We start from the raw sequence: 72,089 nt of genomic DNA, 5'->3' as shown, positions 1-72,089 counted from the left end.
TCATCCATATATGATACCATATAGGCTATCTGCATATATTACAGTAGGCTATAGTATTGGTTTCTCGCATATATGGACAACATTAATTATAAATATGTGACATACATATTTGTTTTCCACATATTTAATAAATGTATGTAAACATACACTGTAACCCTTTACTGAAAATTTACAACGAATTTCTTACAGAATTGTAGCCTACTGTATTTCCATAATACAGTATTAAGCTGTATCTTTTACAGAACAGCTGTAAATATACAGCACATTTCTGTTTTCGTCCTGATAAATTCGTTACCATCATACTGACTGAAAAGGCATTGCATTGTGGGATTGATTTCTTTCGCGCTCAATTCAGTTCAAATGTGACGCGTCATGCGAGCAGACAGTTAGGCAGCTACAACAGGCAAACTCGTTTTGTCAGCGGGATTCAACTGAACAAATAATCATTCCTGTTATCAAGATAAACAATGTCTGCGAATCTGTGAGCAATTTTAAAGCTTTTTTGAGGTTCGGTTCGGTTCGTTTCGTGTTTCAAACATTAGTTGCCTGTGACGCAGCAGAAAATGGACGACGTTAACGGTAGCAGCTAACGTTACCTGAAGACGGATGGAAGAATTTGTCATTGAGTAATCTAACCTGCGCGTGACGATAAGTGGGATTTAGAGTTTGAGAAGATGGAGAATTGTTCATCTGAGTGATACGGTAAGCCAATATATAAGTGTTTTTTTTTTTGTTTTTTTTTTGCGTTCGCATTTCTACATTGTTTTCACGTATTTGGTTTGATTTTGCGAACGCGGTTTACTACCGTGGCCGCGCAAGCAATTCACTGACTCTGTTCCACCTGTTTACCAAGTAACGTTAACTTCGACATTTCATATAATAGACAACCTTTACCATGCTATTTGCATGACGTGCATTTGATATATATATTTTTCGTTTTAGGCTTTGTAATCTGATGGCCATTGTTAATGTAAGTGCTTTTAAGTAGTGTTAGTTATAGTCTATGTGGTAAAAAAAAAAAAAATGCTGTCAAATTCTGTCAGTTCTGTGATCGTGCTTTTGAATCGTTGTCAGAATTTTGGTAGCACATGAAAATCCATGTTCCTAATGCTGTTTTCAAATGTAGTAGGCCTATTCAGAATCAGAATCAGAATCAGAATCAGAAAGAGCTTTATTGCCAAGTGTGCTTGCACCCACAAGGAATTTTTCTTGGTACTGAAGCTTCCAGTGCACATATACAAATACAAATACAACAAGAAACATAGTAATACAAATTCTAAGAATAAAAATATATAAAAAATAAATAAAAATAGTATAAAGTAAAAAAGTAGGGTCACTGATAAAAAAGTATCAGTATTCCTGATTGCCATCCCATGGTCCTACAACTAAGTTACTCCCTAATTCAAATAAGTTAGACGGTGTTATCCTTCAAGCAGATAAGTAGAGATTATTCAGCAAATCTCATTAATTTGTAATATGTTTTATGTTTTGGTTCTGTTGATCAAGGTTGTGCTGTCCTTTTTAAAAATTGTTTCAGGAATTTGCATCGCTGATGTCCAGCAATCTACATTTGCCAGAAAGTCCACGACTTATTTAGTGGTATGTAAACATTAAAGGGGTAGATGAAACCTAAAATGAAAAGCCATCATTTACTCACCCCACTGCAAAATATGTTTTTTCTTAATTAGTGTTTTTATTTTGTTTCCAGTCCAGATATCTACAATTCTTACATGAAGAAGCATTTAATAGACACGTAAAAATTGTCTTGTTTTCTGAAAGAATAAGTCAAAATTAAGTGAGTTTATGCTTAAAACAAGCAAAATAATATGCCAGTGCATTTTAGCATTCTAACCAATTTTAATTTTTAGTTGAAAAATTTAATTCATAGAACTATGAATAGACAACTACATCGAACCACAGTGGAGCCCACAGTAGTTATTTTAATTATTAATATTATTATTATTATTTTTTTTTTTATTCCATTACAGGTCAATCTCTAAGCAACCAGTGCTGGATATTAAGTTTGGAAGGTCAAGGTGTGTGTGAAGGATCACAGCCTCTTCATCACTGGCCTGGCAGCGCTGTTTGCCTCCTCCTATAACTTCAGCTTGCAGTTCCAGGAAGAGGCAGCACCTTGAGTTTGTTCAGAGGTTAGTCATTGGCATATTTGCCGTTCATATATATATATATATATATATATATATATATATATATATATATATATATATATTAGACTGAATTGTGTCACTAACCTTGACTTGACAGTATTTATTATGTTGACTACTGGTATGAACAATATGGCCCTGGTTTCCATACAAGCTTAGCTTAAGCCAGGTCTAGGCCTTAATAAAATTAGGGTATTTAAGCAGCTTTTATAATAATGTATCATTAAAAAAAAAAAACATTACTGGTGTGCATCTTGAGATAAAACAGTGGCAGTCATATATTTTAAGATATGTCAGTGCAAGTTGTTTTCAGTTGAAGGATTAGTGAAAATTGTCATTAATTACTCACCCTCATGTCGTTCCAAACCTGTAAGACCTTCGTTCATCTTCAGAACACAAATTAAGATATTTTTGATGAAATCTGAGAGGTTTCTGAACCACCCATAGACAGCAACGTCTTTGCAACTTTTAAGGCCCAGAAAGCTAGTAAAAACATTGTTTAAATAATCCATGTAACTAGTAGCCTGGTATTACCAGACTCTGCTACTTCTCTTTACTTCGTAGACAGAGTCTGGAATGGCATAACAGAGAAGTGTTTTCTCTCTTGCTAGGGGGCGCTTGTCTGAAGTTTAAAATCATTGGTTACCCGTAAGCCAATCACATAACGTTTGGTTATGGCGTGTGTTATGCGCATGCTCGGCCGCATTTAACTTTCACTGTAAACACATGTATGATGCGAAAACAAAACCATCGAGTGAAATACCGGAGTGAACATGGCTGTGAACGACTTTTGCAGGTTAAGTTAAGTAAATCTACGCATCCACGGTACAATCAGCGTGTACGTCACGGCTCTCAGCCCGCCCTCTGTTCGTTGATTGGCCCGGCTGTTTCCAGACCGGTGGCAAACAGAAAGCTCTGAAGCTGTCTCAGACTGAGTACAGAAGCGAAATGAAATTGAGCGGAAGTACGAAGTCTGACGTAGTCAGGCTATGTAACTAGTGCAACCTTAAAGGAGAACTCCGGTCAATTTTAACATTTGAGCTAATTTTTTTGTAAATTTGGAGTGCTGTCAATACAGAGAACAACGACAAAAATCGGTGTTGCCTACACCGTGTTATCCTCTTTTTAAAATTTGCACCCTGTTGACTTCAAGTTTTAAACCTGCTTTTAGCCTCTTAACATCCTTGATGTGTCATACAAGTGCCCAGCCAATGTGAGTGATTCCTTCAGAGTGAACACGGGTGAATCTGACTGCAGTAGATGTGAAAGATATCTTGTTGAAACATCTACAAATGTCCATATATAGGTGAAAATGCCCCTTGAAATCAATTTAAGGTGGCAAATTTTACCCCTTAATAAAAAATGTTAATTTCTGTCACTGCTCTAAACTGACCACTGCATAGAATATGAAAAATATGAATATCTTTGTCAGTCAGCTGTCAACAGGCCTAAACAAGCCATGGCACCAAGCACAGAAACACAATCAGTAAAATGTTATCTAATTATTATCAAGAAAACTTTGAAAATATCGATCGAGACATATTTTGTCAATATTGCACACCCCTAATGCATGGTATTAATTTTGATTTCTTCGGGTCTTAAAAAGGTCTTAAAAAGCCTTAAATTTGACTTTAAAAAATGTGCAGAAACCCTGCTTCATAATATTTAGGTTGAACCACTGTAGCTATATATTTACCAATGTTTTTACCACTTTTCTGGGCTTTGACAGTTGCAATGATATTGATATCAATGGAAGGACAAAACTATCAGATTTCATCAAAAATATCTTCATTTGTGTCCCGAAGATGAACAAAAGTCTTGAGGGTGAGTAATAATGACAGAATTTAAATTTTTGGGTGCAAACATGCATTTTAGTCTGGTAAATCATGTTGTCATATATGCAATAAACATTGCAAGGCTTGCAATTAAGTTAAATTATTTCTGTCACAAAGGTTTGGGCTGGATTCTGGCAGTGTGTGCTCTATATAAACGGAGAGTCTAAAGACTGCCTTTCCACTGATACTCTGATGGCACCGGATGAGGGCATGATATTGTTAATGAGCTGGGTGATGAGTAGACAAAAGTTGTAGAATAAAACTTTAAATCTGGCAACCCCACTTCCAAAAATTTAGTTAGTTGACAGTGCACATGTAAACAGACACATTGAGTTGATGTATTTTACCAGGGCAGAAAAAATATCAGTTATTGATCACAACATCCAACATTGCAATTTTTTTTTTTCACAACATCCAACATTGCATTATTTTTTTTTTTTCATGTTGTTCAGTTTTAGACAGCTTTTGTGCTGTCTCTATTTGTCAAAATATATACACTCAGTTAATAATATTTAATTGTTGTTTTTTTTCTGCCTTTTAGACGCTTTCTTGACATCAATCCTGAACGTGGATCAAAAACAAAGAAAGGACAAGTAACTTCAAAGAAAACTGGCCAAGTTGTGCAAAACAAGAACACCACTGTAAGCCTACAGGTGTCCTCACTTCTGCGAAACCTTGCAGACTTTGAATGGGATTTCGTTTGCACTTTTATGGACTTCAAAAAAGAAACAGCATTTCACTGCCGTTATAAAGCTTGGAAGAGCCAGGACATTTTTTAATAGAACTCTGATTGTATTCGTCTGAAAGAATAATGTCATATACACCTAGGATGACTTGAGGGTGAGTAAATCATGTGCTAATTTAAATTTTTGGGTGAACTATTCCTTTAATTAAGTGCTAACTGTTACCTGTTTGTTGTTAAGTGTTAAAATTGCATTTTATGTTTAAAAAGTAATTCAGCCAACATGTTCACAGAAGGCAATTTAACTAAATAAATGTTTTAAAACCCAGAAAATGTTGTTTTCTTTTTCCTAGTGTGACTACTCTTATGAAACCTTAAAGTATAATATTTTAATTATGTAATAATAAAAGCAGTATTCCCTGTAAAAATACAATTTATTGCTGTCGACAAGTTTAATAATGTAAAATGTGGTATATACTGTATTTGGTAATTACAGTGGAGTACTGTAAATGCTGTTTACTGTAGTAGTGTTGTAAAAATACAGTATGTGGATGGCAACCCAGCTGCCAGTATTTAACTGTAAATTTACAGTGAAAAGTTTTACAGTGTACATGTATGTGATACTGATGCATTTTTAAAGCTGTGGCATATGGTTATGGTACTTTGTGGATGTATTTGTCAAAAATGACAAAGAAAACACTGCATTATTGTATAAAAATACCATATTTGGTATTCACACAATAGACAAAATCTCCAACTATAGGCATTTAATTTCAAGGCATTCAGATATAAGATTTGTATCCCTAATATATGTGAAAGTATGCACTATAGAAATAAGTACATGCACGTATAAATATATGCGTCATATATGCATGTATAAATATATGCGTCATATATGCATGTGTACATATATGCGTCATATATGCATGTGTACATATATGCGTCATATATGCATGTGTACATATATGCGTCATATATGCATGTGTACATATATGCGTCATATATGCATGTGTACATATATGCGTCTTACATATATTTCACATTTATGTGCATATACGGGAAAATATATGGCACTTACATGAAAACGGCCATTTTTGATATATTTTGAAATATATGTTTCATATATGTATATGTGTTTTACATATATGAATTTTGCATATATTCTCATATATGCAGCAGACATACATGGGCACTAACATTATATATGTAATTTACATATATTGACATATATTACATTTCTGTATGGGAAAGGAAATTGTTAATACGTAGAGAGATAAGAATTCCTCAGTTTTAATGAGTTTTATTGATGCCTCAAAAGCTTTTGACCGCGTCAATCACTACAAGTTATTTGACAAAATGTGTAAGAGAGGTGTATCTAAATGTATTGTGAGAATTCTGTCCTACTGGTATGCCAACCAGTCTATGTTTATAAAATGGGGCCACTGTGTTTCTGCCCCTTTTGGGGTCAGGAACGGGGTCAGACAAGGTGGAATCCTCTCCCCTATTCTTTTTAACATGCATGTTGATGAGCTCTCTGTCTGCCTGAATTCGTGTAACACTGGGTGTATGATAGGCAACACTTTAGTGAATCATATTATGTATGCAGATGACCTTGTGGTCTTCAGTCCTAGCAGTGCTGGTCTTCAACAGCTTCTTAATGTTTGCTCTGACTATGGAACTGTTCATGACATGAAATTTAATACAGACAAGAGTGCGGTGATGATTTGCAGAACAAAGGAGGATAAATGTCTAATGTTTCCTCCTTTTAAATTGGCAGGTAATACCTTGAGAGTTTTGAGCAAATACAAGTATCTTGGGCATCTCATTACAGACCAGTTGAAGGATGACCTTGACGTTTACAGGCAATGCCGTTCTTTATATGCTCAGGTGAATAGTTTGGCTCGCAAGTTTGGTGGGTGCACAGATAGAGTGAAAGTTGCTTTGTTCAGAGCATACTGCACTCCTCTCCACAATGCACACTTGTGGTCTAGTTTTAGCAAAGCTAGCTTGCATAAACTCCAGGTAGCTTACAATGATGCACTGAGAATTCTGCTGAGAAGACCACGCTGGTGTAGTGCCAGTGAGATGTTCGTGGATGCAGGTGTTAATACACTGCAAGCCACATTGAGAAATGTTATGTACAAATGTATATGTCGGCTGAATAACTCAGAGAATTACATAATTATGGCATTGACCAGCATCAAGTTTAGCACTACACGGTATAAGTCCAAGTTATGGAAGCATTGGTATAGTTGTCTCCTCTGAATATATATATATATATAACATATGAGCAGAAATTGATTTGATGTGGCAGTATTATTTGATGTGGCAGTATATTCTACAGTAAAAACTGTACCCAAATCTAGTCAACAAAATGTTGTCTTTCATATTTCGCCTGACTGTAACGTTGTCTTTATGAAATATTAGGGCATATAAATGTTAATTTGCAGTTTAATACGTTGCGTATACAAATAGCCTACATTTTATTTCAACATATTTCAGTCGATTTTTACTCATCTCAGTATAGCAATACAGTTTGCTAAAACATCATCATTCATTCACACACAGAAAGAGATTTAAATTTAAACGGTCTTTTTGCGAGCTGTGGTAAACAGCACACATCTCTGCCGTTCATTCATCACAAACAGAAACGCGATTCACTTGAGAAGGAAAAAAACTTACTACAGTATTCCTCAGCTCAGTCGGATCCTTGCTCCTCGAAATACCCGCAATTCTGAGGTACATTTTCCATTATTATTATTCCTCACAGCGCTGCGAGACGGTGTAAACAAGTAGGCTACAATGATCTGAATAAACTTGTGTTTTCTCGAGCTGATATGGGGGCGTTCACAGTTTGCGTGGATTGCCTCAGTCATTTGCGTTTGAATAGCGCGCGCTCTCCGTGGGAGGGGTCACATTAAAAATAATTAGATGAGATGAGAACGACTGACATCTCGCTCTTTTCTTACAGATTACATGAACTGAGAATATTTGTTTTTTATATAAATTACTTCATTTAAAAGAAGAGAATTCAAGCTTCATGATTGTGTGTCTGTATGCCTGTTTGACTGAGTATTCGCTGAGTTATGGTTCATTTTCAGACGCGTTTCAGAATGGACTACACTGACAGAGAGAAGGCAGAACTCGCTTCGTGTTTATTTTTCTTTATTTGGCAAAAAGCACTACACTTTGTTTTTATTGTGAGTATACACAAAAATAATACACACTTAACAGGATCGATTGATGTATAACACAAGTATGTAAAATCAAAATCAACAGATTATTTTGGAGTCTCCTTTGCACTGATAAGGAAAAAAGCGAGCAGATCACGCCGGCGTGATTGCCGACCTCAGAGGGTTAATGTTAATTTTAACATTTAGCCTACTAATAGCCTACATTATTGAAATCAAAAGTTTTTATTTATATTGTATTTATTTATTATTTATATTTGTTAACACAGTGGTGTCATTTTTGTTTAATGTAGACCCTCTTTTATAATTATATCAGCTCTTTAAAGGTGCCAGAGTAGAGAAATGTAGGCAGTCTTGAAATATAACACAGACTCAACCTTGATGACTCGACTCGGACTCGAACACTGGGGACTCGAGACTCGACTCGGACTCGAACTCAGGTAATGGTGACTCGACTCGGTCTCTTCTTTGGTGACTCGGGCTTGGACTCGGACTCGAGCAGTTGGTGACTCGACTACAACACTTGTGACACACACACACACACACACACATTCCAGCATTGCAATCTTGACATCGCAGCCTGTTCATTATGCTGCGTTTACACCAAATGCGAATAGAGCGTCAAATTCGCGTCTAGTTCCACGCTTGAACATATTGAATCCATTCGCACGTCCAAAGCGAATAGGAGCGTTTGAAGTGAAATAGACGCGCGTTCAGAGCTAAGGCGGGGCTACAGATTAGGTTAGTTAGACTATCTAACAGTAGTTCCGCATTACATTAATTAATGTGCACAAGAGTTTTATTTATTTTTATACCGTGTATTCTCCGTGTAAATCCATGCACCGAATCGTGACGCACGTACATTTTCGGTCCACCCCTAATAGGTATCGGATCATATTTTTTTTCTCTCCTCCAATCTCCAATCTAGCGTTCTGGGCCAGTATCGGCACGATACCGATGACATGGATCGGATCGGGACATCCCTACTTTATTGTATTCATTATTATTATTATTATTATTATTATTATTATTATTTTTTAGCATTAGATAAATTAGATTACTTGTTTAATTTAAACCCAATACTTACATTTAAAAGTGTAATCTTGCCATTTCGTCTCCAGTGCGCAGTGAATTCTAGGGTAGGCAAGGCTGCGAAGGATCCTTCTGATGTATCCTGCATTCAAGAAAAGAAGGACGCAATTGCAGGTTGCATTTTGAAGGAGCATTCGAATTGGGATGACGCAATCGGCTATACTTTCCCCTTTAAACAAGTCTCTGTGCGTCCTTCGAAGGATGCAGCCCCTGAATTGGGACACAGCTGTTGTGTGAGTGATTTATACTTTCATTCTGAAGGGAAATTGATGTGTATGAAACAGGGAGATTATTTTTAAATAACTTTTTATTTTGCTTTTCATGAACAAAAGAGCAAAGAAATAGACACACATTCACTCATATGCATATATTTATCCACATCCACATACACAAGGCACACATAAGAGATAATAAGACAAAACAATATTGTTATGAGTTTAGCGGGGAATATTATTGCAGCTTTAAGCTCACCTCTTACTCAACCATAATCTGAACATGTTATTTCACTGACAGAAGTTCAGCTGTAGTATTAATGTAATAAAGAGAAAGTATGAGACTCTATAACATCTCAGTGTTTATGATTTATCATGCAGCTCAAAGCATTATGGGTAGAATCTCTCTACAATTTATTCTGATTCATGAACACAGTTTCACTGATGATCCAGTACTGTAAACCATAAACCCAGGATAGAGCGGTTGAGTGAATGTGGTCTGGACTGTGTGGATGAGGCTCATCGTGTCAGAGACGCTGTAGAAGGACAAAGTTCCTGCACTGTGATCCACATACACTCCTATTCTACCGTGATCCACACACACTTCTGTTCTACTGTGATCCACACACACTCCTGTTCTACGGCTGATGGGCTTTACAGGGAGTTTAGTCTGTATGTTATTGTGCCAGAATGAGTAACTGGAGGAAGAGCAGATCAAACTCCAGGACTGATCATTACGTCCAAACACACACTCTTTACCCAATCCCTTTCTGCTGATGCTTTTATATGACACTGATATAAACACACGTTCTCCACTGCACTCAATCTCCCAGTAACAGCGTCCACACACACTCTCTCTACACAACACCTGAGCAAAATGATCAAATCTGTCTGGATGATCAGGATACGACTGGACTTTGCCAGTGTTAGTAATCACTCTGTTCCTCTCAGACAGAGAGAGGTATTTATTCACTGTGTTCAGATCCAGATTGAGCTGATGGGAATCTGATGGAGATAAAACACATCAGAATCAGGAATTATGAATCTGTCTGATCTTTTAATGTATCTGAACTCTTCATGTTCAATATATCATCAGTGTCTCAGTGCAGTTTACCAGATATCCTGAGCAAATCATCATTTACATGATCAACTCTAAAACTCTTCTGTCATGTTTTCTTTCACTTCTCCAGGAAGAACATGAACACACTCAGTGAGTTTTTCTGCTTGTTTTCTCAGTAACTTACATTGTAGGATGTCCTTCCTGGTCCTGGGAACAATGTTGGAGAAAGTGACTGTGGAAATCAACAGACATGAAGAGTGTGATTATCATGTCAAGAGAAAATGATCCCTGCATCCGTTCCTAAGACATTTCTAATATGATCTTCTACATGATCTGATGATGGAGGATCATTTCTGAGAGCAGAATCTCCAGGACTTTACCTCTGTCTAAGATCTTCTTCAGCTCCTCTTTGCAGAAATCCTCCAGTTTGTCTCTCAGCTGACGGACAGATTCTCTCACGCCATCAAAAGAGGAGAGAGAACTGAAGGGATTGTCATTTACGTCTGTAGATTCAGGAGGAGCTGAGAGAGACTGGAAACTCTAGAGAAAACAGAAATCAAAGCTCATCACCTCCACACTTCATCAATAACCTGCTCTACTGTCAGATTTGTGCGGCTCTTGTTGATCTTTAGTAACTCTCCTCAATCCAGCACTTTCACAGCATCAGCTTCATTCTTCATATTCATTATGTGACATTAGAGACACAAGTTCTAGCATTTGCCTTTTACACTATATGTGAACTTACTAGGAAATAAATTTAAGCTTGAGAAATACATAATTTTTATTAGAAATACTGTGATCATTAATCCAAATATTTTGTGTGTTTTGAAATTATATGTTAAAAAAGTGAATGACAGCAACAGTAAAATAAAGCCAAAAAAAAAAAAAAAAAAAAAAAAACATTTGTCCAGGAAAATGTCCAGGAAACATGAAAGTGATTAATTTAGATGTGGAAATAAAATCTAGAGGTCAGTGATACACCAACATCTATCTCACATTAAATATTTTAAATAATCGTATCATCATCCTAATGAAATGCATCAATCTCCATCTTGTCTGTATCATATTGTGTAAATTGGACTCTAAAAAAGTTTAATACACTGGGAATGTCATTAAAACCTTTGTTTTATTCACAAAATTAAAGGGCAAAGTTTGCTAAATTCATATTTGTGTGATGAAAATGCATTAATATGTGATATTTTTGTCTTTGTTAATTTAATTTACTATAAAATGTGAAGTACTAAACAATAATTTAATATATGCTTGGGTTTGGGGTAATATAACCTTTATCATTTTATTTTAAACATTGTCCATTTATGTTTCGTTGAATTCACCGTGTGTCTAGAGATTGGCTTTATTTAAAAGCACACTGAATTAATTTTGACATGGAGTGAATACAGAGCGAGGTTTTTTATCAGTGATCGGGCAGCGAGTGATGAGGAGAGAGAAATGATCAACTAGAAATCTCAATAGAAAATAAACTGGACAATCAATTTATTATAAATGAGTTTAGATTTGGATACTGTGAACTGGAACCTGTGAAACTTTCATTGCTAACAAACTACGCTGAACCACCGAACGCTAATGTTGTTCCTACAACCAATATGAGAGCAGAAAATTGAATGTATGTACATCAGTTGGGAATCATTTCAATGTTAAGAAACAAATTATTCATATAATTTGAAAAAAAAAAAAAAAAAAAAAAAATGCTTAGAAACTATTTAAGTTTTCAGTGTGTACGTTTTGGGAAGGGGCAAAATGTTCAGAAACGGCCCTGAAATCCACAAGGACTCTTAGGACACGATCCCAAGGTCAGGTTTTGTGTGGTTTCAGTATGTTGAAGCATTGCTAATATACAGACTTCATGTTTAGGGTCTTCATGGTCAAATTCATCAACGTTTCAAAGGCAAACAATTATGAAAATACTGTCAATTCTGTCAAGTTTTAAAATCATCAGATGCAATCACCGGTGCACTGCTACTTTTTACCGTGTCATAGATTTTTCCCTAAACCTAACTATCTGGGTTGTCTCCAATCGACATTCCCTTTCTATTCTACTGGGTTGTCTCCAATCAACATTCTCTTTCTATTCTAAGTATACCTGGGTTGTCTCCAATCGACATTCCCTAATTAATATTCCTTAACATTCCCTATTAATAAATAGTCTACCTAACTAACTTGCTTCCCTAACTAGCTTTATTCCTGCGCAGGAATAATCGACAAACAGACCTTAGCAAATGTCCTTTAAATGCTTTAATCACAGCCAGAGGATCTCTCGAGCAGTTCTCAGAAAATTTCCCCCAAGAAGAAGCAAGGCCGGAGGATCTCAGTCAAATTCCAATGAGAAACCCACCAACTAAAAGAATACAACAGTTTTTATAGAATAAGGAGGTATGGCAAAAATGTCATACTGCATTACATAATTTCCCCACAATTTGATTGGTTTTCATAGACAAACCCTTCTGTTACCAGGTAAAGCAAACTTTGTTTTAATGATTACTTCATTGTTAATCACAAGGTTCAAATTTAGTCATCTGTCTAGTTTCAATTCCCAAACGAGTTATTTTTACACTCACACAACCAAAGTCAAAGGGGTATGGCAACACAACATACAGCATTCAAAAACACAGGACAGAACGTTTTAATACATTGTGTTTCAAAGTGTTATCATGTTAGAAAATAACGTCAGTAAACTATGGAGTGCTCCAAGGATCTGTGTTAGGCCCTCTGCTATTCTCAGTATATATGCTGCCACTTGGTAATATTATAAGAAAACATGGAATTAATTTCCATTGTTATGCTGATGACACTCAATTATATATTTCATCATGACCAGATGAAAACACTAAATTATCTAAATTGACAGAGTGTGTTAAAGATATAAAATACTGGATGGCGTGTAATTTTCTGCTATTAAATTCAGATAAAACGGCGGTATTACTTATTGGCCCAAAAAACTGCCCACAAAACCTCTTACAATACAACTTTAATTTAGAAGGATGTCCTGTTACTTTATCCACTACAGTAAAAGACCTGGGTGTTATACTAGACCGCAACTTGTCTTTCGAAAATCATATTCCATATGTTACAAGAACAGCCTTTTTCCACCTTAGAAACATTGCTAAGCTACGTAACATGCTATCAGTTTCTGATGCAGAAAGGTTAGTTCATGCATTCATGACCTCGAGACTAGATTACTGTAATGCTTTATTAGCTGGTTGTCCTGCATCCTCAATAAACAAGCTACAGTTAGTCCAAAATGCAGCTGCTAAAGTTTTTACTAGGTCAAGGAAATATGATCATATAACACCAATTCTATCATCTCTACACTGGTTACCTATTAAGTTCCGTATCAATTACAAAGTATTACTACTGACCTATAAAGCCCTAAATGGTTTAGCTCCTGGGTATTTAACCCTCTGAGGTCGACAAACGCGCGGGCGCGTTTTGCTGGATTTTCTCCACATTGTAGCACTATAAACTTAAATTACTCCGTCATTTATGGTCATACAGAAAAAAGAAATATAAAAAAAGAATCTGTGATATTTCTCCTTTTATATGTGTCCACTTACAATCAAATCAAAACATTGTGCTTTTGTAAAATAAAGAAAATAAACAGGGTGTGCGTTCTGCCTCTCCGTCGCGGTGAACTTTTTTTTCTTGAGCACGTCTATAAACTGAAACAAAACTCAGCGAATACTTGTCACACATTTATGAGCCATATACCTTTATAAACATTTAAGTGTGTACTTTTAAATGATCGGATTCAAAACGAAAACAAATATTCTCTGTTTAAGTAATTTGTATAAAACCAACAAGATGTCCAGCTTCTCAAACGCTTGCTCATTACAGTTAATTTGGCCACGCCCACTCGCGCAAAAGATATTCATATGCAAATCTCCCCATGGAACGCAGACTCGCTCATTACCTCAACAACAAAACACTTCACTTCACTTTTCGTCGAGTTTGAAAGACGTGCCTGAGCTTACATTGGATTTAGGCTACCTCAGAAGAAGAAGAACGCGATTTGAAGACAAGAAAGATGTAAGGTAAGAAATTCTTACATATTAGTTTGTTATTGTTGCATAAATGTCACGTTGCAGTTGAACTGTTGCTAGATATATGGGGAATATTATAATATTTAGACCCGTGTTTACTGTTACTGTGTTTGTGGATATCTGCTCAAATGTAGATATGTATATGGTAACCAAAATGTTTTATATTTGAGCGCGATCGCGTTTGAATGTATCGTATTTTGGATAGCGATCGCGTTTGAATGTACTGTATCATATTTTGGATGAAAGCAAAACGCACCAAACGGCTTCATGTTTTTATTATTATCTCATTTCATATCATCATAACGGATGGAAACATTTGAAGTAACATGATAATCAATATATTTTTCTCTAGCTTAGTTGTTACTGAAATCTTTTGGAAGATTTATACTGCTATAGGTTATTTATTGTTATTATTATTTTATCTGGCACTGCGCATATACCTTATGCCTACAAGGCACAACAAACCTGGTGTTCATTATATTATATATTGTTGGAAACATTTGTGTGTGTGTGTGTGTGTATTCTGTGAATTTTAAAAAGGAATTTTAAAAAGCAATTTTAACCAGAAAAATCTAATATTTATTTCCAAAATCGTGCAGGCCTTTCTCTTGATATCAGTATGTTCACTTTTTTTTTTTCAGGGCCCAGATGCCACTGAGGACTTCAACATTCACATGAGTCTCTGTACATGAACACGGTAAAGTGAAAATCTTGGAAATGAAAGGTATGTACAATGTTTTTAGGAATGGCACAAAGGTCTCTGTCTTTGAAGTGCTTTTTGGCATTTGGTGTGTATCTTTGGATTATGTTGTGTTGTAAATAAATCCAAACAATTTAAAAGCCATTCTTTTTTAAATCTCCTCATTTACAGTATTGTGCAAGGTTGCTCAGAATGATAGGGCCTGATAGCTCCTAATAGGGCCGTTAGGGGAGGTTCTTTGTCTTTCTCAGGTGTGAAAAACGTACATATTAATGAGCTCCCGCATAAAGCTTTTTCACACAAAACACGTCGTAAAATTTTTAAATCAATATATTGACTTATCTGAATGAGCAGTTAGGGTGATTTTCACATAGTTTTTCAGCAAATATTCTAGGCTACGTCATACAATTTTCAAAAGTCTTGTGAAGAAATAATCAGTATGGGTTTCATGACCTTATTTCAGTGAGAATTTTTTTTTGTATTTTCACAAACCACGCATAAATGTCATTATCTCAAAACTACAAACTTTTACATACATGCTGCTGATATATTATTGTAGAAGAGTTTGTGCTGAATACAGTGTAATTAGACTTTAGCCATGAAAATGTCACAAGTAACAGAAATAACCAGAAATGTCAGAGCATGTCAGAACACCTCCAAGGCCCAGAAAACAGCTCAGACCTCAGAGGGTTAACAGAACTTCTATTGCCCTACAATCCATCGCGCTATTTAAGATCACTAAATTCGAGGCTTCTGGTCATTCCTAGGATATCGAAGTCCACTAAAGGAGGGAGGGCGTTTTCACATTTAGCTCCTAAACTCTGGAATGGCCTTCCTGATATTGTTCGAGGCTCAGACTCGCTGTCCCAGTTTAAAACTAGATTAAAGACGCATCTCTTTAGCCAAGCGTTCACATAATACTTACCTTTTATACTACAGTTGAATCAGATTGAATGCATTAATATTATGAACAGCAGCTACGCTAATTATTTCCCATCTGCCTTTCTGTTGTTATCTCGGGACGCTAGTCCCGAGGTAAATAGAGTTCGTCAGTTCCAGTTTGTATCCAGTCTCTCATGGAAACTTCAGATGCCCCAACACCCGTGAAGAGACGACTCGACACCTGTGAAGAGACGACTCAACGCCTGTGAAGAGACGACTCAACGCTGGAGATATGTTATGCCCTAAATTAATTCATGATTAACTAACTGTATTTTTCTATGTACATTTCTGAAGTGCATTTTCTGTAAAGCTGCTTTGAGACAATATGTATTGTGAAAAGCGCTATACAAATAAATTTGAATTGAATTGAACTTTGAGTGTGTGCTGAAGTTAGAGACTGAAATGTAAATCTATTTACATGGAGGAATTTGCAAGTGGAAAAACTGAACACTTCTCTAGCGAGGAAACGGATCTGCTCGTGCGCGAGGTTAAAGCACGCAAGCAAACAATCTACAGGACAAAGTGTTCTCGTGTTGTGGACCCACCTATTGGCGCATATTAGTAACGCGCTCTTTAAATAACAAAAAATATATGGTCCTGTTCTTCTCGATCTCTGTTACCTGCAGGAAATGTATGTGATTCTGTGAGTGTGAAAGCTGCTCCAGCTCAGCGTCTCTCCTCCTCAGATCATTGATCTCCTGCTCCAGTCGCTCCAGTCGTTCTTCAGCTCGACTCACTGCAGTCTTTTCCTGATCTCTGATCCGCTGTGTCGCCTCAGAGCGGCTTCTCTCAATGGAGCGGATGAGCTCAGTGAAGATCCTCTCACTGTCCTCCACTGCTGTGTGTGCAGAGCGCTGTTAGGACACACATCACAATCACACAGTGAGCTTCAGTGAGTCCTGACTGAGACTTCTCAAACTTCTCTTCTTCTCCAGACTCACCTTATGAGACTCTACAGCCTCTCTCAGCTGCTGAAGATCTTTCTCTCTCTGCTGGATCCTCTGCTGGAACGACCTCTGCGTCTCCTTCAGCTGCTTCTGCAGCACAAACCAATAACACAGATGGCACTTTATACTGTCACTATATCATCATGTGAAGAGTTGAATCCAGTAACAGTAGAATTAATAACCAATGGCTGGAGGTTCAAACTCCTGAAGGGATGATTGATCAGTTTTACCACCATTGTATGAATTTACATGAGGCCTGTTTAACACAGCAAGCATAATATATAATATAAGTGAAACTGACACAGATGTAAAGCCTCACAATGACAGTGTTTCTGCTGAATAACAGACCTGCGGCTCTATATAGTTCAAATGGACTATATTTACTGAGTCAGATTTACTGAACAGAAACTCTTTTCGTCTGTCACTGCATTTAACTTGCGTTATTCTTGACAGATATATTTTGTCAAACAACGGTTGAAAATGTTCCATTATTTTATGTTGCTTATTTAAAGCTTGTTTTACAAAAGTTTCTGTTGATCCATGTTTACGGTGTATTTTCACAAGTTAAATGTGGAGCACAAATAATAATATTAAATATGAAAGTCCACTTGTAGCTTCTGTTCACTTCTGTGACGTCTGCAGTGTGAATGATGTTTCCTGATCATGGAGCAAATATAAACAGTGTAAACATTATTTCATCAGTGTGTAGTTTCATACCTGTTTCTCTGTCCTCTGTTCTGCAGCCGATACAGTGTTGTGGTTTTTATGTTCATCCATCGTACACAGCAAGCATATAAACTTCTGGTCAGTGCGACAGAAAACCTCAAGGAGTTTATTATGTGTTTGGCAGATCATCTCCTGCAGTCGTCCAGTGGGATCAGTCAAATTGTGTCTCTTTCCTTTAAACCAACTCTCATGTTGTTCAAGGTGACTTTGACAGTAAGACTCCAGACACACCAGACAGGACTTGACAGCTTTGTATTTTCTTCCAGTACAGACGTCACACTGCACATCTCCAGCTCCAGCGTAACAGTCAGCAGGAAGTTTAGTCTTCTTCAGTTTCTCCACCAGTTCAGCCAGCATGGTGTTTTTAGCTAAAGCAGGTCTTGGACTGAAGGTCTGTCTGCACTGAGGGCAGCTGTAGACTCTCATCTGATCCTCCTGATCCCAGCAGCCTGTAATACAGATCTTACAGTAACTGTGTCCACAGGAAGTGGTCACTGGATCCTTCAGCAGATCCAGACACACTGGACACATTAACTCATCCTGAGAAAATCTGGCTTCTGCCATTTTACTGCATGAATACTGAGACACAAACACACAACAGCTCAACTGCACTTTAGTTTCTCTTTCTCAAACTCTTCCTGCTTCCTGGTTCTGTGTTTGAGTGACGTGTGCAAAACAGGTTAATCAAGTCTATAAACCCTCATAAAGCCTCATTCCTGCTGAGTTCAGATTCTACAACAGTAAATGCAAAAACCTTCACTGTAAACCCTAATGCTCAAAATAATTAACTGATTTGAGAAGGGTACATTTAAATTAAACAAATTAGTTATCTTTTATATGTATTTAGAACTTTCTTTTTCTTCTGAGTTCACAAAACTGACACATTGTAAGTAATCTGAATTGGTTAATTGTTTAAAGTTTTATGAACTTGTTTCTTTGAATTTAGACAAACTTATATATAACTGAAACTGGGCTGGGATTTCTATTTCTCAGAATTCTTTGTAATTGCTTAAATTAAGTGTTATATCATGTTTTTTTGTTTTTTGTTTTTTGTGTGCAAGATTAATGTTAAGTGGGAGATGTAGTAGTGTTTAATGATTTGCTATGCTAATTTAGAAGAGTTTCTGTTATGTGGTGTTTTTTAGGGGGTTTCCATCATGGTGACGAGTGGAGCATGAGTTTGGTTTGCGAACAGATATATGTTATATGTTCTATATTGTCATACTCTTTCAACAATTGTTATGCTAAACAAAATAAAATTCTGCCAGTTCTGCTAACTTAAACTTTTAATTTCTTAACTTAACATTTTTTATGTGACCGATGACCTCAAATATTTTGAGTTCCCTTTCAAGCTGCGTCGAGACGCTGTGGGAACGCCCTCGCACTAGCTTCTGTGTCCTTAGCAAGCGCTGTCTGTGATACTGTTTCTGTCTATTTAGTGTTGTATTGGCATAGCAGTTATATATATATATATATATATATATATATATATATATATATATATATACTCATTATATACAGGGTGGGCCATTTATATGGATACACCGTAATAACATGGGAATGGTGATATTAAAGTCCTGTTTGTGGCACATTAGTATATGTGAGGGGGCAAACTCCTCAAGATGGGTGGTGACCATGGTGGCCATTTAGAAGTCGGACAAACAGGACTTTAATATCACCAACCATTCCCATGTTATTACGGTGTATCCATATAAATGGCCCACCCTGTATACATATACATTATGGCAAGCCGTTTATAATATGAAGTCTGAATATATAGAATAAAAGTCTGAATATATAAAACGAATGTCTGAATATATATGAAATGAAAGTCTGAATATTTATAGAATGAAAGTCTGAATATTTATAGAATGAAAGTCTGAATATATATAGAATGAAAGATATAGAATGAAAGTCTGAATATATATAGAATGAAAGTCTGAATATATAGAATGAAAGTCTGAATATATATAGAATGAAAGTCTGAATATATATAGAATGAAAGTCTGAATATATGAATGTCTGAATATATAAAATGAAAGTCTGAATATATAGAATGAAAGTCTGAATATATATAGAATGAAAGTCTGAATATATATAGAATGAAAGTCTGAATATATATAGAATGAATGTCTGAATATATAAAATGAAAGTCTGAATATATATAGAATGAATGTCTGAATATATAGAATGAAAGTCTGAATATATATAGAATGAATGTCTGAATATATAGAATGAAAGTCTGAATATATATATATATATATATAATGAAAGTCTGACTATATATAGAATAAAATCTGAATATATAGAATGAAAGTCTGAATATATAGAATGAATGTCTGAATATATAAAATGAAAGTCTGAATATATATATAATGAATGTCTGAATATATATAGAATGAAAGTCTGAATATATATATAGAATGAAAGTCTGAATATATATAGAATGAAAGTCTGAATATATAGAATGAAAGTCTGAATATATATAGAATGAAAGTCTAAATTTATGTGAAAGTGTGAATATGTGAAAAGAAAGTGTACATTTGACAATTCTCACTGAATAATGTGTTGCTTGTTTTAGCCTTTTGAATTGTAATTCATTTAAAAATGTCATTCCCTGAAATTTTCCAATACTTTGGTGAGCTACAAGACTTTTTTGCAACAGTTGGTCATACTCCAAACAACATAAACAATTTGGAGTCTACATCACGTCATCTCGAGGATCATATTTCCATTCTTGCAACATTCTTAGCGCTTATGGGCAGTCATGTTCAACAAAATGTTGCTGAAAGAACATTATGCATCATTCTCGAAGGAATTTATGAATCTTATGAATTCACCGCATTCGCTCTTCCGCGATGAAATAGCGAATTCATTTCTTCATCAGTAGAACGATGTTGAGTACAGTTGCCAGTAGTTTGGCCCGTACACGCATTCGCCAGAGTGTTAATTAGATGATCGTTACTTACAATTGCTGCTACTAAATTTTGTGCGGACTCGCTCATTGTTCAAAATGTGTATAAAAAATAGTAGATGAATAACACAAGATGGTGCTGATAACATCAGATTTTCATTCCATATATTCAGACATTCGTTTTATATATTCAGACTTTCATTTTATATATATTCAGACTTTCATTCTATATATATATTCAGACTTTCATTCCATATATTCAGACATTCGTTTTATATATTCAGACTTTCATTTTATATATTCAGACATTCATTCTATATATATATTCAGACTTTCATTCTATATATTCAGACATTCATTCTATATATAATCAGACTTTTATTCTATATATTCAGACTTTCATTCTATATATTCAGATCTTATGGCTAACAAGCAGCAGTTTAAGAAGTGTGCGCTTTTCCCTGCCCTTGTTTCCTTATTGGTGGGGATACACACAATTTTGTGTTTCTTGTTTGGAAATGGATCATGCCCAGTCAGTTCCCGAGGAGGCTGATTGTGAGCATTTTGAGAAGCTGTCTGGGAGGACGATCCATTCCCGCCGATCATTCTTTGAGGAGGACGGTTTGGCTCTCGTTCCTCATGGTTCGGGTCCCGCTGCTGACTCTCATCATGGGGTTCACAAATGGTTCTGACAGAGGGGTTTGAGACCGGCCCTCCCTTATCTCGGCCTTCACCTGCCAGATCCAGTGCCTTATCTGCTGCAGTTTTATCTCCTCGGGGTGAGGCACCAGTGCTACAGTTATCCAGTTCTGAGGTTCTGGATGTTGTAAGCATTGATGCAGGGAATATTGAGGATTCACCACCTCATACTCCTGCTTATGAGGAGCTTATGGAGGTTGTGACTCATGCTGTAGCTCAATTAAATATCGATTGGCCACCCGAAAAACAAGAAGAACAAAAGAAAAGCCTGCTGGATAAACGTTTCTTACCATCCAGATCACAGCCTCCTCGACGGGGACTGCCGTTTTTTCCCGATCTCTACACTGAGATGTTGAAATCGTGGAAGAAACCGGTCTCATATTCTGTTTTCAGCCCTCAAATGTCAAACTATAGTAATATCACAGGGCTGAAACAACATGTTTATTTGACGATGCCTCAGGCTGAAGAGATGCTTGCAAGCTATCTCTCTCCTGAGTCTGTGTTGTCACTAAAGTCCCTGACATTACCCACCAAGCCTCTCAAAGCTACATTGACGCTGGTGGGTAAAGCGTATTCAGCAGCAGGTCAGGCTGCAGCATTTTGCATACAATGTCTTTATTGCAAGCATATCAGGCTGACCTGCAAAGGGACCTAGATGAAAGTGAGGAAGTAAGCACTGATGCAATTCGAGAATTGGGTAGCGCTACATATTTTTTTCTCTTATTGTTCCCTGCCGGTTCGCCATTTCAGGACGCCGTGGTGGCTGTTCGACCAATACCAGAGGCCAGTCTCGAGAGGCTGGTCCCCTTAGCAGATTTTCTGGCAGCGTGGAAAATACTGCCAAATATATCTCATTGGGGTCTGCTTACAATAGAAAAGAGTTACAGAATTCAGTTTGGTTCTCGTCCGCACAGATTTCTAGGGGTCCTCCCTACAGTGGTGGACCACGAGCAGGCTCTGGTTATGGAGCAAGAATTACAGAATCTTCTGTGAAAGGAGGCTATAGAAAGGGTTCCTCTTCCCAGCAGGGAGTCAGGGTTTTACAGCCGTTACTTCATTGTTCCAAAGAAGGATGGAGAGCTGCATCCTATTCTAGACCTGCATCAACTAAACCATAGGGTTCAAAAACTTAAGTTCAAAATGCTTAGACTCAAACAGATTGTGTCACAGATTCAGTTCGAGGAATAGTTTGTCACTATAGATTTGAAGGATGCGTACTTCCATGTAGCCATCCATCCTCATCACAGGAAGTTCCTTAGGTTCGCTTTTGGGGCGAAGCCTACCAATATCGGGTTCTTCCATTCGGCCTAAGTTTATCACCCCGCACTTTCACGAAATGCATGGATGCAGCTCTGGCTCCACTGAGACTTCAGGGCGTTCGCATGTTGAATTATATCAACGACTGGTTGATTTTAGCTCAATCCGAGCAGATGGCTGTTCGGCATCGAGATGTCGTTCTGTCTCACATGAGAAAGTTGGGGCTGAGGCTCAACGCCAAAAAGAGTGTGCTCCTTCCAGCTCAGAGAACCACTTTTCTAGGTATGGTTTGGGATTCAACAACGATGCAGACACAACTTTCCCCTGCTCGTCTAGAATTGATGCTCTCAGATGTAAATGGGGTAAAACTAGGCCAGTCACTCACTGTGAAACAGTTTCAGAGACTGTTGGGTCTAATGGCAGCTGCGTCCAACGTAATAACTTTTGGCCTCCTGTACATGAGACCCCTGCAGTGGTGGCTCAGAACCAAGGGGTTTTCTCTGAGGAGAAATCCGTTTCGCATGATCATGGTCACGTGGCAATACCTACTACCTTAGTCATGTGGAAGAAACATTGGTTCCTTGCCCAAGGCCCAGTATTGGGGGCTTCTTGTCGCAGCGTAACGCTAACGACAGATGCTTCCCTCACAGGTTGGGGATGATCATCAGCGCAAGGTCTGTGGCAGGACCGTCTACTTTCTTGGCACATAAATCGGCTAGAAATGATGCCGGTGTTTCGAGCTCTCAAACACTTCCTCCCAGACCTGAGGGGCCATCATGTGCTTGTCCGCATGGACAACATATTGGTGGTCTCTTACATCAACCATCAGGGGGGTCTGAGGTCAAGTCACTAATGCAAACTGGCTCACCAGATCCTCCTGTCGGCCCAAAGGAAATTAATGTCTCTCAGGGCAGTATATATAAAGTTGAGGCTGAGGCCCGGGGAATAGAGACTTCACCCCGAGACGATGAAGCTCCTATGGGAGAAATTCAGTCAAGCACAAGTAGACCTGTTTGCATCTTCAGAGACAACTCACAGTCCCATGTGGTTCTCCCTCACGCATCCAGCTCCCCTGGGGGAGTTCTGGAGAGGGTTCGCCGGTCCTGTCTACTATTAGTAGCCCTGTACTGGCCGACCCGAGTTTGGTTCTCAGACCTGGTGTCCTTTCTAGGTGGCTCTCCAAAGGAGATAATGATCAGGAGGGACCTATTGTCCCAAGCAGGGTGCATGATTTATCACCCTCGCCCGGAGTTGTGGAAACTGTGGGCCTGGCCCCTAAGGGGGCCCAGCTCATAGAATCTGGTCTCTATACTGAGTTTGTGGAGACCATACTCCCGTCAAGAGCTCCCTCCACGAGAAAACTTTTTGCACTGAAGCGGAGACTATTCTCTTCTTGGTGTAGAGAATGTCAATTGGATCCGGTCAACTGCCCTGTTGGTTCAATACTTGATTATGTGCAAGAACGTTTCTCTGCTGGATTATCTTCTTCCATCTTAAAAGTGTATGTGGCGGCTATATCTGCTTACTAGTGGTGTGCCATATCATACCGTCCACGATAACACCAGTATAAATTTTACTAGAGGTGGGCATAGATTAATTTTTTTAATCTAGATTAATCTAGATTAATTTTGAAATTAATCTAGATTAATCTAGATTAAAATGGCTCATTTGAATTCTGCCGAAGGCATTCAGAATATGTGTGCTACCCAAATAATGACTATAAAAGTAAGTCTTTGAGAACGGGTTTCTCAAGCCAGGTGGCGCATTAGACCAGGGGCTCATCTCCTGTTTCCAAAATGCATCACAAACTGCTTGAGAAAGCTGTTCAACTCAGACTGTAAAGGTTACTACTGTACTGTTACCGTCCGTAGGCAACATAGGCCTATGTTATTATCAACTACTATAGGCTATCAATTAGGGATGGGCGATATGGCCTAAAATCCATATTGTGATATACATTGCAGCCTCTTGCGATAACGATATATATTATAATAAAACCATTTCAGAACAGGTTACACAGACCCTGCTAAACAACTGCTAAATGTATTTTTTTTTAAAGGGTATGTAGTTTTGAGAACATATATTGTGCAAAACTGTAAGTATACAACATAATTTTGCAGATAAATCAAATTTAAGTACACTAGCTGCAGAGACTTAAGTAGGTCTAATGTTTATTATAGCTTTGAGCTTATGAAACCCCAAATTTAAAGTTATAATATTGTCTAACTGATGTCTTTTCAGTTAAAAAGAAACACAACAACGATTCTTAAAATCGGGCGTAGACAGAGATTATGTGTTAACGTTACACCACTAAGATATATTGGAATGAGAATAATACGCGCGCGCTGGTATTCAGTGACATCATGTTTCGTTTTGAATTTGAGGTGAACGGATTAGTCGTGTGTTAACTTACCGAACCGTTACCCCACACACTCTGTCTATAGTTTGCTGCTGTTTGTCGGACGGCTTAAATCCGAACCAAGTCCAAATAATGGATGTTGCAGCTTTCACTTTCAGCCGTGTTTACTTAAGATGACGACGAATATGCGTTGCAGCCGGGTTTACCTCGCGGCCGCGGGTAGATTGCGTCATCATAGCTTGTGTAGTATAGTATATAGAGCCATCTCCCAACCCAACTTGGGGAATAGATTAACGGCGATATTTTTTTTATCGCGCGATAAGAGTCTCGCGTTAACGCAGCGCGTTAACGCCGATAACGGCCCACCACTAATTTTTACATGATAAAAAAGTGTCATATCGAGATATAAATGATATAGCGACGCAATGACGTATGGCACATTTATGTTTCCTAGTGCGCACAACAACAACACCTGTCTGAGAGTATGAGCAGCATGTCAGCCTCCGATGACGATTTAGTAGCTAAAAAGGAGCCACTTCAATAGTATTTTAAAGGGGTGGTTGATTATGATTTCACTTTTCAAACTTTAGTAAGTGTTTAATGTTGCTGTTTCAGGCATAAACAACATCTGTACAGTTACAACGCTCAAAGTTCAAAGAAAAAATGAAGCTATTTGCTTTTAAAGAAATTCTTTTTTAAGGGCTACAACAAACGGCTGGTAGGGACTACACAACATTCCTCCCGGGTTAGTGACATCACCAACCCTAAAATTTACATAAACCCTGCCCCCGGGAGCACGCAGTCCATGTTGAGAGGAGGAAATGTTATAGTCAAGCACATTTGTGAGTCTACTCAAGCTGTCGCATCCATCTTTTCACATGCAATACAGTACGTAACACAAATGCAATAGCATGTCACTCTGTATGCATATTACAGCAGTTCCCACACAAGCGATTTTATAGATTATCATGACAGAATATGCTAATCAATGACTTGAAGATAGTTAACTCCACATCAGCAACATAAATTCATCAACTAACCATTCAGAAATGTCCTGTTGCTTCTACATGTTGTCACTTCTTCTTGACTCTCTCCATCATTGTCCAACTCCAGTTTAAACATAAAAGGCAAAACAGTTAATTTGCATTTAAAGGGACACACACGAAACGACACCTTTTTAATTACCCTCAAAAAGGAACAACTTTAACATGCTGTACAAAATTATCTGTGAGGTATTTTGAGCTAAAACTTCACATACACACTCTGGGGACAACAGAGACTTATTTTACATATTGTAAAAAGGGGCATTATACCACCCCTTTAATAATTCCTGCAGGTCTCCCACTTATAATGCGGGAAATTTCACTGCAAACATTGATTCACTTTAGCATGTAGATTTTATGAGTAGCCTAAATGAATCCACACAGATCATAAAATCAAATAAATCAATTTAAAACTTTCTCCGAGACACAATTTCACAAACCGTGTGAGTGTTCAGCAGGGCTGCGTCCTTCTCTCTCTCTGTCTCGCAAAATGGGTTGCTCAAAGCAAGCGTCAAGCGCTGCAGGCGGCAATACTAGACTCTTGCGTTTAGGAGTTGAGACATGGCGGAATTATCGGGCCAGCATTGCATTGTAACTAAAGTTTATAATTTTCACTTCATTTTAAATCTATACATTCAAGCGATTTTACCTATCCAGTACTCGCGTGCTCTCAGAGAGATGTTTTTCTCTGCGTGCAAACATACTGTAAAGTCGCCTCAAAAACAGCTTGTATAATGGCGGACCACTCTTAGCTGGGATGTATTGCTTAGCTTCTTTGACAAGCTATCCAACACAGAGAAACTTAACTTGTACCTTTTTTGAGGTGGATGAGATGGGATTCCAGCAGATAGGTAAACAGGGCAGGTAAGCAGAGCAAGGCAGGCAGCAGGCAGGTAAGTAGGTTGGTAATAGCAGACAAAGCATGGACTCCAGTAATCCAACAAACGATTGGTAAGTGGTTGAAAAATGGTGGTTAAAAAAGGCACAACTTAATATCAAAAAATAATGTCCAAATAGTGTTCAATAGTGATTCAAGTAATTCAGTATCGATTCTATAGCGATTCAATAACGATGTAAAGAACTGTATGCTTAATACGTTCCAACAGCTTCCTTGTTCTTTTCTTTTAGAGGCGGCCATCTTTATCTTCAAACATTCTCACTGACTGTCAAACTAAAAGTCCCTACAAAATAAAGGACCCTAAATTTAACAAAATATACCAGTGCTCCAATAGCACAACAACTTAGATTAACCTAAACTCAAAATGGCTCCTACATAGCCAGCCCCTTATAGCTATTGCAGGAAGCAAGCTATAACTAACTAAACATAATTTTCCAAGGAGCCATATATTACTCCCTTAAACTCATTATGCATTATTCACAAGAATAAATGAGTGCAAAGATTCAGTGTATGCATCTGTATGACAGTGTGTGCACGTGCGCAAGTTCATTCAGGTCTCACTCAGCTTTAGATTGCTGGCCTTCTACTAGCAAGCAGATCTTACTGATAGGTCTTTTAAGCTGGCTTGTTTTGGTTTGAAGCCATACACTGCGGACCAAGCCTTTGGAGTCAGGGAAGGTTTCAGTGACTCTAGCCAGCATCCATGATCCTCTTGGCGCTGTGCTATAGGCTACTAGCACGACGTCTCCTGGACAGAAGTTGCATCTGACACGAGACCATTTTTACCGTGTTTGCAGAAGAGGGAGGTACTCTCGGACCGAGTGTTTTCAAAATATGTCGGCAATGTACTGGATCTGTCTCCAGCGATGTCTGGTGTAAAGATCTGCTTTTACGAACAAACCTGGAGGTAGAACAGGCTGCACCTTAAGCTGCAGTATATGATTAGGCGTTAATGGCTCCAAGTCATCTGGGTTATCAGAAACAGTCGTGAGTGGACGGCTATTGAGAATGGCCTCAACCTCACACATTACTGTCAGAAGGCCTATTAATGGAAAAGGTGTAATTACACTCTATTTAGCACAAACAGGGCTACCATAATATGTGAGCAACATGTATGTACATGTTTGTATTTTTGAGAGAATAATGGGTAACACTTTACGGTAAGGGTACATGAATTATCATGAATTCATGTATAAATTCATGCATGAAATATGCATTAATTCATGCATTAATATCTCATGAATCATCAGGAACTAACACGAGTTCAACGTTTTTCATTCATGACTTCATGGATGAACAACACCTTAATTAAAACATTAACTAAGATGAGTACATCATCATGAATTATGATTTATTACGCATGATCATGATGTTTTCTTTGTTCACACAAAACATTGGTCTTTACCACCCACTGTGGATAAAGCTATGGTTATGGTACATGAATCATCATGAATTCATGCATAAAAAAGTATTAATTCATGCATGCAAGACTACTCTTCGAATTATTAAAGGAATGTACAAAAATCCACATTATCTAATGCATGCATACAGGCTAGAACAGTATATCAATTAATGTGAGAACTTTTTTTCTGAATTATGATCTGAGTTATCCAGCATGTTCATGTCTTCTTCATAGCCTGCAGGTAAATGGACAGACCCCAAATTGGCCAATCACAGCACATAACATACGAATTCTGTTGGCGTTCAAATACTAGTCATCATTAACTAAGCATTATTTATCAATGATTTCATCATGTGTGTGGCCCCTCAACTAAAGTGGTGACTTGGTGCTTTGAAACACTGATGAACAATGTGTTTTCATTATGATCTGAGTTATCCAGCATGTTCATGTCTTCTTCATAGCCTGCAGGTAAATGGACAGACCCCCAAATTGGCCAATCACAGCACATAACATATGAATTCTGTTGGCATTCAAATACAGTAGTCATCATTAACTAAGCATTATTTATCTATGACTTCATCATGTGTGTGGCCCCTCAACTAAAGTGGTGACTTGGTGCTTTGAAACACTGATGAACAATGTGGCATAACTGTGAAATGACATGAATATGAGCATGAAAGTTCAAGCCTTTGCAAACAATGTAGGCTACTGTGGACACAAATGGACTTTGATCTTAACTTGCAACGTGATCTCATGAGAATACATGTGTATTTTTACGTAAAGTGTAGATCTACCATACGTACATTTATTTATGTTTTATACACACAGAAACGTATAATACTGACAGTGGACAGCACACAAACGTAATTTATTTACTTATAAACAACTTATACAAACAACGACGTACAAATTTAGGCGTATTCCTATTTAACTTATGCATATTAAAATCGTGGCATTAATATTTTGACACATAATACACTAAAACACAACATAAATTCACAAAAGAAATCAATTTTATTAGCTTAATGTGATCCAAATCTTTAGAATCCATACGTTGTTTGGAAGAAACAGATCCAAATGCAGCCCTTTATCCAGTGATCTTCATCTCCATTTCTCGGCAGAGACCGTCAACGTCATATCCCGGCATCCCGCGCTCGTGGTGAATTCAAATTCAAAAATTGCGCCCGAAGCGTTACGACATGTTTTACGGCAGTGATATCAAACGCTCATTGGCTCTCGCATGCTTCGTCACAGATTGCGACATGCCGTGTTTGTTGTGTACTACATTTGAAATGGAGAAGCGCGCGCACGCGCCTTCACAGAGCGAACAGCGAACCGAAACCGGATTAACATTTTCATGGATTAATAACTTAAATTCTGCTCTGTAACGTTACCTCATACATAACTATTATATACTGCCAGAGAGGACTGCGACACATCGTCATGTGAACGACTTTTGGTACCGGTTTTGACATTTTCTCAATAAATAAATGATTGTGATTGTCTGTCTGTTGTTTTAATTTATAATTGTAGTTACGTAGTTTTAAGAAATGGTTAGGTTTAGGGGTAGGGGTAGGATTAGTGGCTCAAACTATCTTTTAATGCTACATTGTTAATAAAGCTGCCATTTCCCTACACATATCTGTCCATTACGTTTTATCCTTTTAATATTATCTATGAAATGGGTATGTTTAGGTGTGGAGTTAGGGTTAAGGGATCGTACATTTATAATCTATTAAATGGTAAAAGGGAAATTATACAGATATCTTTATGATATGAAATATTCGTAAATAGTTTAACGTACGTTTTTTAGCAGTAAAATCGTAATAATGTTATGTAACTTTACTGCTTTATTCTGAGACCAAACGGTATAAACCAGTTAAATCAACAGCTGGAAAGAGCTGAGAAGGAATTCAGTATACACCATGAACTTTATTTTAAGTGCCTGTATATCTGAAAACTCTTTACAAAACCATAAAGCTGTTACAATTTCAGGATATGGAGGAGTCACATCAGTTGCTTTATACGTTAAAAGGTGACTCTTTACCCAAATAGAGATCAAGCTGTTTGTGAAACTTTTTTTTTTAAACAGCTTTATGGTTTTTAACTGGTTTATACCGTTTAAGAATAAAGCAGTACAGTTAAGATCAAAGTCCATTTGTCCACAGTACATTGTTTGCAAAGACTTGAACTTTCATGTTCATATTCATGTCATTTCACAGTTATGCCACATTGTTCATCAGTGTTTCAAAGCACCAAGTCACCACTTTAGTTGAGGGGCCACACACATGATGAAATCATTGATAAATAATGCTTAGTTAATGATGACTACTGTATTTGAATGCCAACAGAATTCGTATGTTATGTGCTGTGATTGGCCAATTTGGGGGTCTGTCCATTTACCTGCAGGCTATGAAGAAGACATGAACATGCTGGATAACTCAGATCATAATGAAAACACATTGTTCATCAGTGTTTCAAAGCACCAAGTCACCACTTTAGTTGAGGGGCCACACACATGATGAAATCATTGATAAATAATGCTTAGTTAATGATGACTAGTATTTGAACGCCAACAGAATTTGTATGTTATGTGCTGTGATTGGCCAATTTTGGGGTCTGTCCATTTACCTGCAGGCTATGAAGAAGACATGAACATGCTGGATAACTCAGATCATAATTCAGAAAAAAAGTTCTCACATTAATTGATATACTGTTCTAGCCTGTATGCATGCATTAGATAATGTGGATTTTTGTACATTCCTTTAATAATTCGAAGAGTAGTCTTGCATGCATGAATTAATACTTTTTTATGCATGAATTCATGATGATTCATGTACCATAACCATAGCTTTATCCACAGTGGGTGGTAAAGACCAATGTTTTGTGTGAACAAAGAAAACATCATGATCATGCGTAATAAATCATAATTCATGATGATGTACTCATCTTAGTTAATGTTTTAATTAAGGTGTTGTTCATCCATGAAGTCATGAATGAAAAACGTTGAACTCGTGTTAGTTCCTGATGATTCATGAGATATTAATGCATGAATTAATGCATATTTCATGCATGAATTTATACATGAATTCATGATAATTCATGTACCCTTACCGTAAAGTGTTACCGAATAATGTTTATGCATGGTTATTGAAAAAACTAAAAACTAAAGTTTCTGAAATAAGGCCACAAAACACATACTAAATATGTGTCCACAAGACTTTTGACTAATGGATGTTGTCGCCTAGAGTTTTTTCTTCAAAATGATCTGAAAATCATCCTGCCTAATCATTCACATAAAACAATACATTGATTTAAATTTTGCAAGACACTTTCTGTTTGGAAAGGCAATATACGAGTGGGCATCAACGATCCAACACCATCATGCATATTGAGTGGTTCGCACCTGAGGAGACAATGGGGCCCGCATACATAATGAGCCATTCATTCAGGTGTGTCACTGAGCCACAAGAAAGAATGCAAGAGCAATATACAGTATATATATATATATATATATATATATATATATATATATATATATATATATATATATATATATATTATTTTTCCACAAATTGTGCTTGCAAATTGTATAATATCCAAGGAAAACATGTCTAGTAATTGTGCAGTTAATTCTCATACTGTATTTTCAGTTTTGGAATATGTATCCTCTCCCCAAATTTGTCACTTATAAAACACAATAAAAATGATTTAAAGAAAATGCTTATATTTACCTTTTAATAGTTTGTTTACATCTACCTTGTAAATATATTTTTTTATTAAAAAGGTTACAATTACAACAACAATCCAAGTGTAATCTTTCTTTGTAAAAACTAAAGTATACATTTTATCTTACATATTTCAAAGTTAAGGAACAAACACTAACATATTATTTGATGACTTTATTTTTGACAAAACATACTATATTTAACATATGAGCAAAAATTGGCAAACAAAAGCTCATTTGAGGTGGCAGATATTTTACAGTAAAAATGTATCATCTATCCAAAACTAGTCAACGAAATGTTGTCTTTCATATGTCTGTAACATAGGTCTTTCGTTTTTATTATAAGGAATATAAATGTTAATTTGCAGTTTAATACGTTGCTTATACAAATACATTTTATTTCAACATATTTCAGTCAATTTTTACTCATCTCAGTATAGCAATACAGTTTGCTAAAAGAGGATCTTTCACTCACACACAGAAACGCGATTCAAATTTAAACTGTCTTTTTGCGAGTTGTGGTAAACTCGCACATCTCTGCCGTTCATTCATTCACACACAGAAACGCGATTCACTTGAGAATGAAAAAAACTTACTACAGTATTACATTGCTCAGGATCCGTTGCTCCTCGAAATACCAGCATTCCTGAGGTACATTTTCCATTATTATTATTACGATAGTATTATTCCTCACAGCGCTGCGAGACGGTGTAAACAAGTACAATGATCTGAATAAACTTGATGTGTTTTCTTGAGCTGATATGGGGGCGTTCACAGTTTGCATGGATTGCCTCAGTCATTTGCGTTTGAATAGCGCGCGCTCTCCGTGGGCGGGATCACATTAAAACATAATGAGCTGAGATGAGAACGACTGACATCTCTCTCTTTTCATACAGATTACATAAACTGAGAATATTTGTTTTTTTTTATATAAATTATCTATATATATTATCTATATATATATTCATTCAAAAGAAGAGAATTCAAGCTTCATGCCTGTGTGTCTGTATGCCTGTTTGACTGAGTATTCGCTGAGTTATTGTTCATTTTCGGACGCGTTTCAGAATTGACTTCACTGACAGATAGAAAGCAGAACTCACATCATGTTTATTTTTCTTTATTTGGCAAAAAGCACAACACTTTGTTTTTATTATGAGTATACACAAAAATAATACACACTTAACAGGAATGAATGATGTATGAAACTTGTTTGTAAGATCAAAGTCAACAGAGTATTTTGAGTCTCGTTTGAACTGATAAAAAAAAAAAAAAGAGCAAATCAGGCTGGCGCGATTGTAGACCCCAGGGGGTTAAGGGAGCAACTCGGGCCTTTCCCATTATAAAGGTGAAGTGGACCTTGTTGCTGCTAGTCAACCTAAGATAGGTAACTGTTCCATACCCAAGGTCACTCGCATCACAGAAGTGGTGCATCTGTGCTGTTTTGACATCTCCAAAGTTGTTTGGTACAAGACATCGGTTGACCTTGAACTCCCTCACTCTCGGAAGATCTTGCCACCATTCCTTCCAGGCTTGAGCATGGACCTCTGGCAATTCTTCATCCCATCCAATATTCTGCTTGCATAACTCTTGCAAGATGTGTTTTGCCGTTAAGGTGAGAGGTGCAAGGAATCCAAGTGGGTCATATATAGAACTGACCATGGACAGAATCCCACATCTGGTGCATGGACGCTCCTTTATGGTCACCTGGAATGTGAAAGTGTCTTCCTTAACACACCATTGCACACCGAGAGCTCTTTCAACTGGCAAATCTGGCTCTGGAATGGAGACCAATACAGCTCTGTTGTTACTAATCCATTTGGTCAACTTAAAGCCTCCAGTTGCACAGAGTAATTTCAGCTCTTTGCAAAGTCTAATGGCATGGCCTTCTGTGTCCACCGCCTTCAACAAATCATCCACATAGAAGTTGTTCTTGACTGTGCTAGTTACATCAGCTGAGAAGCACCCCTTGTTATCCTCAGCTGTCCTCTTTAACCTGTTAACCGTTGCCAGTGCGCGGGCGCACTGAAGCGTTTTTTTTTTATATATAGTTCAAAGTTACTATCATATTTAATGTTATACCTTGTAACAACAATGAGAAGGAACCAACCACCGACGCATCTTCTTTTTGAATATTAATTCAAATTCTCTGCTTCTCGAAGAATGAGGGGGGGGGGAAGACTTGTTCAGAACGTCTCATGATCCTCATCCATCTTGTCATCGGGGCCAGGCGCCAACTAGTCGGGCTGTTTAAAACTGACCCCCAGCACTAACGAAATAACTGGTCAATACTATCTTTGTTGCCGAAATTACTGATTGGTTAAGAGAAAGACAGAGACCAAGGTCTCACACAAGAGTCCTCACGAACCAGAGCCATAAATCACCCAGTCTCCAGAAAGTCTGCTTACCAAAGACTTTTATTGGTTAACTTAAGGAAGAACTGGTCAACGTTTGATAGTTTTGCAAGACGAATCGGTTTAGAGATGATTACTGCTCAGGGCCCTAACAAGAGGTCACATGACCCCTGTGGCTAACAGACCCCATCTTGGTCCCATGAGAGAGACAAACAGATTTCAGCAGGAAATACCCATGACCTCAGGGTGTTTCCAAGCCCATACACTTTACACACCAAAAGACTTTTACATATCAAAATCCATAAAACTCATTCAAGAACAATTTTCAATGGACTTATAAAAACATCATACATCATTCTATGTGTTTCTACGATATATGTGACCATTTAATATGCGTTAATCCCATGTAAGTCATTTAATGGTTATAACTGTTAGATGTTTTGAATGAAAGTGTGTTGTGTTTCATACCAGTATGATCGTATGCTCGTGATTCAAAAGATGGTTTGAATGATATCTGTGTAATATGTTTTGATCTTCTTTTAATTAGAAAGCATGTCTAAACTGTGGCCTCTATTCTCTCTGCTAGAACACACCCCAGATAATGCATGATTTACGATGAGGAAAACAAAGGCAGTGTCTAATTGGTCCGATCTCTTCAAGAGGGGGGACAAACTTTTAGGTTAAAACCCTTAGACCCAAAAACTTTAACTCTCTCTAAGCTCTCTCTCTCGCTGCTCTCGAAGCTCTCTCTGTGCTCTCGCTCTCTAAGTTCCGGCAGAAGCCTAACCATGTAACAAACGCGCAGACCGAGGAACCCAAATTAAGATCAGAAGAACGGGTTCAACAGCTTTATTCAAGCCATCTTACTACTCTAGTCTAAATCTTCTTTCCTTTTCTAAGTTTTACTTTATTTTCCGTTGTGAGTCTCGGTTCTAAGTTAAGTTTTGCGACAAGATTCCGACCACGTTTCTTCTGCAAAGCCAGCTTCAGACAAAGACTTTCAATTCATCCGCCAGCACAACACGTGACTGGAACGCCGCAGACCCAGGCACAAGGAGACCACAGCCGAGAACGAACCCGGGGAAACCCTCTGTTACGCAACGAAGGGAATTCCCAAAAAGGAACGCAAAGACAAGCAAGTACCTCCAGACTAAAAGCTGCACTGGTGTATTTACATAAATTTAATAACCTGTCTAAGAAACGATAGAAGGGTTAAATTAATGATTGATGGTTCGTTCCAGGTCATGTCTAAGTGCATATGGAATCGTGAGATTTCATCCTTTCACTCTTAAACCCACTCTTTCCTCACTCTCTTCCTTTCTGCAACTCGTATGAATGTGTGTGTGTGTGTGTGTGTGTGTGTGTGTGTGTTTGTGTTAGAGATTAGCTGTATGTGTTAGTATATAATCAATAAAGTATTGTTTGTATTTGAAAAGATATTGCTTGTGTATGTGCTTATCAAATTTATTGTCTTGAACTTCGATCAAAAGTTACCTATGCTTTTACCCTATTTCTTAATTTACTGTTAGGGGGTTATTCTTTCTTGGCTAGGAAGATATTATATTTCCTAGAGTTAATAATTGTTTATGCCTTCTGTTCATTGGATGAACTGATAAATGATCATATTATTGATTCTGTTACAGTAAATTTTGAAAATAATTAAATTATTAATTATTGATCATAATTAGTTATGAATAATAATTAATTATATTTATACGTGGGCGTATAAACGCTACAACCTTGACAAACTATACATCGTTAAAAAGATATAAGACTCAAGTTTCAGTATTTGACCACTATTGTATTCTGAGAAACTTATAGCGACAGTTATTTCTTAATTTGTGTCAGGAGTTATGAAATGAAAAAATGAGTCGATACCTTTAATATGAATTATGCGCGTCAGCCGCTTTCATTCATAAAAAACTCTGTGCTGTCGTCATGACAGCGATTCACAAAACAACGTCCCTCAGGGCTTTTAGCTAAAAAATGTGCAGATTTGGAGAAATATTGATATATTCTCATAGGTTTACATCAGATTTCTATAGACAGGAATAATATTTATTGAATTTATACCCAAATGCATCGATGTAATCATTATGAGCGCTTGAATACTCTGATACTGTGTTTTCAATTCATACCAATAGCCTGAGGGCGCTATATGCACAATAATAGTCCATATATGGAACATGAAGAAGAGCCATGATCATGTGCAGGGTTCTCAAGTCTCACGCATTGGCCGTGAGACACACGCAATTCAACCAGTTCACACGCTCATACGCCACACCGTGTATTTCTCACGCTAAAAAGGCAATGTCAACCAAGTTGTCCTGCAAGCTTTATATATAACATTGTATACGAGGCGCAGGCACACAAAGTGAAGTTTTCTGCTGCCAGCACGTATCTCGGCCAGATTGCGTTCGTTAATAGGCAACACAGATGCGCGAACACACGGAAGTTGACGGAACATTCTCGGCCGCCGTACGTTCGTTACTAGGTAACCAACAACATCGCGTGAACACTCGTGAATGATGGAGAAGGTAAGTTGGAAGAAAGCTCGTTTAACATTTTTAGGCTAGAACATTTAATATATAGCCCATCGTATACATTATTATTGATGCAGTCAAAAACTATACAACTACTTTGCAACCAGGCCAGAAGCTTTGGCTCAGTTTGGCTAGCTTACGTTATCTAAGGGAAATGTTAGTGGGTATGGGAAGGAATGAAGATGTATTTCTTCATTTTATTAAATGTAAATGTATTTATTTTATTTTAAATTATATATTATACTGTATTAATCTTTCTAGTTACATTAAGGCTACATGTATTAAAGCAGAGTGCTGTGGGTAATATTTTATATCCTGTCAAAACATACATTAATCATTGCCATTGCATTTGTATTTTTCAAACACTTACAACACAAAACACATTTCATAAGCTGGAGTGTGTACTCTTGTGTACACACACAAACACACACACACCCCCACACACACGTACACACACGTACACACACACACACACACACACACACACACACACACACACACACACACACACACAAACACACCCACACACACACACCTTAATAATACTCTAATATGTCATTTGTTCACAATGTCCCACCACACAATAAATCATTATACCATTTCGACTAGACACATTCAAAATGCAAAAAGATTTGTTTTTCAAAAACTGTTTGGAGAAATTTGTTATATTTTTGTAATTTTTGTATAACTTATTTGTAATTTTGAAATATAACATTAAAGAGTATATTTGATGTGGTGAATTGCTCTGTCATTTATCAGATTTACCAATTGTTATAATTTCAATTTGTGCTGGTTAATTTGGGTAAAATTGGGGGGCAGGGACAGGTGGGGGCGTGGCTCCATTATGGCTCCTCCCCCAACCGCATGTGATCTCACTCCAAGCTTTTGATAAAACTTGAGAACCCTGATCATGTGACATTCCAGGACGTCACTGATACACACAAAGCTACAGAGATTGCGCTGTAACATGCAGATAAAGATGTTTTGAAGACAATAAACATGATTGCAATGATATTTGAGTTACCTGTGTTTTTCAAGCCATGCCAGGTATTTTCATAATAATAGATTATATTTATAATGTAATGCTAATCTATATAGACTATCATTGTGCAGAACACTATACCATAGTATATTTTCTGTCTGATTTTTTTATCTGAAGCCAAATTAAATCACAGAAGTGTCAGGATCCGGGCTCTCTGTCTTTTCCTATCCATACATTTACACCCATCTGTTACATTCATTCATCTACACACACACACACACACACACACACACACACACACACACACGTTCTCTCGTGATTCGCTCATCTCCTGCAGCCTTTCTCAATCAGCGTCCCCGCTACTTTGCGGTAACACCTGTCTCTAATTATTTCTGATTACCCTGTCTATTTCTAGTGTTTGTTCTCTCTGGTCTTTGTCGGATTATTATGTGTGAAATGTTCTCATGTTGACTGCTCACTGACCCAGTCTTGTCCTGTGCTACAGACCGCGTTCTATGCACCTCCAGTCTGCGAGCCTTCTGCTGTGGTGAGCCTATAAGTGGACTCTGCTCTGTTGTCAAGGAAACCCTGCACTTTTTGAGGGATTGTTTTTCGGTTCTCCTTTTATTTTCATTTGCCCGAAGTGAGCCATCTCTCTGGAGAGAGTTTTTGTGTTCCCTTTTGTGCTGTTTGTCAGCCTGCTTTTGTGTTTCATTAAAGAGACTTTTTGCTGCATCCCCTCTGCTTTTGGATCTTATTACGACCCGTGACAAGAAGATTATTTAAAATACTCGACTTGCGTTATAAAGTAAGTTTGGAGCACAAACATGGTTTTAATCTCATAAATTGTCGTGTATTGATGGTGTGCTAAGCTAACATGCTAGCTAGCTCTGGATGCACCACTAGTTATACCTTTATGATTTTTTGTATGCTTACTGAAATGTTTATTTATTCAAGAAATGCATTTAATACAGTTTAAAATGTGAGGTGAACTTTGAGAAAAGAAATTAGGGATTGAAACCCTATGAATAGCCTGTGAATAGCCAGTCGTTAGTAACTATAATGCAGACAAAAGAAATGCATATTTAGAGCCATAACCAGGCTGGAGAGGTGTGAATGTGTGCAGGGGGAGACTGAGACTGAATGGGGATCGTTTGCACCACAAAACAATAGAGACAATATACTGGATAGATGGTTAGAAGATGACAATAAACATCAGTTGCATTTTAGAGTCAAATCAAAATAAAGTCATTTGACATGGTCTTGAAAAACATTTAACTAAATACAGAGTTTTGGACTTATTATCTTCAGATTTTAAACATAAATTGTTTAGACGTGGCTTTAGCTGTAGTGCATTTCTAGATTGCTACAGTGCCAACTTCAATTTTATTTTCATGAGGATGTTTCATAAAAAAATAATTTCTAATAACTTTACAAAACTTTGAAGCTATTTATAACAATTTTTTTCATTATGACAATAATTAATTCTACATTTACAATAAACTGCCAGGTGTCAGCTTTCAAATGAGATCATACTTGTGCTTTTAGTACAAAGGGTTCATGAACTGTATCTGTTTCAGTTTGGGTATGTCCTTTCTGGGGATTTTTCAAAAGTGGGGTTGCAGCTTAACAGGTTAAAGCATAACTTGCACAGCTAGCTGATGATGTTGCGCCAAAAAGATGTACGATCATCCTGTACTCTTTCAGTGGCTGACTAACGTCCCCATTTGGCCACCAAAGGAAACGCAAGAAGTTCACTTGATGAGATGGGACCTTTACTTGATAGTACATTTTCTCCACATCAGCCATGATAGCGATGTTGTAATGACAAAAACGGACTAAGACCCCAATTAAGCTGTTTGTAAAATTGGGACCTTGAATGAGTTCAGTGTTCAGTGAGGCACCCTGATAAGCTGCAGAGCAGTCAAATACCACACGCAAGCTCCCCTTCTTTGGGTGAAACACACCATGGTGTGGAATATACCACAGCTTTCCATTTTCCTGCATCAACTGGTCTTGGGGTACAAGTTCAGCATGTCCGCATGATAGGACCATTTCCATAAATGCCCTATACTCATTATGAAAGTCACTATTCCTTTGAAACTTTCTTTTTAAAGACAATGCTCGTTGCTCTGCCATGTGACGGTTGTTTGGCATCATAGGATTATCCTTCTTGAATGGCAAAGGCAATTGATAATGTCCATCCACTATTTCAACAGAGCTGTCCATTATCTGCATGAATTTGTGGTCTTCCACCGACATTTGTTTCTTTTCCTCAAAACTATTTTCTGGGAAATCATGGTTGTATTGCTGAATCAAAAGTTCACTCAGGTTATCAACAGAAATCCGATGTGAATGAACATATTTCTGACCTTGCTTGTTGATGCATGCATCCTCATTGTGGAGAAGTCCATTCACAACCCAACCTAGCAGTGTTTTAACAGCAAAGGGTCCATTACCCTGGCTACTGATAATTCTCCAAGGTTCCATCAATTTGGGTGCATTAATCCCAATCAGAAGGTCAATCCCAGCATCTATGTTGGGAATATCAACATCTTGAAGATAAGGCCATTTTCGAATATCTTCTCGTCTGGGGATATGTTCCCTGTTGACTGGAATTTCCTGCTGAGTGTAAACTTCAGGTAATTTTATGAATTCCTTTTCTTCCAAGCTACACACTTCCAGGCCCTTGACTACCAGGCTGTTAACAGATTTATTTTGCCCCATAGTGCGCAGAAGTATTTGTTGATGTTTCCCATTAGCATTCAAGTTCCTCCTAAGTTGTTCTGTGCAAAAGGTTGCGGAACTCTGTGGGTCAAGGAAAGCGTATGTCTGAACTACATGATTTGAATTACTTATTTTGACTTGAACTGGTATTATAGCAAGTGTACAATGTTTATCACTACAATCAAGTGCCTCTGTTTTCAGTGAAACCAACCTGCTGCTCACTGCCTTTTTGTCTGAAGGACCTGCATTACTCTGCTCTTTCGTTATGTTTTGAGGTATATGCAAGATAGTGGGATGTAATTTTGATCAAATTGAACAGGTTTGTCTATTTTTGCAAGTCAAACTCATGTGTCCTTTAGCAAGACAACCAAAGCAGACACATTTAGTCTTTAGCAGCTCAACTCGTGCGTTGTGAGACTTCTTCATCAGTTCTTGACATGACACAATCTCATGCTCACCATTACAGGCAGGACAGAGTTTTGATGAACTGTTTTTGGGCACATTGGATACTTGCATTGTGCTCTCTGTGTTGTTCTTTGGCGCAACTGATACTGTTGTGGTGAAACTGCTCCCTCTGCTCTTCTGCATTGCACTCATTGGCTTGCTATTGTTAGCGGCTGTTTTTGGTGACCTTCTGTTTGAGGAGCCGTCTTGGAGGTTACCAAAGACTGGGTCTTGTAGAATCCTGGCCTGCCTTTCCAGGAAGAGGACAAGATCAGAAAACATGGCTCTTGCTCCTGTTCGTTCCCTGATGTCAAAAGCATGTGATCTCCATTTTTCTTTCACTTTGTAAGGCACCTTGGAGATTAGAAGCCTCAGGTTTAACCCCCTGAGGTCGGCTATCGCGCCGGCGCGATAGGCTCGTTTTTTTTCGTATGAGTGCAAAAAATAAATAAAAAAAATATATTAATTTTTATCTTATATGCTTGTGTTATACATCAATCGATCCTGTTTAGTGTGTATTTTTTTTGTGTATGCTCATAATAAAAACAAAGTGTTGTGCTTTTCGCCAAATAAAGAAAAATAAACATGATGCGAGTTCTGCCTACTCTCCGTCAGTGAAGTCAATTCTGAAACGCGTCCGAAAATGAACTGTAACTCAGCGAATACTCAGTCAAACAGGCATACAGTCACACAGGCATGAAGCTTGAATTATCTTCTTTCAAATGAAGTAATTTTTATAAAAAACAAATATTCACAGTTTATATAATATGTATGTAAAGAGAGAGATGTCAGTCGTTCTCATCTCAGCTAATTAAGTTTTAATGTGACTCCGCCTACGGAGACCGCGCTATTCAAACGCAAATGTGAGGCGATCCATACAAACCTGTGAAACGCCCACATCCGCTGGATAAGGCCGGTGAAACACTGGATGCGTGGCGTAAAAGTCTCAGCTGCGTGGCGTGTCCGTTTTTATTTCGGCTCCCATCCATGTTAACAGTTTAGAGTTTGCATACTGCCTGTGTGAGACGCGCGTCTCAGGCGCGGCACGAGCCGCGTGGAAAACGCGTGCATTCTAGAAATAGAACCGACGCCTATTTTTCACGCGACACGCAAGCGTCTTGGAAGCGTTTCCATGCAAAATTGAATAGGAAAATCTGTTTATTTGTCATTTTGACACAAATGCATATTAATAAATGTCCTTTTGATGTTTAAAAGTGTCTAGGTTTTGACATAAATGCAAATATAAATGTAATTTTACAAAATATGATCGATTTTCAAATACTGCTGTATTGAATGAACAGCTTTTAGCAAACTCTATTGCTATACTGAGATGAGGAATATATACTGTATGTGTTTTGTCAAAAATAAAGTCATCAACTAACTAATGAATCCTTTACTTTGAAATACGTATGATAAAATGTATACTTTAGTTTTGAAAGACGTTGACTAGTTTTGAAAAGATTATAAAGTATGTATGTGCATGCATATATATATGTGTGTGTGTATATATATGAAGAGTTCAGATGCAAAAGCCTCTAAATGCCATCTGAAATTTTCTCCTAGAATGATCATTTTTATGAAGCTTGTATATTTAAGTTAGCTATAGGTGACACGTCACCTGAATGAATGGCTCATTAAGTATGCAGGGACGTAGTCTCACCAGGTGTGAACTACTACATATGCATGATGCTGTTGGAGCGTTTACGCCCCATCCGCATATTGGCTTTCCAAACTAAAAGTGTTTCACAAAACTAAAATCAATGTATCGTTTTTTTGTGGATGATTAGGCAGGATGATTTTCATATCATTTTGAAGAAAAAACACTAGGCGATGAAATCCATTAGTCAAAAGTCTTATTGCCACATATTTAGTATGTGTTTTGTGGCCTTATTTCAGAAACTTTAGTTTTTAGTTTTTTCAATAACCACGCATAAACATTATTCTCTCAAAAATGCAGACATGTACATTCTTGTTGCTCACATATTATGGTAGCCCTGTTTGTGCTAAATAGTGTGTAATTTTTTTTGCCATTAATATGTTTATAAGCAACTGAAAAAAGCACAAATGTCAGGGCATGTCAGAACATCTCAAGGACCCCAAAAACACCCCAGACCCCAGAGGGTTAACCCTCTGGGGTCTGGGGTGTTTTTGGGGTCCTTGAGATGTTCTGACATGCCCTGACATTTGTGCTTTTTTCAGTTGCTTATAAACATATTAATGGCAAAGGTGTAAATTCACTCTATATAGCACAAACAGGACTACCATAATATGTGAGCCACATGTATGTACATGTTTTCATTTTTAAGAGAATAATGTTTATGCATGGTTATTGAAAAAACTAAAAATGAAAGTTTCTGAAATAAGGCCACAAAACACATACTAAATATGTGTAAATAAGACTTTTGACTAATGGATAGAGTTTTTTCTTCAAAATGATGTGAAAATCATCCTGCCTAATCATTCACATAAAACGATACATTGATTTAAGTTTTGTGAAACACTTTTAGTTTGGAAAGCCAATATGCGGATGGGGCGTAAACGATCCAACAGCATCATGCATATTTAGTAGTTAACACCTGATGAGACAATGTCCCTGCATACTTAATGAGCCATTCATTCAGGTGTGTCACCTATAGCTAACTTAAATATACAAGCTTCATAAAAATGATCATTCTAGAAGAAAATTTCAGATGGCATTTTCAGATGGCATATATATATATATATACACACACTACCAAATTGGTTCACAGTTGGAAGCATCGCAATTTGTTTTATTTTTCCACAAATTGTGCTTGCAAATTGTATAATATCCAAGGTAAACATGTCTAGTAATTGTGCAGTTAATTCTCATACTGTATTTTCAGTTTTGGAATATTTATCCTCTCCCCAAATTTGTCACCAATAAAACACAATACAAATTATTTAAAGAAAAAAAAATAAATTTACCTTTTAATAGTTTGTTTACATCTACCTTGTAAATATATATTTTTTATTAAAAAGGTTACAATTACAACAACAATTCAAGTGTAATCTTTCTTTGTAAAAACTAAAGTATACAAAACGTATTATTTGATGACTTTATTTTTGACAAAACATACTATATTTAACATATGAGCAAAATTGGCAAACAAAAGTTTATTTGATGTGGCAGTCTATTGTACAGTAAAAACTTTATAATCTATTCAAAACTAGTCAACGTCTTTCAAAACTAAAGTATACATTTTATCATACGTATTTCAAAGTAAAGGATTTATTAGTTAGTTGATGACTTTATTTTTGACAAAACACATACAGTATATATTCCTCATCTCAGTATAGCAATAGAGTTTGCTAAAAGCTGTTCATTCAGTACAGCAGTATTTGAAAATCGATAATATTTTGTAAAATTACATTTATATTTGCATTTATGTCAAAACCTAGACACTTTTAAACATCAAAATGACATTTATTAATATGTATTTGTGTCAAAATGACATATAAACAGATTTTCCTATTCAATTTTGCATGGAAACACTTCCAGGACGCTTGCGTGTCGCGTGAAATATATATATATATAGAACATATGAGCAGAAATTGCTAAACAATAGCTTATTTGATGTGGCAGTATATTCTACAGTAAAAACTGTACCCAAATCTAGTCAACAAAATGTTGTCTTTCATATTTCGCCTGACTGTAACGTTGTTTTTATGAAATATTAGGGCATATAAATGTTAATTTGCAGTTTAATACGTTGCTTATACAAATAGCCTACATTTTATTTCAACATATTTCAGTCGATTTTTACTCATCTCAGTATAGCAATACAGTTTGCTTAAACATTATCATTCATTCACACACGCTATTTAAATTTAAACTGTCTTTTTGCGAGCTGTGGTAAACAGCGCGCATCTCTGCGGCTGCCGTTCATTCACAGAAACGCGATTCACGTGAGAAGGAAAAAAAACTTACTACAGTATTCCTCAGCTCAGTCGGATCCTTGCTCCTCGAAATACCCGCACTTCTGAGGGACATTTTCCATTATTATTATTCCTCACAGCGCTGCGAGACTGTAAATAAGTAATGATCTGAATAAACTTGTGTTTTCTCGAGCTGATATGGGGGCGTTCACAGTTTGCGTGGATTGCCTCAGACATTTGCGTTTGAATAGGCGCGCTCTCCTTGGGCGGAGTCACATTACATTTGAATGAGCTGTAATGAGCTCGACTGGAATCGCTCTCTTTTAATACAGATTTTACAAGATGAAAATATTTGTTTTTTATATAAATTACTTCATTTAAAAGAAGAGAATTCAAGCTTCATGCCTGTGTGTTTGTATGTCTGTTTGACTGAGTATTCGCTGAGTTACAGTTCATTTTCGGACGCGTTTCAGAATGGACTACACTGACAGAGAGAAGGCAGAACTCGCATCACGTTTATTTTTCTTTATTTGGCAAAAAGCACAACACTTTGTTTTTATTGTGAGTATACACAAAAATAAAACACATTTAACAGAATCGATTGATGTATGAAACTTGTTTGTAATATCAAAGTCAACAGAGCAAAATGAATTTCTTTTTAACTGATAAGAAAAAATGCGAGCTGGTATCGCCGGCGATACCGCCGACCCCAGGGGGTTAATGGAAGGTTCAGCTCATCTATGTACCTTAAGGTACGCATTACATTACAGCATCCACAGAGGAAAAGAGCATAACTGTACAGAGCTTCTCCATTGTCTGATGGGATATTATTCCAATTTAACCCTCTAGGGACCAAAAACACGCCCCTGCGTTTTGCTCGTTTTTTTTTTAGCAATGCAAAATAAACTCAAAATGCTATATCTTTCATTTTCGTGTTATACATCAATCGATCCTGTTCAGTTTCTATTTTTTTTTCTGTATACTCACAATAAAAATAAAGTGTTTTGCTTTTTGCCAAATAAAGCAAAATTAACATGATGCGAGTTCTGCACTCTCTCTGTCAGTGAACTCCAATTTGAAACGCGTTCGAAAAATGATCTGTAACTCCGCAAAAATTCAGTCAAACAGGCAAACATACCCACGGGCATAAAGCTTGAGATCGCATCTTATAAATTAAGTAATTTATATAAAAAAACAAATATTCTCAGCTTCTGTAATCTGTATGAAAAGAGAGCGATTCCAGTCGAGCTCATTACGAGCTCATTAACTTTAATTCGTTCACGCCTACTCACGGAGCGCGCTATTCACAAGATAATGTGTTAAGCCATCTATGCAAACCAGGTAAACACCCCCAAGCAAATGCATTAAACGCTTCAAGTTTCATCATTCAGTCACCTTCACGTTGGGAAGATGGCACGATACACCGGTGCGGAAGCCCTTCAGCTCGTCCTGGATACTAGCGAGGAAGAGTCCACATTTTCATCAGAAGAAGAGCGCGACTACTCTGATGACGACCGTTTGTATTTTGAAGAGCGACTTGATCCAGCCGTGGATAGAATTTCGGATGAGTAAGTATTTAGTCTTACTTGCATTAGTTGACAAGCTATTCAATATAAACATGTAGATTACATATTATACTGGGTGGACTATTTTCCACTTGCCATCCAGAGTATTGACATTTGATATCTACCTATATTCAACACGATCTAATGAAAGTGCATATCTATACCATGAATTTAATATCTCGTACCATTTCAACGTCAAAAATGTTTGTTTTTTTGTTGTTGTTGTTTTTTTAGTGCATATGCTACGCATTGTAAACCCCTTGGATAGTAAATTTGTTTTTGCATGTATAAATGATATGTTTAGATCATTATGTATGAAATCTATGTATCTATGTCACACCCCTGGTCTGAATCTCATTAATATTGATAGGCCATTACCACTCCCACGCATAAACCTCTTCTGACAAAAAAACTGTCTTTCAAAGTTTAAATCAATGTATTGTTTTATGTGAACGATTAGGCAGGATGATTTTCACATCATTTTGAAGCCAGAACTCGAAGCGACAACATCCATTAGTCAAAAGTCTTGTGGGCACATATTTAGTATGTGTTTTGTGGTCTTATTTCAGCAACTTTCATTTTTATTTTTTTCAATAACCACGCATAAACATTATTCTCTTAAAAATACAAACATGTACATACATGTTGCTCACATATTATGGTACCCCCGTTTGTGCTATATAGAGTGAATTTACACCTTTGCCATTAACATGTTTATAAATAACTGAAAAAAGCACAAATGTCAGGGCATTTCCAAACATCCCAAGGGCCCCAAAAACACCTTGGTCCCCAGAGGGTTAAGGCTTTATCCATATAAGCATTAGTCATTTTAAATTCATCTCCAAAATTAAGTTCCAATAGCCGTTTTGCCTCTGAATACCCTCTATCTGCATCCATATGAAGGCAACTTCTGACCAGCTCCTTAGGTTGGCCAGAGGTGTATTGTTCAAGGTAATACAGTCTGTCTTGGCTATCGCTGGTGTTTTTCTCAATACAGTGTTCGAATGCCTGCATAAATGGTCTGAAGTTCAGAGGTTCACCGTTAAACATGGGTAGGTGCCTAGTTGGAAGTAAAGTCATTTTCTGTTGCTGTGCAATAAGATGAGCAACAGCACCCAGGTTGCTGGTATCTGAGCTTAAAGGCGCATGTGGAAAGGAAGTACCTGCAGCTGCTTGAATGGTCTGATTCAATTGTAAGGTCTGAACAGGCCTTTGTGACCTCCGCGGTCTTGTATCCTGTGTTAAAACCTTTTGCAATGGTGTTTTGGGAACAGTAGAGATTCTGGCATATTCCACTGGTGAGGGTTCTGGATGAATATGTTCCTTGATTCTGTCATAATTGCTCTCCAGATATGCATTCATGCCATCTCCTGGCAATTCTGAAACTTCTGTCGATATGAGTTTAGAGTTCATAGATTCAGCATCAATGCTCTGCAACACTTGCACTTTTGCATTAGCTGCAGCCAACTCTGTTTCAAGTTCAATTCTTTCCATTGCATTTTGCACTTTAATTCTTTCCATTTCCAAGGCATGTTTTTTCTTCAGTCCTTCAGTACGTTGCAATAGAGCTGCCTTTTCAGCTTCAGCTTTTAAACGTGCAGAAGACACTGACGAAGATTTTGAGGCAACACTGGCACCAGAACGTGAAGGTTCTACTTTACTGGCACGTGCTCCCACAATGGATATACTGTCCAGAGGAGACACCACAGTTTGGAGTTCATAGCTTTGAGCACTCTTCCACATTTCTACCTCATTCAAAAATGTTTCAAAGGTTTGCATCTTTGGTTGGTACCAATCATCATTGTCACTTTTCTTTTCCTCTTCCTCATACACCACTTGCACAGATTGATGCACATCTTTAAATTTGTCCAATGCCACATGGAGCTGTTCAATGCATGTGTCAACGGCTTCAATATCTCCACCTTTTAATAATTCCTTTAATTCATTCATTCTACGTGTACACACGCCAAGTTTTCCTCTGTGCGTTGCGCAAAGCTCTTTAAGTTTGTCATCAGCCATATTTTAGCTTTTTTGAGAACAACAACAAAAAGAAAAATGTTATTTTCTTGTTCATTTTCAAAAAAATTAAACACAGCACAGTTATCTTCAGCTCAGTTCATTCTCATCTGGCTTCATTTAAGCTTATATATGCATTAACAAAAATCATGGTCCGCTCCAGTAGCAAATCCAGTAACAAACGATAATGCACTCCAATAGTGAACTTGAAAAGGTAAATTCTCAAATGATCCAAAACTTTGTCAACTCCAAAGTATAAAAAAACAACAACAACTTTTGGCTTCAATAACAGTCAAACAAATGCTTCCATGGGTTCCAAACAATTTGATTGTGAAGCAGTGTAAACAGTTGCAAAGTGCTTTACTTATTGTAATGGCGGACCACTCTTAGCTGGGACGTATTGCTTAGCTTCTTTGACAAGCTATCCAACACAGAGAAACTTAAAGGTCCTGTTCTTTGTGATCCCATTTTTCAAACTTTAGTTAGTGTGTAATGTTGCTGTTAGAGCATAAATAATACCTGTAAAATTATAAAGCTCAAAGTTCAATGCGAAGCAAGATATTTTATTTAACAGAAGTCCCCTTTCAAAGCCTACAGCGAACGGCCGATTTGGATCCCTCTACATCCCTCTACTTCCTGCTTTAATGACGTCACTAGAACAGTTTTTTGACTAACCTCCGTCCACAGGAATACACAAAAAAAGGGGGGCGTAGTCTTGTTGCGCTCCCACGGAGAAGAAGAAGAGTTGCGTTTGTAGAGTGTGTTTGTCGCCATGTCGTCGAGACGCTGTTATTTTCATCCCGGAGTCAAATCACTTTTAACACTGAGCGCATGCATCTCCACGTTATGGTAAGAGGCGTGACCTTTCCGGGCAACGTGCGCTAAGCTGCTGTCGAATCACAACACAGGAACCGCTGGCACAATCAGAACTTGTTACTTATTTCTGAAGGAGGGACTTCATAGAACAAGGAAGTCATCAGCCCGTTCTTAGGACAGTGAAAACAGCGGTATACAGATAAGTAAATTGTGTGAAAAATACTGTTTTTTTTTACACGCGAAACATAAACACATGTTATATTGCACACTGTTAACACAATCAAAGCTTCAAAAACACAGGAAAAATGGGACCTTTAACTTGTACCTTTTTTGAGGTGGATGAGACGGGATTCCAGCAGATAGGTAAACAGGTCAGGTAAGCAGAGCAAGGCAGGCAGCAGGCAGGTAAGTAGGTTGGTAATAGCAGACAAAGCATGGACTCCAGTAATCCAACAAACAATTGGTAAGTGGTTGAAAAATGGTGGTTAAAAAAGGCACAACTTAATATAAAAAAATAATGTCCAAATAGTGTTCAATAGGGATTCAAGTAATTTAGTATCGATTCTATAGCGATTCTATAGCGATTCAATAGCGATGTAAAGAACTGTATGCTTAATACGTTCCAACAGCTTCCTTGTTCTTTTCTTTTAGAAAACTTTAACAGGAAAAAAACATGCAAAATTGTGTCAAAATTCCGGTCTTGGTTACTATACTCATTAACACAGTCGGTTATGTCTCAAATAAGACTAAAACGCATGAGACAGTGTGACAGACAGTAGAATGAAAACAGTAATGGATCTGCGCACTAGCACTAAAAGTGACTGCAGCCATATGTGTCTGTCATTAATGTTGTCGTAAAAACAACAAAAGATAGCTTTAATTGTAAGAAATCAGAATTAATAGCCTATGTATTTAATTTCTCGTTTTCATCATGGCACTCTGAGGCTGAAGCCTTCACTGCGCACTAGAGCATTGGCTTGGGATTTGGCCTTTGTGCTTGAAGGCCTGGCTTTGGCTCCCTTAGAGCCTATTGAAGAGGTTTCAAAAAAGTTCCTAATGTTAAAAACTTCCTCCTTGCTATTTCTTCTATCAAAAGAATTGGAGACTTACAAGCCTTATCGGTTGCTCCTTCATGCCTAGAATTCGCACCTGGTATGGTGAATGCCTTCCTTCACTATAGGCCGGGTTATGTCCCTAATGTCCCAACTAATGTTGCAGGTCCCATTATGCTGCAGGCCTTCTGTCCTTCACCTTTCTTATCAGATCAGGAAAAACTTAATCTGCTATGCACTGTTAGGGCTTTGGATGCTTATGTCCACAGAGCTGTCCTGTGGCGAAAGTCAGATCAACTCTTTCTCTGTTTCGGGTCACCTAGAAAAGGGTACACTGCATCTAAGCAGAGAATGAGCAAGTGAGTGGTTTATTGTCGGGTGTCTCCCTTCATGACATTTGTGATGTGGCAGGCTGGTCCTCACTTCACACATTTTTGAGGTTTTATAACTTGGATCTAGGCTCCACTCCAGGGTCTAGGGTGCTTGTATCTTAGTGTGCGCAATGATTTCACACAGACAGGCATTGGTTATTATGGCGTTGTGGGTATAGTGTTCCCACAGCGTCTCGACATCCTTGAGCTTCTGTTCCATATTTGAATTGTATATGTATGTTGAAAGGTTCATTTGAAGTTCATAATCACCATGATAATATGTGGTCTGATTCACTGATCTCATCTAGTGTCTAATCTCTGATTGTAAAGATGATGTGTTATTTACTTTACATTTGCATACTCTACAGCATGAGGTCCAGCAACTATCCACTGTAGACATTAGATATATATATTATGTTTGATGCAAAACATTTCTGATGTGAACGGTGTAGATACAGTATCAGACGGATATTCCACTGGGGATAATGAATGTTTGACAGGTGTTATCATCAGAAGTTGAGTCAGCTGCGAGGTTGTGAAGGAACTCTATGAAGAGTTGTGTGGCTTGTTCTTTTTCAGAGAGATGACATTTGAGGACACTTCTAGTAGAGAGGAACTGGCAGGACTGTGTGATTCGCAACACCACCATCAGAAGGTTATTGATGCACTACAAACCGTTGAGACATGAATAACCACGTGTAACATTGATCTACTGATGAATGAGTGCCCTTTTTGAAGCCATTGTCAGTGCAATCTATATACACAGATTTTATTCAAAATCTTTTATGTGGATCATTTTGCATGTTTGAATTTGTTGGCAGTCTTTAGAAAGCAGAGTTTCTGAAAGAGAGTTTGAGGTTGAATGGATGTGGATGGTCAAAATGACTAGAATTACTTGCAGCATCCTTACATTTTAGTGTTTCATGAGACTACAGCTTGTGGAACTCCCTAAACCAAGGACTTTCGTTCTTGATGCCACAGTCTCACCCTCAGGACATGCTGGCACTTCTATTGAGATGGTCGTCGAAAGACAGCTGGAGAAAGGGCCAGAAGCAGTGTATGGTCACTCAAATGTCCTGCACAAGTCATGCTTGGGAAGGTGGTTTGGGTCGATCAGTTTGTTGTTCTGTCATTATCAGACTCAAACTTCTTTTCTTCTTTTCTCTTACCAGGTTCCAAGGGTTTTTACTGAGCTGGGAAAAAAAGCCTTCTCTTACTTTGCGCCATGGTCTTGGAATAATTTGCAAAACTTGCTACATCTAAATGATTTAGTCCCATTAAACGAATTTAAGACCATGTTAAAATGCCATATAACTAAAAAATGTAACTGCCATATGTGACCTTTTCCTTTTTATGTGATGCTTGTTTGGTTGTTTTGACTATGTTGTATTTGTATTTAAATTGTAACTGGTGTGCCGTCTTGGCCAGGTCTCCCTCGGAAAAGAGATTCTGTCTCAAGGGACTTCCTGGTTAAATAAAGGTTCAATAAAAAATAAACTTATATACCTTAATTAGCATGAGCAGTATTTGAGCGCCTCTGGACTCTAAGGTAAGGGATGTTACATTTCCGAAACACGCTCTAACCAGGAGAACAATGACAACAGACTGGAGCCGGCTGACCAATGAGAGCAGACTGAGCTTTTTGGAAGGCGTTTTTTTAAGAAACCGAAACTTAAAGTGAAAACAGGTACTGCAACAATGTATATTGCAAGAAAATTTTGTTTTGTGAACGTTAAATCATGTAAACGTATTCTAGTAGACCCCTGAACAAAATTATGACCCTCTAAATGAGCATAATAGAGGCCCTTTTACACTCCCACAAGGCACTTTGAATACCAAGGACTGCTCTTTGGCCTGTCCAACACGCCGGCTCTCTTCCAGGCTCTTGTTAAAACAGAGGTGTCCAATTCTGCTTTTGGAGGGCCACTTTCGCTGACTCACCTTAAAGGTACGCCTACCTGCGTGCTGACGTCATCTCACGCTTTGTTAAGGGGCGCACCCGTGATTTGCTTCACTCATGGGAAATACACATTAGCGTTGATCTTTCTATAACTTAATATACTTCTTTTCAGGAGTACTACACACACACACACACACACACACACACAGTATATATATCATTATCGGACTGATATACAAACTATATATATATAGCACCTTGGTCATATCCAAAAGGCTTCAAAACCTTTAATGGTGTAGTGAAATAACATGAATGTTGGATTGCTTATGATTATATATTTTTTAATAAGCTTTCACACAAACTCTAGCTCATAGCTAAAAGACATCATGCCAGCCTTCCATGCAAGCCAGATTATTTTTGCAAATTAACTCCAATGAAGGAACTATGTATTTTTTTCTTTCTTTTTTCACTGTAAACTGTAGAAAATAGCCTGTAGAGTATTTTGCATGGATGGGTGGCAAAAAAGTTTGTACATAATATTATGTAGAAAAATAACATGGTCAAATTTGATCAACTTGTATATATGGACATTTCAAGTAATGATTATATCATTCTTAGACTGAAAACAATTCTGCAGTTGTACAGTTATTAGTTATTTTGTGCAGGTCATGTGTGGAGCTCAGAGGCCCGTCAGGGAGTCCTGGACATCAGTCAAAATGGCCACAAAGCCCTGAAAAAGCCATAAACAAATTCAGACTGTATCACTGTGTTTTCTAACAATTTTGCAATATCAAACAAAATCCAAACCCCATACATTTCAGAATACAAACATTCAATAGATTAACATTTAATAGAACTCACATTTTTTATAAGCAATTGAGAATTGATCAAACTAAAGCCTTTCAGTGTGGGAAAGGGAAAACCAGCCTTCAGGGCCGCTAAAATGCAAAGTGGAAAAAGGTGTTAATTATCAGTTACCAGACTTTCTAAAAAACAGTTTCGCAAAGTATGTAGTTTTCAGAAGTTGCTTTTTTGGTTGCAAGTTTGTAATAAATGCAATATCATTAAAATATTTTTTACCATTTAGTTTTGGAAGTACAGACATCACTGCCATCACTGACATTTGCTCGAGTGTGTCAGTCTGTACATTGAATGATTAGACAAATATAAAACATCTTATAATGCTGATCTACCAAAGTGAATATTTGACATGAATCATCACTGTCTGGTCTAGTGTGTAAGTTTGAGCTTTTGCTGAAAGCAAGCTGTCAAAGCTCATCGACTCATTTTGTACTTTATTATGTAACAGAGATTAATACACCAGTGCAAGACTGCTGATAAATGCAGATTATTTAATCATGGCAGCTGTAATAGTAATCATGCTGAATTTAATTAAATGTCTAGCATTCTAATCGAAGGGAAAAAAATAGAAATAATGGTTATCCAGTTACCATGTTAAAATATACTGCATCATTCCCAGCACTGATGATATCATATATATATACATATACAGGGTGGGCCATTTATATGGATACACCGTAATAACATGGGAATGGTTGGTGATATTAAAGTCTTGTTTGTGGCACATTAGTATGGCCACCATGGTCACCACCCATCTTGAGGAGTTTGCCCCCTCACATATACTAATGTGCCACAAACAGGACTTTAATATCACCAACCATTCCCATGTTATTACGGTGTATCCATATAAATGGCCCACCCTGTATATACATAGAATGAAAAAAAAAAATTTAAATATGAAAAAAATTACTACACTTGCGATGAAAACGCATATTCACAGTCTGCATAAAGGGTCCGTTGTGAAAGATTTATTTCATATTTAATTATTATCCAGTTATTTCTAAAATATAATTTCCTCCCATAATAGATTATAAGTGGACCTCAGGAAACTTTATAAAATAAAATAAAAATAAAACAAATAAACTGGGTAACGCTTTAGATTACAGCCCGGAAAGTACTGCACGTGTTTTAATTTACAGCCCGCAATGTCACACTTATCCTGTAACTACATGAAACAAGAGTATATTTACCCAGTATTTAAGCAAAAGTTGAAATAGGTTTAGTTTAACTTGCCTTGAAACACAGAAGCCAAAACTTAATCAGAGCACTTTTGCTATCAAAACACTATGTACCCCGTAATTTTAAAAAGCCTTTACATATTAGTACACTATTATAACAAAAAGCTACGCAGTATGTACTTAATAAATTGCTCCCAAATATAAGGTTGTTGTACCATAATAGAAGAATAAGTGTTCCTTCTAAAATAATTACAGTAGAAATAATTTGTTAATTTTCCAGGTTGTTACCCCCTTTATTCCCCAAACTTTACATATTGTTCCCTAATACCTACACTTACGTACTTTATAGAGACGTTATAATTACAGAAAGGTACGTTGTAAATTTGTTTTACTTACTCTGTACTTTCCTTTCAGGCTGTAATCTAAAGCGTTACCAATGCATGATTGAAATGAAAACACAACTAAAAATGGAGCTCATTTGACTGTGTCTTTAACTGGGCAAATATCAATGAAACTCACTTATTCATTTGGACAGCTCCAGTCAGTTTTTTGTCAATCCAAGCACTTCCATTGAAGCTGCCGTCCTGCAGGTGGAGTGAAAGAAGAACACTGAAGTTCATTATAAGCTGAACTGCTGTTTCCTTTTTGATTAATTGATAAATTTGGTGAACATGGTTCTATATCACTGTTTGCAGTTTCGACTTTACAGCTTATAGAAGGTCTTGCCAACATGTTTTGTGCAATTTTGATATTTACTGTTAAAGTGTGAGAGCTCCTCTTCACTTTTTTTATACTATGTTTTCGTGCATAATTTGTGTACTCACCACATCCAGTCTGAAGAGAGGCACCAGCGTACCATCAGGTTTAACAGCGGAGAACTTTGCTGCAGCCGGCACGTGAATGTCTATCACCCCTGAACTGAAGGAGAATAGTGGCGTCTCACTGGCGTATAACAGCACCTGCATCTCCATGTTGGGATACAATGTGCGTAGCTGAACAAATAATTTGTAAACAGAGCACATTATTCATCTTGATAACAACTTGATTTTATTTGAAAACTATATAACATGGAACAGACACATTTTAGACATGTAAATACACATGACATTCATGAATGGTGTTGCATCAGTATATGCAAACGTAGTCATATTCTCTAGTTATTTACTGGTTGACATTAAACATAAGATATTTTATATATAAAAAAAAAAAAAATTCCCTTACAAAGTCACAATCTGTACATACACTGACCTGTGGAATGAAGTCAAACTGACTGGTGTTCAGATGGATTGGAAAACTCTTTGGTATCTACATTAAATGAGAAGTATGAGTGACTTAATAGCTAAATCTATATTTTAAATCTATAAGAGGGCATGATTCCTTGTAAGTCTATAATGAGTTGTGATGCTGTATAGTTTCATTCATTGGAGATGGTAAAAGTATTTTTTATTTTTTTTTGTACTTCCTCACCATGTCATCTCTGATGTTGATTTGAAGAGCCCCAGAGCTGAGGAATGCATACGCTGCTGAATTCACTAAGAACTCAGAGGTAGCCATTGAAAGCATGTAGTTTTCTGCATACGGCACGTCAAACACGCTAGCAGAGAAAGGCGGTTCAGACGGAGAACTGAGGCTGTAAAACTCACCCTGTCACAGGAACAACAACCAAACGTCATTGGCATGTTACGGTAAAAATTCCAAACAGCGGGAAACGAGAGGCGATTAACCTCTCCCGACCGGCAATCACATGCTCGGGTTAATTACTGATGTTAGAACTTTTGGTCTCCTCTTGTGAGGGTATCACACAGTTGAAGCAGAGCTACGAACCGATTGCCCTAAACTCAGTGCCTTTTCCCTTCACTGCGCCTGCCTGAAAACAGAAGTTAAACCATGGCGAAAACGAAATGGATATTTTAAGTCTCAGCTCCTCGATTGGACTGTATAGATCGTGAGCTTTGGCTTTACATCTAATGCGATTTACTCGTACAGTGAGAGTTGGTATTTAACAAAATAAATGCTGAAATCACACAGTGTTTGCCTGCCTTTAATCAGTATTATAAATGCTGAATTAAAAATCCTTACCTTAATATCTAACTCAAAGCTTTGTGCTGTCACAGCCGGGGAGGATGTGAGAGGGATGCTCAGATATATATACTGACCCACAGGTATGTTAACTAGAAAGAATTAATTTGAGCGTGATTACTGTAGTCATCTAATGATGAGGAATGTAATGCATGCTGTAGTTTTCTAAGTATTTTTCCAAGGATTTTGTATGTACAGTCACTTCAACAACATTAATGTTATTAAGTAGCAATAGCTCAATAATACTGCCGAAATAACCCACAGTAGGGTGAATCTCACAAAAATGTTCACAGAAATTCAAGAAAATTAGGCCTTTTTAATGATTTTTTGAATAACAATTAATCACATTTATCTTAATGATTATGGAAAATAATGTCACAATGCAAAAAAAAAAGAAAAAAAGATTGGTCCTAAAAATAGTTTTCTTCATGCATAATATGTCTTCTTTTTAATATAAATCTATGTGATCTATATATAATATATCATTTTCAGACATTTTTGTGCCAGTACCAGGTATTTTCTGTAGAGTTTTCTCTGATCCATTTATTGCATGTTGAATTGCCGGGCAAATCTAAAAAAATTAAATAAAAATAATAATAATGACAATGATTGAGACATAATGAGAAATATCACCAGCAGCAGATAATAGTGTTGGCTAATTTGTTTTGATAAAATGACAAACCTGATCACGTATCATGTCTGATATTTGTCCACTGAAAGCACTTACAAATGGCTTGAAAAAAAATCTGTAGAATAGAAAGAATAGAAATGCTCCATTAGTGGTAGTCATAAGAGATATTCACAATTGTTGCGTGTATCTTCAGGTATCATCAGTCTTTTATGCTTTGTTAATACTTACCTAGCTCCTCCATGGAACTGAATATTCACATCTCCTACATTAGCACTGCACTGAACAGTGGTGATGGAGAGACGGCCAGCATCATCCGCTAACTGCAGGAGGGTGTAGATGTGGATATTGTACACAGCCAGATCAAATGAGCCTGGCAAATGAGCATGGCTGCAATCATAGAACAAAAGACAATCATTTTACATATCTTATAAGCAATCAATTCCTTTACATTACAAATGTCTTATTTAAAACATTTTACTTTGATATGATTCTTTTGCCAGCTATCTTGAGGGATCTTTCCAACGCTATTTCACGACCAATTCGTACGAGTGAGTAAAATGTGGCTGATTTGAACCACCTCACTCGTACGAATTCGTACGATTTGTCTAAACCCCAGTGAGGGTTAGGTTTAGGGGCGGGGTCAGGAATAGGTCATTTGTACGAATTCATACGAATTGGGCAACTCGTAAAATATGTACGATTTAGCAAAAATCATACAAATTCGTACGAGTGAGGTCATATGAATTAGTACGAATTAGATACCTCATAAAATTGGTACGAATTGCCGTGAGATCGGGTTGATCTTTTCCATTCCTCTTTGGCAAATTGCTCCAGCTCTTTTCGAGCATGGACCTTAAGCTTGAGCTCCCACCATAGATTCTTAATGGGATTTAGATCTGGGCTTTCAGGGGCCACTTGTCCCTCAACAACATTTGGACCAACTTTGGGTTGTTGTCTTGCTGGAAGACCCAGTGTTGATCTAATGTTGGCTGTTTTGCCTGTTGATAATTTTTTTGCAATAAAATGCAATTATTTACGAACATAGCAACGCATTGTTACGAAACTTGTCATCGCAACCATGCCCTGAAGGACTCTGAGAAGCTTGGGGTCAGTGCATTACAAAAGTATTACTTTTTGCTGTAACGCAGTAATATCACACATAACTAATACAAAATTTGGTAATATTACACGCATAACAATCTCAGTAATAAACATTACAACAACGCATTTTAACCCAAAATATATGTATTTTTTATAAGAATGTACCAACACCGTGAGACATTCCAGCACCAAGTCAAGTCAAGTCATCTTCATTTATATAGCGCTTTTAACAATGTAGATTGTTCCAAAGCAGCTTTACAGTGATAATAGGAAATTAAAGTAACAGAGATTGTTTTGGCTGTACAGCAGCTCTAGAATAAAGTTATTGTCCAGCTAAATTTAGTTTTGATTGATTTACTTCCGTCACAACGATCATTAGTTCCCTTTCAGTTGAGAACGTAAGACGTAGTCGACGTCGACTGAATGGGATCACGCTAGGGAGCCTGTCTTCTTCGAGCATGTTAGAACGAGCCAATGCGCGCATTGTTGTGCGTGAGACGGATCGTGCGCTCCGCTCCGCGGGCAAAAATACGGAAGCAGATGCACGCACCACTTGTCTTTCGCTTTGGAGCCGATCGGTCTTCACTTCGATGTCTCTGAAATGTGTTGTTATATTACAAGGAGCGAGTGTGTCGGTGCTTCTTCTAGGAAGACTCTTCCAGCTAATGGTGATTCTACAGCGCGAGTGCAGCGGTGATCGCAAGCTTTCAGCTCTCAACTGCTGTTTTAACAGCATCAAATTTCTGTGTTTGTTGACGGCTGGTTAGAGGGCGGGAAAGTGAGTGCTTCACTGTTTCCGTTCACTGTTCAGTGTTGCCGCAGTCATTCCCCTGTGTGCTCCGGCACTGGAGAGAGTTTTTCACTTCATAAAAAAGAGCAACACGAGTGCGTTTGCGTCTTTTTCAAGATGCCTTTCCACCCGTGCGTTTCTGGATGCGATCGTTCCCTGTCCCCCCATATGGACGGTCACAATGGTTGTATCACTTGTTTGTATTATATACTGTATGTGTATATAATGTATGTATATATATCAGAGATGGGAACTCGAGTTTGAGACTTAAGTCGCACACACAGTGACTTTCAGACTCGACTTGAGACTCGTCCTCGAAAGACTTCAGACTCGACTCCGACTCGAGCTGTGGGACTCATGAACAATGTTTATTTTTAGGAAACAACTGATGAGCTCGCTCTTATTCCCCTCCCTCCGTTACCTATAACCTGCCCACGTAACACGTGACGTACTACGTATCTGCTGCGCGCGGGCGCGGCCACACATTTTTTTTATTATTTTAGGCGCGGCCGCCACACATGAGAGGACAATGAACAAACATGTCGACTGCTGTGCCATTCATCGTTAGCTTTGGATTTAAAAACTTCAAACAAGACGGTCCAAACAGAAGAAGTGCTCAATGCAAGATATGTGATATGAGGATAAAAGATTCAGGCTCAACCACATCTAATTTTATCAGGCATCTGAAAACGCATCCTGATAGGTCAGTAACGTTAAACATGTTTAGCTCAGCATTGACCATCTACCGTTAGCTTGCTTCTTGCTTTAGCTACGACCTAACGTTACGGGAGGTTAACTCCGACTGTCTGTCTTCCTTATGAAATATAAATGAGCATTTGTTTAACCCTTGTATGGTGTTCTGTAGGACCCATTTTCAAAAAAGGAAAAAAAAAAGTTTTTAAAAGTGTGGGAATTTTAGGTCCGACTCCAGTGTACCTTTACTCTGTCCTCCTGTCAGGGCCTACTGTTATTGTGTGTGTGCGTGTGTGTGTTCTTGTATATGGTTTATGAGGACACAAATGTGCACAATGACATGGGTATTACAACGTAAACGTCTCGGTTACGTATGGTAACCCTCGTTCCCTGAGTCCAGGGAACGGAGACGCCTCGTCGGGGGAGTTCCCCTGTCGAATTGGGATCACGCTAGGGAGACCAATTGCCTACGAGTGAATTAAACGAGCCAATGAAAATTGGCATGCAGGACTTGCATTCCGCAGCCCGCCTACCCGCGCGGGTATAAAGGCGGAAGCAACGCATTGCATAGTGCTTTTCGCTGAGGAGCCGAACGGTGTCCGGTCCTCCGCGAAGGTACAGCAACATGGCGACGGGACGAGGCGTCTCCGTTCCCTGGACTCAGGGAACGAGGGTTACCATACGTAACCGAGACGTTCCCTTTCGTCAGCAGGGAACTCCGACGCCTCAACGCCTGGCCCCGGAGGGGGTGATGGAGGAACTCACGAGGTTAGCCGTTTGTTGGGTAACCAACGGAGCAAAAAAGACGCACGTATCCGCTCACGGAATGGCGTCGCAAGCCGACACACCTATTCCCTCTAATTACTGGCTGTAGCAAGTACTCGGAAGGAAACAGGTTCCACACGTAGGCTATAAAACCTAGCGAACGTGTTCGGTGTCGCCCAGCCCGCAGCTCTACAAATGTCTGTTAGCGAGGCGCCTTGTGCCAGAGCCCAGGAAGCGGCAACACTCCTAGGGCCCACCCTGGGACTCATAAGCCCTGGTGATAGCATCCACTAGCCAGTGGGCTAACCTCTGCTTGGAGACAGCCTTCCCCTTCTGCTGGCCTCCGTAACAAACAAAGAGCTGATCTGAGGTCCTGAAGCTTTGCGTTCTGTCTATATAAACCCGGAGGGCCCGGACGGGACAGAGAAAAGCTAAGGCTGGGTCTGCCTCTTCCTGGGGCAGCGCTTGCAGGTTCACCACCTGGTCCGCGAAGGGAGTGGTAGGAACCTTGGGCACATATCCGAGCTGGGGTCTTAATATAGCATGAGAAAGGCCAGGCCCGAACTCTAGGCACGACTCGTCGACCGAAAATGCCTGCAGATCCCCTACCCTCTTGAAGGAAGCCAATGCTAACAGGAGCGCTGTCTTAATGGACAGGTAATTAAGCTCTACTGTCGGCAAAGGCTGAAAAGGAGGACTTTGAAGCACTCTAAGCACTAAAGTTAAGTCCCAAGAGGGTACAGGGTGCAAATTGCGAGGTGGATTTAGCCTCCTAGCACCCTTAAGGAATCTGATGACCAGGTCGTGCTTCCCCACAGACTTACCTTCAACTACATCGTGATGTGCGGCTATTGGGGCAACATACACTTTGAGAGTGGAGGGAGACAGCCTTCGCTCCAACCCCTCTTGTAGGAAGGAGAGCACGACTCTGATCGGGCAAGTTCGTGGGTTCTCCCCGTGGGAAGAACACCAGCCGACGAACAGGTTCCACTTCAGAGCATAGAGGCGCCTCGTAGAGGGGGCTCTAGCTGAAGAGATGGTATCTACCACTGCCTGTGGCAGGCCATCTAGAACCTCCGCGTCCCGTCCAGGGACCAGACATGGAGTTTCCAAATGTCTGGATGCGGGTGCACTAGGGTGCCCCTTCTCTGAGAAAGTAGGTCCTTCCTCAGAGGAATCGGCCAAGGAGGGGCTGTCGCGAGGAGCATGAGTTCTGGGAACCAAGTCCGGGTTGGCCAATACGGGGCCACCAAAAGGACCTGCTCCTCGTCCTCCCTGACCTTGCACAGGGTCTGTGCAAGAAGGCTCACTGGAGGAAACGCATATTTGCATAGGTCCCGGGGCAAGCTGTGTGCCAGGGCATCCGTGCCGAGAGTTCCTTCGGTCAGGGAGTAATACCACTGGCAAAGGGTCGTGTCCGGAGAGGCAAACAGGTCTACCTGTGCGGCTCCGAAGATTCGCCAAATCAGCTGGACTGCATGGGGATGGAGTCGCCATTCTCCCGGAAGGGGAGGCTGACGTGAAAGCTCGTCGGCCACATGATTGAGCTCCCCGGGGACATGAACGGCACGAAGCGACCTCAGGTGCTTCTGACTCCATAAGAGGAGGTGGGAGGCGAGTCGCGACATACGACGGGAGCGTAGACCACCTTGTCGGTTGATGTACGCAACGGTCGCAGTGCTGTCCGTACGGACCAGTACGTGCTTGTGTTTGAGAAAGCCCTTGAGGCGACACAAGGCTAAGCATACTGCTTGCAACTCTAGGCAGTTGATGTGCCAATGCAGCTGGGGCTCCGTCCACAGACCCGAGACTGCATGCCCTTTGTACGTGGCCCCCCAGCCCTTGGCAGAAGCATCTGTGAATACCACAGCATGCCTGGAAACCTGGACTAGGGGTACTGCGGCCCGTAGGAACACAGGATCCGACCAAGAGGTGAAGGTTTGGCGATAGTGCGGGGTGACTTTGACCCAGAACGTGCCGCTCTGCCACGCCCACCTCGGGACTCGATCGTGAAGCCAGTGCTGGAGCGGTCTCATATGCAACAGACCGAGCGGCGTTACTGCGGCTGCGGCTGCCATATGCCCCAGGAGCCTCTGAAACTGTTTCAGTGGGACCGCTGACTTGCCTCGAAAAGACTTGAGGCAGTTGAGCACTGACTGGACGCGTTCCTCCGTGAGGCGCGCAGTCTGGGCGACCGAGTCCAGTTCCATACCGAGATAAGAGATCTTCTGCACGGGGCAGAGTTTGCTCTTGTCCCAGTTGACCCAAAGCCCCAACTGACTGAGGTGCCGGAGCACCATGTCCCTGTGATCGCACAACACATCTCGCGAGTGTGCCAGAATGAGCCAGTCGTCGAGATAGTTGAGAATGCGAACGCCTTGTTCTCTCATGGGAACAATGGCCGCCTCCGCGACTTTCGTGAAGACACGGGGCGACAGGGCCAGCCCGAAGGGTAGGACCTTGTACTGATATGCTCGACCCTCGAAAGCAAACCGAAGAAATGGTCTGTGTCTGGGAAGAATCGAGACATGAAAGTACGCGTCCTTCAGGTCGATCACTGCAAACCAATCCCGGGGACGGATACATTCGAAAATGCGTTTCTGCGTGAGGATCTTGAACGGGAGCTTGTACAGGGCCCGATTCAATACTCGCAGATCCAGGATTGGCCGTAACCCACCGCCTTTCTTGGGTACAATGAAGTAAGGGCTGTAAAACCCTGACCTCATCTCGGCTGGAGGGACCGGCTTGATCGCGTCCTTCGCCAGCAGGGCGTCTATCTCTTTCCGCAAGACAGGAGCATCCACTGGACGCACACGGGTGAAGTGGATGCCCCTGAACTTGGGAGGCCGGCGTGCAAACTGAATTGCATAGCCGAGCCGGATGGTGCGGATGAGCCAGCGCGACGGCCTCGGGAGCGCTAACCAGGCTCCGAGAGACCGCCGCAACGAGCCCACCCGCACCGTCGGCGTACCCGCGGAGGGGCAGCGAGGTGGAAGGCAGGGACACGGCTCCGGTGGCATTGTAGCGGCCGAGAGCGGGGTCTGGGTGTGTGCTTGGACAACACCTACCTGCTTCCTCCGGGGGACAGACGGCAGAGAAGACCCGAGAGTGTTCTGCTGCGGGCTGTCGCCTGGCGAGGGAAGGGGAGGAGACGAGGAGCGAGGCCCAAGGGCGGCTGCTGGTCTCCGTGCCTTCCAGCCCAGCGGCAGACAGGAGTGACGTGACCGAGGTGGCGCCACTGCTATCTGAGAGCTGGGAAGAGGGGACTGAGAGTGGCGAGACCCGAGGGTGGCGCACACTGACGTCCCACTCTCGAGCGGGAGAGACTGCATGTTCGGCAGTCCCAACCGTGAATGACCCAGAGGAGGAAGAAACTGCTCTTTTAATGAGGTTTTGGGTACCACCGACCGGCTGGTCGGCGGCGGAACAGAAACAAGAAAATTCAACAAAGGATTCTCCACCCGGCCCTCCTCCGGGGGAAGGAGTGGTGATGACACACACTCCTGAAGAGCAGACGTCACATACTCTGGGTCGCTCCTCTCAGGGTCGTTTCCCTTCCTTTTGCTGGGGGGAAACGAACTCCGAGCGGGCTGGTTTTAAGGCGCTTCTGGACCACCAGTGTGGACATCGTCTGACCGAAGGCCAGCGCTGTGACTAATCACGGTCAGTCATAAAGCGCAGCTCTACTCCGAGTCAGAACTACCCACGTGCACTGAATATGCAGGGGTAGTGAGAGAGGAAAAACTTCTGCAGATTTAAGCATGTTTGGCTTGCCATATTGGCACCAAAATGCTTCCATACTGCCAAAATTTTTCACACCCATCCAGGCACTTTAGAACAGCCCAGGAAAGTGTGGCTGTCAAGTCTGAATCTTCAGCATGAGAACACACCATTATAGTATATAGTAGGTTTAGTGTAGGAGGATAGATTATACAGTTTGTACATTAGTAAAACCATTACGCCTGTGGAGAGTCTTGTAAACCACATATCCAAGTGAGTGTGTGTGTGTGTGTGTGTGTGTGTGTGTGTGCGTGCTTGAGTGTGTGCGTGTGAGAGAGTGTGTGACCAGTGTACTGTGTGGTCATTGAAAATGTGTTCAGATATATATTCTTCACAGAAAATGAGCCAAGGCCAATGAGTCTGAGTTTGAAAAAAATAATTAATCGTATCATTTTTCTCTTGATAAAAAATGAAAACGGGTCCTACAGACCCGAACACCATACAAGGGTTAATTGCCAAACTTGTGGTGGTCGATTAACGTAATCATTTACGTGCCGCTGGCTGCCATCACGTTAATTAACGTTGTCTGCAAACAGGTTACAGGATTATTGTTGATCATGTAACATTAGTTTAATTTAGTTATAACGTTACACTGGTTTGAGAGTCTGGGATGTGTTGACTTACAGTAGTTTATAAGCTATGATTAGTTGCATAGGCAGTGCACATTACATGGATGTGCTCTGTAAGTGAAAAAAAGTTAGTTATTGCTTATAAATTTTGCAATATTTTCTTGATACCCTGAGTACCATTTTTTCAGTTCAGAACCTTGTGGTTTCAGATGGGCTTTGTTGCACATAAAATTGTTAGCAATAAGATAAGCATCTAACTTCTTGTCTTTTCATATTCATCGATGACATCTGCAGGTTTAATGAGTTCAACAAAGCAAAGAAAGGGGCCAGTGCACAGGGACAGAGCAGCATTGATTCATTCTTAAGCCAGAAAAGAGGTGTGCAGCTATACAGCCAGGGGCATCCCAGACAGAAGGCCATTACTGAATCCATAATACAGGACCTCATCATTTCATGCAACCTACCTCTGTCTTTGATTGACAAGCCTAGCTTCAGGAATTTTATGTCAGTGGTAGAGGAGAGATACTGCCCAGTAAGTCGAAGCACCGTAACCAGACGTCTGAGTGAGCTAGTAGCAGAAAAAGAGTCCAAGATAAAATGTAAACTACAAAAGACTGACAACGTGTCTGTGACAGTGGACATCTGGACTGACAGGAGCATGCGTGGCTTCTTAGGGGTAACAGCCCACTTCATGGAAATGGAGGAGAAAGACTGCCTAAAAAGACTGCAGACAGTTCTCCTAAGTTGTAAACGATTCACTGGGTCACACACTGGGGAGAAAATAAGTGAGAAATTTGAGGAAATATGTGACAACTTTAATATAAAACATAAGTTGGATTAGTCCAGCAGTGGAGAAGAAGAGGAGGAGCCACCAGTACCTGCTAAAACTCCACGGCTTTTCTCTGGCTACCGCAAGAAGAGTACCAAGAAAAATGCAGACCATCACACATCCTGCAAAGATGAGGTCATTCGCTACATCCAGGTGTGCTCTGAAGAAGAAGTTGACTGTATGGATTTCTGGCAAAAGCATGCAAAGATCTTCCCAAGGCTTTATCTTGTGTCTATGAAACTGCTTGCAGTTCCTGCCACAAGTGCACCGGTGGAAAGGGTATTTAGTCATGGAGGACTTATAATGCGCCCTCACCGAGCCAGACTTAGTGCAAAGACACTGTCAAGCTTGATCTTTTTGAAATGCAACCATTCTGTTGCTTAAGACTTTTCTAGTTCTTAGGCCACTGAAGGACACCTAGAAGCAAGAAATATTTTGTGGCCCATACCTAGTGTGTTAAGAGAAGAGAAGGTTAACCAGTCTGATCTCATTGTTTTTTATTTTTTTATTTTATTATTTCTAAACATTTTGTTCTTAACAAGTTACATGCCATAAGTTGGTCAGTTGCTTCACATTCACTCTAAAAATGTTGAGCGTTTGAATGTTGTTCTATCCAGCCACTAAGTAAATAACAAATAATTGAGGATTCTCTATCATAAGGAAGTGTAGTGTGTTAATTTGTGTGGATAGTATGAAGAGTTCAGATGCAAAAGCCTCTAAGTGCCATCTGAAATTTTCTTCTAGAATGATCATTTTTATAAAGATTGTATATTTAAGTTAAGTAATTTCACTTAAATGACAATTAATAGGTAATTTGCATTGCCATTTAAGTGAAATTATTGAACTTAAATATACAAGCTTGATAAAAATGATCATTCTAGAAGAAAATTTCAGATGGCACTTTTCATTATATTTCACATCATTTGGTTTGTTGCAGTAGTGTTTTGCATTTAGCTACAATGTGATGTTTGACCATATTTGGTCTTTCTTAATTTTTGGTCTGTACTGTACTGTGTGTTCATGCTACAAGGCAAAATACAGATATTAACTTAAGAGTAAAGCATTCTTGGTGTTTTTGTCATGTTGCAATAGCCTGTTTACACTAATTATATACCAAAATCAAAGCTGATACTGTATGCTAATAGATAAAGGAGTCATAATAACATATTACATGCTTTGAATTCCTTATATATAGCTATGCAGTGTTGGATGGGTCACTGTACGTGATGATGCAACACTTATTATAACCAGAGACTTAATATAATAAAGAGACTTGAGACTTGACTTGGACTCTAGCTCAGAGACTTGAGACTTGACTTGGACTGTAGCTCAAAGACTTGAGACTTGACTTGGACTCTAGCTCAGAGACTTGAGACTTGACTTGGACTCTAGCTCAGAGACTTGTGAGCATCTCTGATATATATGCAGCATGTTGAAGCAGCTTTTGTGGATAGTTTATGTTCTCATTGCGAGGATATGACTATCGCGGTGTTGAGATCGAGACTCGCCTTTATGTGTGAAGCTGGAGTCCCCAATACCACGCCCCGCTACGGCGCCGTGTGGGATGGGTGATCAGAGGATCATAGTGAGGCTTCAATTGAGCGCGCGGGTCCCTCTGTAATGGACCGACCAGCCGTTTCATTCGGGCCTCTCCAGGGGACAGGATGCCGATTGCAGCATCAGAGGGTGAGCTGACTCGGCTGCGTTGTCTCCCTCTGGGAGTGTAACGTTGCCCGAGCCAGATCCAGAAACATCAGCTATGCTGAATTGGGCTCGACTGGAATCTTCCACCATGTCCCGAACAGTCTCGGTTGGATGATTGGTATCTCGGGACGGGCCGCGCTGGTTCTCAGCTCGCCGCCCCAGTGCCTTTCTTTCCCGAACTGCATGAGCTTACCAGGTTGGTGACGGCACCTTTCTCTGCCAGAAACTGCCTGAATAAGCTTTTCCCCCCTCACTACCCTTGACGGAGGAGCGGTGAAGGGTTGCGAGGCTGTCCCTCCAATGGAGCGGTCTGGTGCGACACAGGTGCATCTGTGTCCGGCGGCCGCTGCTTTTTGGATGCGGCCCCTCGTCTCCCCCTAAGGCCTGTGAGTTCTCGCCCATTCCGACGGGCAGAGCTTACAAAGCCTGTGGGCAAGCAGTCTCCTCTTGCATGCCATGGCGCTGCTTCAGGTCTATCAGGCCAGGGCACTCATGGACACGAGGGTAGTACAGACCGTGCGCTCATAGAGAGCTCCGAACCGCATCCGACCTCGCCCTCCGGGGCACGAGTGTCGTGGCTTTTGTGATCGGTCTGGCGATGTCCACGTTAGTGGTCCAGGAGTGCCATCGTTGGCTCAGCCTGGTCGTATGGTGGATGCGGACAAGGTTCGGTTCCTGGTCTCCCCAATTTCCCAGGTTGGGCTGGTCGGCGATGCGGCGGAGAACTGCACCCAGAAGTTTTCTGCCGCCCAAGCGCAGGTGGAGGCCATCCAGCACATCCTGCCCCGGCGGCCCGCTGCTGCCACCCCGCCGCCAGTGGCAGTTCCTTCGCCTGCTCGTCGCCGAGGGTGTTCCCCTGCCGCCGCTCTGCTGGGCCTCCGCAGCAGCCTCCAGCCAGGCCTCAGCATAGAGCTGACCGCAGTAGGGACGTCCAGCCCGCTCTAGGTGCTGCCAAGCCAGGTGATAAGCGATGCTTATAACCTTTTTCGAAAGCCTCCTTTCACTTGTAAACACATAGTTGCATTTTTCAATGCCCTGTCCCCAAGCTTGGTCTGCAGCGTTCGACCTGAAAAATGTTTACTACAGATCTCTATCCTTCCGCTCCACAGGCTTACTGTGTTCTTGCGTTCGAAGATACAAAGTATCAGTACAAGGTACTACCCTTCGAGTGCTCCATAGCCAGTTGGGTCTTCAGGTCAACTGGAAAAGAGTAATCTCACCCAAATGCCGAGTATCTCTTTTCTAGTATGGAGGTGGTCTCGGTCTAGCGCATCTCTCAAGTGAGGTGTGCCAGCTCAGTGCTATTTAGAAGTGAGAAAGGGTCCCACTGAAACTTTCAGAGGCTCCTGGGGCATATGGCAGATGCAGCCGCATGGCTTCCTCCATATGGAGACCGCTTCAGCACTGGCTTGACGACCGAGTCCCGAGGTGGCCATGGCAGAGCGACACGCTCCGTGTAACAAAACAAACACCCTGGCCTGTCGCCAAACCCTCAGCCCATAAGCAGACCTTTGTTTCCCCGGGCTAGTGGCTCCTGGAACAAGTGTCCTCCAAATGTTGGCTGATGGGCCACGTATAAAGGGCATGCAGTAACAGAGCTCTGGGCACCCTCTGACTGCATTTGGCATTCGTTGCCTCGAGTTGCTTACAGTCCCTCGCTTCGAGACACCGCTGCTCAGCGAGCTTGTACTGTTCTGACAACATTGCGACCATCGAGCTGCGCTCCCCTTGCATGTTGCAACTCGCCTGCCACCTCCTCCTTGGAGTCAGAAGCTTCTAAGGTCGCTTCTTTCCACCTATTTTTGCTGGCCACTCACAAGCCTCACGACAGCCTCCGGTCCAGATACAGTGGAGACTCCATCCCCAGCTGGCCAGCTGTTTCGGACCACTTCGGGGCCACACAGCCACGTCTGTTGCCCCCCGGACTCGTCCTACACCAGTTGTTTCTTCTCTTGTCTGAGTGGACATTCCTCGACAAAGACTCTGGCCACAGCTCGCACTGAGCCCCGCAGAAATGCGTTCCCCAGTGAGCCTTCTTGCACTATTGTGCTAAAAACAGGTTTTGTTAGTTGCCCCTCATTGGCCCAACCTACCTCCTCTCGACAGCCTTCCTGACACCTTCCTCTGAGCACATTCTCAGGGATGGGGCACGATGGCACCCACGTCTAGACCTTGGAAAATTCCAGGTCTGGTTCTAGTAAGAACGGGACGCGGAGGTTCTGGTCTACCTCAAGAATTGTAATGCAGTAGAGACCATCACTTTTGTGAGCACTCTCTAGAAAGACGCTTGCTCCTCTAATAGAAGTTGAACCTGTTCGTTGAATTGAGTCTTCTCTCCGTGATGAGATCCCGAAGGTGTTCGATCACTTCAGTGCTCCCTTTTAAAAAACTGCTTGTGGTTGGAGTGAGGGCTGTCCCCTCCACCTCAATGTTGTGGCTTCTACATTGCCGTACATCATGAAGCAGTGGATTCAAATCCAAGCGGAGTGCGATTTGATCGTCAGGTCCCTGAGGCGAGCAAGGAGATATATCCGCCTTGCGTCCCCTCCATACCCTCTTGGGCTTTTTCTCTGGTGCTACTACACTGCAGATACCGCCCCTGAGCCATCGCAGGCAGTGAGTTAAAAAATTCAGTTTGTTAAGAAACAGTTCTCCTGCTCGCATGGTCTCCACTAGAGGGTAGGGACTTGCTAGCTTTCGGTCAACAAGTTGTGCCTGGAATTCGGGCCAGCTAACTCTCACAAGTTGAGACCCTGGTCTGAATGTGTGCCCAAGGTTCCTACCTCTCTTACGGGACCAGGTGGTGAGCCTGCAAGCGCTGCCCCGGAGGAGGTAGACCCAGCCCTGGCTTTTCTCTGTCCATCCGCCTCAGTGCGGTTATACGTGATCAGAATGCAAAGCCTAGACCTTAGACCAGCTCTATCTGTTATGGAAACCAGCAGAAGGGAAGGCTATTTCCAAGCAGAGGTTGGCACACTTCAAAGTGGTTGCCTTCGTCTTGGTGAGAAATCCCAAGATGCACGTGCCCACCTGGGCGGTGAGCTCATCCTAAGTGAGAGTACTGCACCCTCCTAGGCGTTGGCATACAGTGCCTCGCTGAACAGATGTTGAATAGAGTTGGGGGCTGGGCGACACCTATACACATTCGCTAGAGAACTAACATGTGTTGAACTGTTGCTTCCCGTGGGCTCCCTTCACATGAAGCCAGTTTTCACTGTAAGCACAGTTCAAAGTGTCGGATTGCTGCGCCATTCCCCTACTATGGACTGGATGCGTGCGCAACTTTTGCTCCAGTTGAGTTCCCTCTTAAACTGAACCCTGTTGAAGACGTTGATTACGTCTGACGTTCTCGACTGAAAGAGAACGTCCTGGTTGCGTATGCAACCCACCGTTCCCTGAAGGAGGGAACAGAGGACGTAGTTCCTTTGCCACTATAGCCGGACCACCGCTGACTCTGAGTTCCGCTCGGCTCCTCAGCGAAAAACAAGTGGTGCGTGCATCTGCTTCAGTATTTATCGTTCTAACATGCTCGAAGAAGACAGGCTCCCTAGCGGGATCCCATTCAGTCAACGTCGACTACGTCCTCCGTTCCCTCCTTCAGGAATGAGAATGCTGATGGCGTGCACATGCGTATTACGAGTTTAGTCTATAGGTATGCGCGTTTGAATATATGTGCGCAGGCGTTTAGTCCTTCCCTACAAATCAACCCTCAACAAACTACATGTCTGGCCTTAAAATTTATAATACAGAATTTTTATCGCTTCCGCGTAGCCACGCAAACCGGAAGTATCCCGACAACGCTTTATCTGTAGATAGGTAAAGGGAAGGGAGGGAGGCCTTCACAGGGGAGAGACTAGTTGACATTTCAGGACTTTGCTGTCTTCGCGTCCAGGCGCAGGTCCTTCATCAGATCTGGATCCGGCCTGGATCCGGTGGACTGCTGTAAACCTCGGGATAAACAGAGAGACTAATATTAGCGTAGACGCCATTCTTCTTATGATGTAATGAGTACATCAGGATTTATGGGAAGTGTTCTAATCTATGCAGCCTAACATTGAATTATAAAAGTCTATAATGTGTTATGTGTATGCTAGGTAAAAGAGATGTGTTTTTAGTCTAACTTTGAACTGACAGTGTCTGCTTCCCAGACAATGTTTGGAAGACTGTTCCAAAGTTTTGGTGCTAAATAGGAAAAGGATCTACCGCCAGCAGTCGATTTTGATATTCTAGGTATTATTAACTGGCTGGAATTTTGAGATCGCAATAGACGTGAAGGACTATAATGCGTTAGGAGCTCGCTCAAGTACTGGAGAGCTAAACCATTTAGTGCTTTGTAAGTAATCAGTAATATTTAAAAATGTATATGATGTTTAATAGGGAGTTGTAAAGCACAGCATTTCGACTTTGTGAATATTTATAGTAATTTCTCAATAGCAAGAGTCTGAACCAATAAAATGTGATTTTCAAACTAATATGCTTATGTAAACAAAATGATCTTGCTCCTGCTGACTGACAGCGCGAAATCCCGATATACAT

The 72,089-nt window shown here is 39.7% G+C and overlaps 2 protein-coding genes across 5 annotated transcripts; both read right to left on the bottom strand.

Moving 5' to 3' along the window:
• Positions 1 to 9,262: 9,262 nt before the first annotated feature.
• Positions 9,263 to 27,043, bottom strand: LOC307164949 (tripartite motif-containing protein 16-like). Of its 3 annotated transcripts, XM_079882182.1 has the most exons (8): positions 26,696 to 27,043; positions 25,880 to 25,946; positions 17,602 to 18,059; positions 16,879 to 16,974; positions 16,558 to 16,791; positions 10,618 to 10,777; positions 10,422 to 10,469; positions 9,263 to 10,182 (listed from the first exon to the last, which is right to left on the bottom strand). In XM_079882182.1, the coding sequence occupies exons 1-8, from the start codon at positions 26,804 to 26,806 to the stop codon at positions 9,602 to 9,604; spliced, it is 1,755 nt and encodes a 584-aa protein (XP_079738308.1). In that variant the 5' UTR covers positions 26,807 to 27,043; the 3' UTR covers positions 9,263 to 9,601. The 3 variants fall into 3 exon arrangements, with proteins under 3 accessions (XP_079738308.1, XP_079738310.1, XP_079738309.1); XM_079882184.1 differs by lacking the exon at positions 25,880 to 25,946; XM_079882183.1 differs by lacking the exons at positions 25,880 to 25,946; positions 26,696 to 27,043 and having other exon boundaries at positions 17,602 to 18,246.
• Positions 27,044 to 52,869: 25,826 nt separating this feature from the next.
• Positions 52,870 to 65,813, bottom strand: LOC307164992 (bactericidal permeability-increasing protein-like). Of its 2 annotated transcripts, XR_013822374.1 has the most exons (12): positions 65,485 to 65,813; positions 57,551 to 57,709; positions 57,374 to 57,437; positions 57,202 to 57,262; positions 56,692 to 56,783; positions 56,080 to 56,256; positions 55,855 to 55,917; positions 55,437 to 55,604; positions 55,132 to 55,196; positions 53,654 to 53,714; positions 53,435 to 53,511; positions 52,870 to 53,303 (listed from the first exon to the last, which is right to left on the bottom strand). XR_013822374.1 is itself a non-coding variant. In XM_079882243.1 (11 exons), the coding sequence occupies exons 3-10, from the start codon at positions 57,386 to 57,388 to the stop codon at positions 53,466 to 53,468; spliced, it is 681 nt and encodes a 226-aa protein (XP_079738369.1). In that variant the 5' UTR covers positions 57,389 to 57,437; positions 57,551 to 57,709; positions 65,485 to 65,813; the 3' UTR covers positions 52,870 to 53,303; positions 53,435 to 53,465. The 2 variants fall into 2 exon arrangements, 1 of the variants encoding a protein (XP_079738369.1); XM_079882243.1 differs by lacking the exon at positions 53,654 to 53,714 and having other exon boundaries at positions 55,861 to 55,917.
• Positions 65,814 to 72,089: the final 6,276 nt, after the last annotated feature.

Source organism: Squalius cephalus (assembly GCF_949319135.1).
Source record: "Squalius cephalus genome assembly, chromosome: 9".
Lineage (NCBI taxonomy): Eukaryota > Metazoa > Chordata > Actinopteri > Cypriniformes > Leuciscidae > Squalius > Squalius cephalus.
This window is presented reverse-complemented; position numbering and strand designations above follow the sequence as displayed.

Excerpts from the sequence above, each read along its gene's own strand:
- LOC307164949 (XM_079882182.1), bottom strand. The coding sequence starts at position 26,806 with ATGCTTTGTCTGCTATTACCAACCTACTTACCTGCCTGCTGCCTGCCT. Across the intron at positions 16,975-17,601 it reads AACAGAGGACAGAGAAACAG|AAGCAGCTGAAGGAGACGCA; the intron begins GTATGAAACTAC and ends TTTGTGCTGCAG. Across the intron at positions 10,183-10,421 it reads CAGGAAGGACATCCTACAAT|ATTCCCATCAGCTCAATCTG; the intron begins GTAAGTTACTGA and ends TATCTCCATCAG.
- LOC307164992 (XM_079882243.1), bottom strand. Across the intron at positions 56,257-56,691 it reads GCTTTGAGTTAGATATTAAG|GGTGAGTTTTACAGCCTCAG; the intron begins GTAAGGATTTTT and ends TTCCTGTGACAG. Across the intron at positions 55,918-56,079 it reads TCAACATCAGAGATGACATG|ATACCAAAGAGTTTTCCAAT; the intron begins GTGAGGAAGTAC and ends CATTTAATGTAG.